The sequence below is a fragment of the Microtus oregoni genome, unplaced genomic scaffold, assembly GCF_018167655.1.
Source record: "Microtus oregoni isolate MIOR12 unplaced genomic scaffold, Mior012 000046F_ref0000063, whole genome shotgun sequence".
Lineage (NCBI taxonomy): Eukaryota > Metazoa > Chordata > Mammalia > Rodentia > Cricetidae > Microtus > Microtus oregoni.
This window is the reverse complement of record NW_024543220.1, coordinates 8,927,707-8,999,176: the sequence shown is the minus strand read 5'-3', so window position 1 is coordinate 8,999,176 and position 71,470 is coordinate 8,927,707. Positions and strand designations below refer to the sequence as shown.

Below are 71,470 nucleotides of genomic sequence, written 5' to 3'. Positions count from 1 at the left end.
TTCTCAAAGCACCTCGCGTCGGTGACGTTACCTGGATATAACTACTGCAATTTGTTTTGGTTTCTGACGAAGAGATGGAGACACAGACAGGTTAAGTAATTTAGTTCGGCCAATATGATCCGAGCTGAGCCTTGAACCAAAGGAGACTGACTGTAGTCATTCCGCACGCACCATTTTCACCAACACCGTTCTGCGAGAGTCCAGGGAGTCAGTATCGTTTTGGTAGCGCCGGAGATACAAAGGGCAGCATGGCAGGGATCCCTGCACTCCCATCCCAGAGGAATACCAGTTCCTCATTAGTTCTGTGAAAACTCTGGGGTCTCTGCCCACAGACAGTTAATTAACCACTGGTGTTAATGATGTGTGAGTGAAGGAGAGGATCTAGAAGTAATCTGTTAGCAGGCTCACTACCCAGTGTTAAACAAAGAGGTTACCATCTGTTCCTCTCTGTCACTGGATGGTACAATGATATTGTTTCATCTGTGTGACTCTTTTGGGTGTACCACACGCTTTCCCTCATATCAATTCATCCTACTTCATGCTAAAGTGTCATGTTTTCTGCCTTCCTTCCTTCCTTCCTTCCTTCCTTCCTTCCTTCCTTCCTTCCAGTAATAGCTGTATTTCTAATCCATTCATCTATTGGTGCTGTTCTTGTCTTTAACGTCCTAATCGCCCTTTTGAATTCTGAATTATCATTTTCAAAAGCCAAAGATTCAATTAATATTTGTCTGACTTTTGGATCCTATACTATTCCATTTATAGCTGAATTCAATCTTGGTTAAAAAAAATGTGTGAAGGCTTCTTTTGGGCCTTGTATAATTTTAGTATGTGACTGAGACATATTTTCTGATTTTCAACCTTTTCCCAAGCATTTAAGATTGCTAAATGACATGGTGCCAAGGTGTGAGCATCAAATCCACACTGACCTTCACCAAACAACTGCTCTTGGGAAATATCAACACCTCTAGCCCTATTTTGTTGTTCTATGACCCTAGCTTCCTCTTTCTTCCATATTATCCATTGTAACTGAGGACCAGCTTCCAATATTGATGTCTTGGAGCTTAATTCTGTTCTGAGTTGTCCATGAATCTGCTTTACATCGAGTAAATGCATACTGTATAGAATGACTGCTTCCTTAAATCTAATATTTCTATAGGATTCCATTTAACTTCTGCATAGCCACAGGATGCCCATCATCTGCTAGTCATTCTTGTATAGTAACTGGATAAAATTCTAATAACCTTTATGTATGTGTTTGTTTTTTAGGCTCTTTTATCATTTTGTAAATTCACCCATATTATTTTGTATCAATTCCGTTAATCATTTTAATTACTGAGGATTATTTTTTTGTTTAAATATATTGCGATTTGGGGATGGAAAGATGGCTCAGCAGTTTAGAGTGGATGCTGTTCTTTGAGAGGACCAGAATTCAGTTCCCAGAACCCATATCTGGTGGCTCACAACTGCCTGTAAGTTCAATTCCAGAACATCTGACACCCTCTTTTGAACTCTGTTGGTATCTACATTTGTGTGTACATACCTACATGTAGCCACTGACACATAAATAAAAATAAATCTTGAAATAGATCACAATTTGTACATCCATTCATCCGCTTGTTGGTGGATATTGCTTTCTCTGATTTTAACATATGTTCCTGTTTTTTGAAGTTTTTCCTTTCATAAGATATTTTTTTTCTGTCCCTTTGAATGTGAACTGTATTTAGTGATCTAATATTGTACTGGGGGGGGGTTGTGCATCACACAAAGACACAAGCTCTAGAGTCATCAGAAGAAGGAACCTCAGCTGAGGAAGTTCCTCCTTGAGATCCAGCTGTAAGGCATTTTCTTATTTAGTGATCAAGGGGAAAGGCCCAGCCTATGGTGGGTGGTGTCTTTCCTAGACTGCTCACCCTGGTTTCTATAATAAAGTGGGCTGAGCAAACCATAGGAAGGAAGCCAGTAAGAAGCCCCCCTCTATGCCCTCTGCATCAGCTCCTGCCTCAGGATCCTGTCCTGTTTGAGTTCCTGTCCTGAGTTCCTTTCGTGATAAACAACAGTGCTCAAGTCAAACAAGCCCTTTCCTTCCCAACTGCTTTCTGGTCATGGTTCTTCATTGCACCAGCAGAAACCCTAACTAAGACAATTCTGACTCATAGAATGGGACAGAAATGGTGATGTGTGTCATCCAAGATCAAGCTGAGTTGGGCTGTGACACCCTCCTTGTTCTTTTAATTTTTAACTAAGAGAAATCATTCTAGTGTTGAATAGAGAGATGAGTTCTGAAAAGAACTAAAGCTATTTATTAACAATAAGCAGAGTGTATCTGGGACATCTCGTAACCCTCAAACAAGTATTAAAACTAGGCAACCTTGTCCAGGCTTTCTAAGGTTGGCAAGTTGCTGACTTTGTGGCCCAACCTCTAGAGGAACCCTAACAACACATAAGTAGCAGTAGCTTCAAGGGCAGAAATCACATGTTAATCTCAATAGACACAGAAGAAGCTTTTGACTAAGTTTAATAACCATTCATGGTAAAAGCTATGCAGAAACTAGGAATAAAAAAAACATACTTCAACATAACAGAAGTTTTATATGACAAACTTAGAGCAAATACATTTAATGTGTGTGGGGTACTCAAAGCATTTCATCTAAAATAAAAATGAGACAAAGGTGCTCACTCTTCCTACTCTTAGGCAATATGATATTTGAAGTCTTAGCTAGAGCAACAAAACAGGAAGAGTCATAAAAGATACAAATAAGAAAGGAAGAAATAAAATTATCCCTATTCCTAGGTAATATAAGCCTATATTTAAAAGACCCTATGCACTCTACTCTACCAGAAAGCAAATTTGGTATGCATGTTCAGCAAAGAAACAGAAAATCCAGTAGTTTCCCAGATCTTGAAGTGATAAAGTTACTAAAGGAAAATCTCGGTGGCAGGGTCAACCAATTTCCTATGAGATGTTGGTCAGGGAGGCTCTGGGACCTTCCTAGCAATACAGTAATACAACAATACAGACAATTGCTATTGCTGGTTTGTGTTTATTTTTTTTTTCAACTAAAACAAGAAGATAAGACTGCATTAGTAAGGATACCACACTGGTTACAAGCTATAGAGAAATTGAGCTGAACCTGAGTTGGAAGCTACCTTCTTGCTGGCTAGCCCTTATAGTGCTAGAAGACTCCATGCAAACTAGTTTTTTTTGGGGGGGAGGGGGGAGAAGAGGGTCAAGACAGAGTTTCTCTGTAGCATTGGAGCCTGTCTTGGAACTCACTCTGTAGACCAGGTTGGCTTCAAACTCACAAAGATCCACCTGTCTCTGCCTCCCAAGTGCTGGAATTAAAGGTGTGCACTACCACTGCCGGGCCCCCATGCAGACTATTGAGGGAGAATTGTTATCAACAGTCTTATTCAGCTGTGAACCCTGCATGCTACCCTCCTGCCAGGCAAGATGTGTCTATTTGTGCAATAGTGGCAGGAGGTTTATTATCTAAGTAAACTAACCATTTCCACAGGAGGGAATTCATAGTGATTCTATAAACCTCAAAAGCCTGTGCCTGGAGACATCACAGGCCCTCATGGAGAAGTAACTGCTATTGGTGTGTTAAATGGTCATGATGTACCCATTTTATTACCTTTTATATAATTATGTTTATGCCTATGGAATAATGCCAGCTTCTTTTGGCAGTAGGCAGCTGTAACCTGTAACTGTTGAGACTCATAACTGGTCAAAATGCTGAGAATAAGTGACTGTTGAATGCTGAACTTTTATTTTTCTTTTTTAGCCAATTTTAGCTTCTTTTGCTAACAATGATCAACTCCCCGTTTGGTAAGTAAGATATTAGTTTCCTGGGCATGATGATGCACATTTGTAACTGCAGCACTATGGAGGCAGAGGCAAATGGATCTCCATGAGTTCAAGGCCAGCACTGGCTACATAGTGAGACCTTGTCTCAAAAAATCTTTAGTGGGACATGCTTATTTTGATGTAGGGAAAGCATAGAATCACAAAAACTAACTTATATATAGGTAGTGAATTTTCTTCTTTCTTTCTTTCTTTCTTTCTTTCTTTCTTTCTTTCTTTTTTTCAAGACAGGCTTTCTCTGTGTAACCCTGGAAGTCCTGAAACTTGTTCTGTAGTCCAGGGTAGCCTTGAGCTCAGAGATTTACCTGACTCTGCCTCCTGAGTGCTGGGATTAAAGGGGTGTACCACTCATTGTGGGTACTACTAGGAAGAACAAATGATGGCCTTTAAGGAGTTGACAGAAACTTTGAGACTTTATAGACCAAGGAAGCAAAGCAGGAGCTGTGACAGTGGCAGAGGAGGTGAGATTGCTCAGGTAGAGGTGTTGATTATAGCCCTGATCCGTCAGCGGGTTCAGGGGAACTTAGTTCTCTTGCTCAGGGTGCAGCCTTGGTATCACAGTTGTCACCCTCATTCAGAGCATGACGTCACCCTGGGCTATTTGCAAGGCGAGCTGTAGCACAAAAGTAGTTTCAGTTTCTCTACATAAAGATTTTATCGGTCAGTCCTGTCCTTCCTGGAACCCAACTTCTTACCAGAAGTGACTCAGGAGGAAAGAAAGCTAAAGAGGCAAACATAGAGTTAGTTAAACCCACAGCTGTTCCCTTTTCCACATTTAGTATGATATATACACTTTAAACATGATTTTTTCTGTTGCTTTCTCTCTATGTATTCATTACTTCAGTTATCTTGATATGCTTTGCCTCCACTTTTATTACAAATAATGCCATAAAAGTATCTCTTGTTTCATATATTATTAATATTTGTATGGAATTGCTAGTAATAATATAATAATAATAGTATAGGTTAGAAGATCTGTACATAAATACATTTAAATTTAGTTTTATCACAAACTTTGATACCATAAATAATATATGTAACAAATTTGTAAACTTTAAAGAATATTAATATCATAGTGATATACCTATGCTTTTCAATTTCTTTAAAAAGAGTTACTATTTTTTTCATTTTTTATTATTTTTTGAGACTATAATATAAATTTCACCATTTCCCCCTTCTATTTCCTTTCTCCAAACCCTGCCGTACACCTCTCCTTGATCTTCTCAGACTCATGGCCTCTTTTTTCATTACTTGTTGTTATCAGCCTGTATGTATATGGGTATCATATGTGTTTCTATATATAGTCTTCTCAGTCTGTATAATGTTACCTGTATCTCAGTTTTTATTTGGTATTTGATAATTGGTAACTGATGTGTTCTTTTCTGGGGAGGATAACTTCTCCCACTCTCAGCATTTCTCAGCTGCTCGTAGTTCTTGGTGTAAGGCTGAGGCCTGATCTTTTCTCCGTCCTTTATCAGCTCACATTTCAGTGGTCATGTTGATTAGATTTTATGGGTATAACGTCTGACATTACTCAGAGACACAATCTCACAGTAAACTCCGTGATCTTCTGACTCTTACAACCTTTCTGGCCTTTCTTCTGCAATGTTACCTTAGCCTTAGATGTAGCTGTTTCATAGATATATCCATTGAGGCAGGTTTCCACAACTCTGTAGGTGGATTGGTTCTGTTTTTCTATTATTGTCTCTGTCTGTTTCAAAGAGAAGTTTCCTTGATAAGGAGTGAGGACTGCACTTATCTGTGGATATAAGAACAAACATTTAGAATGTAGTTAGGGATTATTCTGATTTAGTGAAGTGGTGGTTGTTGATTCTTCTCTGAGATCCATGATTTCATTAGCCTGGGTAATTGGTTAGGTTACCAGTTCCAGGCACCATCTTTATCTTGTTGAATGGGTCTTGTGTCCAACTAGAGGGCTGTTGGCTACTGCCAAAGGATACCGTGGGAGGACCCTGAAAGCTCTGCTGGTGGCAGAGAAAGAGGCAAGAAGGAACCCTGGTTCAGCATGACTTAGTTAAGCCAAGTTGGGTCAAACTTCTGTTTGTTTTTTTTTTTTTTTTTTTTTTGGTTTTTCGAGACAGGGTTTCTCTGTGGCTTTGGAGCCTGTCCTGGAACTAGCTCTTGTAGACCAGGCTGGTCTCAAACTCACAGAGATCTGCCTGCCTCTGCCTCCCAAGTGCTGGGATTAAAGGCGTGCGCCACCACCGCCCGGCTTGGGTCAAACTTCTGGAGTCTGAGTCCAAGTAGGTTCTTTTTGACATATTTAAACACAGAACAACTTTGGGAAAAGATATCCTCATGACAGTAATTACAATAAAGCTTAGGGCATGATTATATCAAAACTCCTTTACAAAACACGTATCTTTTGCAAAGTACCCGTGATCTCTTCCACAAGAATCGTTCTAGTGACTAAGAAACAATATTCAGAAAAGAGTTGTGGTGGTGGGCTGGAGAGATGGCTCAGTGGTTAAGAGCATTGCCTGCTCTTCCAGAGGTCCTGAGTTCAATTCCCGGCAACCACATGGTGGCTCACAACCATCTGTAATGAGGTCTGGTGCCCTCTTCTGGCCTGCAGACATATACACAGACAGAATATTGTGTGCAAAATAAATAAATAAATATTAAAAAAAAAGAGTTGTGGTGGTTTGAAAGAAAATACCCCCCAAAGGGAGTGGCACTGTTAAGAGGTGTGGCTCTGCTGGAATAGGTAAGGGTTTGTTGGAGGAAATTTGTCACTGTGGGGATGGGCTTTGAGGTCTCCTATGCTCAAGCTACACCCAGTGACCCGATTCACTTCCTGTTGCCTGTGGATCAGATGTAGAACCCTCAACTCCTTCTGTAGCACCATGTCTGCCTGCACCCACCGTATGCCACCATGATAATAATGAACTAATCCTCTAAAACTGCAACCTAACACAATTAAATGTTTTCCTTTATAAGAGTTGCCATGGCCATGGTGTCTCTTCATAGCATAGAAATCCTAACTAAGAAAGAAGTTGGTACCAGGGACTAGGATATTTCTGCGATCGGCCTGACTGTGTTTTTGTTTATAGGAATACGGACCTTGGGACTGTGGGTTAGAAAAGCAGTCGAATGCTTTAAGTTCTAATTAATGGGCCATCCTAGTGGAAGGATGGGAGACAGTGGTGCTGAGTGGGATTTGATGAACTGTGAGTGTCTTGCTCAAGAGGTTTCAGAGAAGACTTTTAGAATGCTGACTACAAATTATTCTTGTAATATTTTGGTGAAGAATGTGGCTGCTTTTTGCCCTTGGCTGGAGTCTGCCTGAGCCTAAAGTGAAGAGTTTTGGATTAATTCCATTGGCAGAAGAAAATCTCAAAACAGCCTAATATAGACTCTGTTGTATGTTTATTACTGTGAACTTTAATGAAGATATATTATAAAAAGGAGCAAGATGAGCAAAGAAAAAATTAAAAATGTAAAATTTGAGGAGAAAAGGAGCCCAAGGAAGTAGAACGGAGCTAAATTCTGTGTTCAAGGAGATAAACAGATTAAGAAATGGAATAAAGAGAGTGGTGACCTCAGGGCAAGATCCCACCCAGCTAAATTTCCAACTTGTAAAAAGGAATTAAAGAAAAGCTTAGATCTGGGTGTGGTGGTCCATATCTTTAATCCCAGCCCTACGAAGGCAGAGATTGGTAGATCTCTGAGTTTGGGGTCAGCCTGGTCTATAGAGCAAGTTCCAGAATAGCCAAGTTTAGTCAGTAAAGGAAACCGTTGAAAACAGAAAGCTGGTGAAGAATGTAATTAAGTGGGCCATGTTCCAGACCCAGCAAGCAGCAGAACTTGGCAGTTTTGACTGTGTGGATCTGACTTTGGCGTCAAGGGGAAACTAAGGAAAGCTGCTGAGGCCAGGTGTGTGTCAGGGGTGTCCCCGAATGGAAGCCTAGAGAGGCCATTATATGAAGCTGTGTAGGTGAAGCCCAGGTGGCCTTGGAGACCCCAAGATTTTGGAGATGCCAGAATTGGGGGATGCCTGCCGAGGAGAACTGCTAACAGGGAGCGGAGCCAGCACAAGAGAGAGAAGTGTGTTGTAATCAATAAAGCTGAAAGAAGTTGGGGATCTGAAGATTGTTTTGACATCAGACTTGGAGATGCAGAGTTTGGAGTTTGCCCAGCTGGGTTTTGGTCTTGCTTTGGTATAGTATTTCCTCACTATGCTCCTAAGGTCATTCTCTGCAAGAGCAGTACACACCCTTAATTGCTGAACCATCCCTCCCCAAATTTATTTTTAAGTTTTTAAGACCAGCTTTCACTGTATAACCTGGCTGGCCTGTAACTTACTATGTAAACCAGATGGTCTTGAACTCACAGAGATCTCTTGTCTCTACTTCTGAAGTAATGGGATTAAAGTGTGCCACCAAGTCCAACTACTTTTTTTCATGTGTTTTTTTATCTATGTTTTTAAATGGTCAATGTAATAAGAATTTATTTGCAAGACTAGGGCTAGGTAGGTAGTGGTAGAATGGTTGCCTGTTTATAGGAATACATGAAAGTGGAGAAAAATAGCAGAAAAACTAAAAAATAACAAAATTCCTGAAGAGAATCCACCTAATTCTCACTGTAGCTTCTTATTTTCCTGTTTTTCTATGGAGGGGATTAGTTCTATATGTGTGAATGTTAAACAAGAGCTCTATCACTGAGTTGCTCACAGCCTCTGGGTATCCTCTAGCTTGTACCCATATGTCTAGGGGACAAAGAGAGTCAACAGCATGTGCCAAGAGAGTGGACAGTTTTACTTTTCTTTGTGTTGCATGTTGCTCCAAAATGTTATATTATCTAATCAGTCTGTGATAATTTCACTTCAGAATACTTGTTTTAAATCATAATATTACCTATTATAAAATTAAGAATACATTATATTTTTTTTGAGACAGGGTTTCTCTATAGTTTTAGAGCCTGTTCTAGAACTCTCTCTGTAGACCAGGCTGGTCTCAAACTCACAGAGATCTACCTGCCTCTGCCTCCTGAGCACTGGGAGTAAAGGTGTGAGCCACCACTTCCTGACTTCATTATATTTCTTAAGCAATAGACTGCTTTAAAAAACAGTAAATTGGTTATTGACAATAGCTTAACTCTGAGTAGAATAAGATGAGGAATGCCAGCGTGACTTGGAGGCTTCTATTTCCTCTTTAATGTCTTCAAGTAACTCATAGCATTTAGATTCAGCTTCACTTCTGTTAGGTGGACACAGCCTGACTTTCAGAATATTTTGTCTCTTTCTCTATTTTAGGTATTATAGTTTTTCATGTTTTTTTTCATACAGTCTTTTTGGTCTTGTGCTCTTATCCATGAAATCTGATGATAAGAAGGAAGTGGTGGAGCTGGAGGGGACAAGAAGAAAAAGAGAAGGGGTCAGAGTCCAAATTTATTGTTTGTATTATTTGAAAAGGCACCGTTTCTCAGAATCTAAGTGCTCTGGTGGGAAACTCCCAGGGTGGCTTCCTCTAGGAGTGTCCCAGATTTGCCTTCACAGTCTGGAAACCCCCAACTGCAATGGGTGTTTTCTCTGCTCTTTCCTTCCTTTGGAGGCAACAATAATGACTGGAAGCCAAGGACTACAGTATCAAAGATGAGCACTGAAGTTTTACTGACTAGCTAGTACTTGAATGACTTTAGTGGGTTGGTGCTATTTATCCCTAAAGATACCAATACGTCACCACAATATGGAAGCAACAAATGAGATCATGTTTAATAATCTTAGGCAAGTTTCTGAAACATAAATTCTCACTAAATATTACTTTTTGTTATTAATTTACTAATTTACTCACACACTATATATTTATTAAGCATCTTTCTGTGCCAGATAGCTGGGCATACAAGTGAACTAAAACACAATCATGGTCTTCATGAGTTACTGGGGATGTTAGACAAGCAGATGATCCTATTGCTAGATGAATAGGCTTTAAAAGATTTTAGAAGCAAGAACTGGACAGAAGGAGTAGGGTCTCCTGGACCTAATAGGAGCTTCAATATAATTTTCATTAGGATTTCAAAATATTTGAGTCAGCTTTTGGATAGCCTTACTATACACAGGTACTCTGTAAATCCAAGTTATTCAGAATGGAAACTTCTAGAATAAAATGAAATGGTTTAAGATCTTTCAGTAGGAGAAGGGGAATGATCCCACCCCTAACTAAGAAGCTATATGTGATTGATACTGCCCAACAAAGAGAAAAACCAGTTTTTTCCAATGGAGTCTCATTGGACAAATTAACCATACTTTAACGCAGGCAGGCCCCATACTCAGAAGTAGTTTGCACACACAAAACTAATTAGTCGGTATTTTTGTGGACTTTTTGCTTCATTTGCTTTATTTTGGCATATTCTGTCCCATTGGTCTTTTGCTTATTTGCTTTGATTCTTGTTTTTGTGTTGTTTATTTTTGTGAGTGTGTGTGTGTTATGTATGTGGGTATATTTTTTGAGAGACACACAGATAGAGAAAGAACATAAAGTTGGATGGGTAGGAGGTGAGGAAGAGGATTTGGGAGGAACTGAGGGAAGGTTTCTCTTATGATCAAAAAAGAAGACAGAAAGAGAAATTTCAGTGGGTGAAGGTACAGTAAGTACATAGCCTCGGCAAACACAGAAAAAGGGAATAACTTTGAAATTTTACAGAATTCTTTGAAAAAAGCACTTTTAATAAACAATTTTGAAAATTTATTCCATGGAATGTCCTGAGAATTCAGTGACAAACCTGGAATATTCGGAGTGATTAAGTTTCCTGAGGACACACAGCTCAGTCCCATTCTTGATCTCGTTCAACCAAATCTTGAGAGCAAGAGAATGAGTGGTACCTTCATGTGTCTCTGAGCTCAAGAAGGAGGGAGGTATCCAAGAATCACAGTGGGGAAACCCAGGAACTGTGGTGTGCGTATGGAAAAAGACGGGAGTCAGAATTTAACTATGGGTTTTGGATTGTTCTCAAGGAGAATGTTTGATTTGCAGGTCCTGAGTCAGGATTGACAATGTATTAGAGAAGAACCAAGAACCCAAAAAGTGTGTGTGTGTGTGTGTTTAAAATTTTATAAGAAAAGTTTTTTAGAGGTAGGGAGACATTAGGAATGGCCTACACTTATCTAGTTTTATAGACCTATGTTTAAAGAGGGTAGCATATTTCCATGCTATAATGTATGTAGCAAGTGGTACCCCAGGACACTAAGTCACGACTCTGCAATCCAGGCTCAGTTTCTGCTGCATCTCATGCATGTGGGTTTCATACAGTCTTCCCCTTTAGTGGGAAAAGGCTCCGGACAGCCTGGTCAGTCAGCACCAATCCTACCTGTCCCCTCTGGGTATCCTTGTTCTTAGAGAGGCCCGGTACTCTTAAACACAGTGAGAGAGGGCTACCATACGTCATGAATTATCAAGCCTATGAGGGTCTAGGTTAGTGGCTGGGCAGAAACAAGGCAGGGTTAGGAGCCCTTATTATAGAGGAGTTATTTTATGTTCAGAATCTGGAGTACAGATGGAAAGGTTAAAGGGAGAAATCTGTGTACAAAGAGTGTTCATTAGTAACTCCACCCCAGTGAAAATGAAAGGAAAGTCTTGAGAACAAAGGTTGTTACTAAACTGGACAACGCAACAGTTTTGGGGATTTCCAGCCCAGCTTCTCACATATAAGCGGACCCGGAGTTCTTTCCTCACTTCACCTCTGGTAGCAGACATGGCTTCCTGCATCTGTGTAAGTTGGGGTCTGGTAAAAGAATGGGAAGGGAAAGTATTTCCATGCATTGGGAATATAGTTCCACAGTGCTGGAGGGGTCAATGCCTGGAAGGCGAGGGGGTTGGGTGGGCACCATTTAGGAGACAAGGCAGACAGACATTGATGATTGCACAACAGAAGGAAGTACTCTAGAGAGAGGTTGGTTATTTGGCTTGTTAAACATTTATAATATTGTATGTATGTATTTATTATCTGAGTGCATGTATACTCAGGGCCAGGGTCAGAAGGTAATCTGCCATAGTTAGTTCTGTCCTTCTCCCACCTAGGTCACAGGGGCTAAGCTCAGGCGGTGAGGCTTGGTGACAAGGGCCTTTCCCAGATAAGCTATTTTGCCAGCCAAACTTGAGAGAAAGGTAGGGCATTGTGCTTCAACAAGGCTGGCAAGATGTGAAATTAGGGAAATAATTCAGAGTTCTCAACCTCAAGCTTTTCTCTCCTTTCAAAGAAAAATTTCACAAATCTCATTTGTTTTAAATCATCAGTGATCAAACACATTACCTTAAACAAAAATATGTCCTCATGAAGAGAACCTGTAACCAGGGCAGTCCCCAACAAGGATGAAACCTTCACTGAAGGAGTGTCTGAAACATCCAGATTGGGAAAATGATTCTGAATGGAGTATGAGGAGGTTTGCAGACCTGATTTTCCCCATCTTCCAGAATTCTGCAGTGAATGAAATTAAACTCAGATATACTTCCTGTCTTCTGCGATTGAGATTCTTGTCTAATTAAAAGAGGATATCATGCTCTATAACAATAGTAATAAAAATACAAAACCACAGATTAACAACATTAAACACAGCATCACCACAGCATGGGCGTTATCAGAAATTAACAGGGACATTAATAAGGTGGAGATTATGACTTAATCAGGGTTTGTTCTGAATTAGTCACAGAGGGTATCCTATGAGGTTGAGAGTATCCTATGAGGGTGCCAAATCTTGGAAATCTGCTTTGGAGTTGTTTAGGAACCTATGTACATCCTTTGAAGCCCTGTAGTGTCTTTACTTTTAATATCTGGCTTAGGAAAGGCAAGTTAATGAGGTAGGAAATTGATAGTTACATTGGAGATATATTGGATACATATCTCAAGAGGAATGAGACTAATGTTCTAATTTGTGTTATAACATGGGAATTAAAAGTTTCAAGAGAGGGGGAGCTGCAGATTGTTGGGTAGGAGCTGGAGAGCCGAGCAGACAGAACAATGAAGGTGAGAAGTAGGTGTGGAAAGGTAGCAAGCTTTCTGGCTGACTCTCTCCGCTTTCTTTGCTTAGATTGTCCATTCTGAGCAATGGCCATCCATGACCTTTGACACCACCGAGAGCGACAAAGTGAAGAAGATAAACGAACATATCAGATCCAAAACCAAGGTTTCTGTGCAGGACCAGGTCCTTCTGCTAGGCTCTGAGGTCCTCAAGCCCCAGAGGAAGCTGTCATCTTACGGCATTGACAAGGACACAACCATCCACCTCACCCTGAAGGTGGTGAAGCCCAGCGATGAAGAGCTGCCCTTGTTTCTGGTGGAGTCAAACAATGAGGGGCAAAGGCACCTTCTCCAAGTTCGAAGATCCAGTTCAGTGTCCCAGGTGAAAGAGATGATCGAAAGTGTGACCGCCGTGAGCCCCAAGACTCAGGTTGTGACTTGCAATGGAAAGAGGCTGGAAGATGGAAAGATCATGGCAGACTACAACATCAGGAGGGGCAGTTTGCTCTTTCTGACAGGGCACTGCATCGGGGGGTGACTGTGGATGGGTGGTGAGAGGATCCAAGCCCACTCCCCTTAGCTCTTACCAGTCACACCCTTTGATGATTTCCGAAAGCTAATGAGAATGAAATAAAGATTGGAGATGAGTGGGGTGGATCAAAACTATTTGCCAAGCCTGTGATTACTTGTTTCTGACAGTTCACTGTGTGGCAGGATTGCTACCAAATGAAGAAACTGAAAGGTTAGTTGGGTGTGATGGTACACACTTTTAACTTCAGGACTTGGGAGGCAGGGACAGGTGGATCAATGAGTAATTGTTGAACCAAATTGATTTCTACTTATAGAGATTAGAGAAGTAATGTGTTATGATTTTTTTAAAACCCCAACAGCATCACAGACTAATAAATGATTTAGAAATTCATTCAATCATTATCCCCTCTTCTTATTTAAAGATAATTGGTATGGAATAAAATCTAGTACCTCCTCCACCTAACACCTAACAAAATGTTCATCTCTGGGTAAGGAAGGGAAGGGGTTAACTTCTGGTTTCTTCTGACGATAGAGCTTCCTTTGCTGTAGGATAACTTTCTCCATCTTCCGTCTGTTTTCTCCTCTGTCTCTATCCTGGTCACATGCAGGTTTTTCTCACAGCCTGACCATGGCTGTCTTTACCTTCACCAAGTCTAGTCCTTTCTCTTTTAAAACTAGTTAAAACTAGTTCACAAGCCATGCCCTGCAGCTGGGATTCCCACTTTAACCAGGCCTGACACAATCGCCTTATACTAGCAGATTTTCTTCATAGTTTTAAGTATCGAGTGTTCTGTGGTGGGCACTGGTTACCTGGCTAGTTTTGTATTAGCTGGGTTGGCTCCCCAAGGAGGGAAACCACATTCTGTTTCTGTAAGCTCTCTATGTAAGGTAAGACACTGGCCTCCTTGTTAACTTGAAGGACTGCACCTGATGGCTGAGCCATGGGATTTCTCACGGTCTTTTGTATGGAAGGCTGAAGGTCAACACTACGGTGTTCATCATCTTATCTCCATGCGAATTCTTCAGGGGTGGTTACAAAGTCTCCCGAGGATGAGGATGGCCCCCTCCTTTATCATGCTTCCCTTCAGTAGAAAGGCCTGGCATCCATTTACCCCATCACTATATATGTGTGTTTATGTATTTCCGGGATTTCCCCTCAAGAATCCAAACCTTAGCCGGTAAGAGAAAGAGATCTCCCTCTTTCTAATCCTGGACTCCTCGAGAACAAATTTGCAGATTCTCATGCAAAGGCAAACAATATGGGCATCCTAGTTCCGGGACCCTGCGCCTTTCTTAGTCCTCTCAGTGCCGGACCTGCAGCCTCTCCAGACTTCCCAAGAACCTCAGGGCCGCCCCCTTCACTTCTTTGTTGCGCAGTGTGTAGATGAGGGGATTTAGCGCGGGTGTGACTACCGTATAGAAGAGCGAGACAAACTTGCCGCGGCCCTGGTTGTAACTATGTGTAGGTTGCAGGTAGGTGTAGGTGGCCGAGCCGTAGAACAGGCAGACGGCGGTCAAGTGAGAGCCACAAGTGCTCGCTGCTTTCCGCCGGCCCGCGCGGGAGCGCATGCCCCAGACCGCGCGGCCCACGGCGGTGTAGGAGACCAGGATGACCGCAGAAGGCACCAACAGGATGACCACCCGCGCGGCGAACATCTGGCGCTCGGTGGCGCTGCGGCCGCCACGGCAGGCTAGCTGCAGCAGCGCGGGCAGTTCGCAGATGAAGTGGTCCAGACGGCGGGCCGCACAGAGCGGGCGCGCGGCCAGCAGGGCGGTCTGCGCTGCGGAGTTGGCCAGGCCACCGAGCCAGGAGGCGCTGGCCAGAGCTCGGCACAAGCGCGGTGAGGCGAGGGCGACGTAGCGCAGCGGGCGGCACACGGCAGCCGCGCGATCCAGCGCCATAACGGCCAGCAGCACGCACTCGGCGGAGCCCAGGGCCAGAGATGCGCACAGCTGAGCCATGCACCCGCCGCGCGGTAGCTGCAGCCCCGGGCCGCACAAGCTGACCAGCAGCGGCGGCACCACACTGGTGGTGAAGCCCACATCCACCAAGGCCAAGTGGCAAAGGAAGTAGTACATGGGTGTGTGCAGGCGCGGGTCGCGTATGGCCAGCAGCGCCAACGCCGCGTTCCCGGTCAGCGTTAGTAGGTAGCAGAGTAGGACCAGCACGAAGAGGACGGGTTCCAGCGAGGGCCAGTCTGTAAAACCCAGCAGCAGGAAGCGCTCCGCTGAGCTGTGGTTAGCCTGAGGGGAAACTCCAAGAAGGTTCGGAAGGATGAGACAAAGAAGTTTAATGCTAGTGGGCTTAGTGATTCAGGCCTTGTGCTCAGCAGGCAGAGCCTGGAAATCTTGGTGAGTTTGAGGCCAGCCTGGTCTATATAGTGAGTTCCAGGTCAGAGAGCTACACAGTGAGACCCTGGCTTATTGCTGTCCACTACAAGCAAGAATTCCCAGTGTGGGATAAACGGGGTAAGAGAGAAAAGCCCATGCCCAAATTTTAGCTTCATTACATAGCTCCATGATAGTATTCCTTCACAAGTACCTTCAAGGGAGGTAATGCCTCTGCTTAACAGATGAGCCAGTTCAAATTTTAGAAAGTCAAGTTGTCCTAAGTCTGTTGTTAATCAGGTCTGCCTCCCTCGCCCTGGCTGCACCTCCAGGAGTTAAAGAAGAGATTCAGAGCTGGAGAGGTGGCTCAGTGGTTAAGAGCACCGACTGCTCTTTCAGAGGTCCTGAGTTCGATTCCCAGCAACCACACGGTGGCTTACAGCCATCTATAATGAGACCTGGCACCCCCTTCTGGCTTGTGGGCACACATGGAAGGAATGCTGTATACATAATAAATAAATAAATATTTAAAGAAGAGATTCAGTGTCTCTACCAAGGGCAGCTATGAAGGTACTGAAGGACAAATTCCGCTCTGATCTTTCCTCCCCCGTTTTCCTTAAAAATCTGCATGGTCTAAAAGTCGTCTGAATGAGACTAGATGGAGCAACATTGCCTTTTTTGTTTGTTTATTTACGCAACAGTTAAAGCTGAAGGTAGGAGAACCCAGAGCAGACAAGCCAGTCACACTTCACAGGTGAACCTAACTCTGCTCCATGTGCAAACCAAAGCGGAAGTGTAAATGTCTATTATATAAAAACAGAATGTAATCTCAGCCAGTTAGGAGCAGCCGACAGATATATGTAGCTATAGACTTTTCACTGGAATAGACCAAGCATGATAACTGTAGTCATCAAATATTTTCTTTTACTTGATCCCTCTTCCCTCTCTTCCTCCCTCCCTGCCCGCCTCTCTGTTTCCTTTCTTCCCATCCTGCCTGCCCCCTCTCTCCATCCGTTTCTTCCTTTCACAGGCTCTTCAGTTCTGTTTGTAGCAGAGGGAGCTCTTGAACTCCTGACCCTCTTGTGTCCAGCTCCAGAGTGCTGGGGTTACAAGAGTGTCCTTGACTTTCTAGAATGTGACCCTGAGTTGCAAAACCATTTATTCTTAGAGCAATGTAACAGACTTACCTTCATGTCTAACCTCTGGCCCTGTGTTTAGACCTCAAGTTTAAGCTGGTGTCTTGCTCGTCTTCTGGATTCCCTGGGTTTGAAATGACAGAGGGAAAGATCAACAAAAGACCCAAATATTTGACTGTATTGGTTGCTGGAATGAATACCTGAGATCAGAGCCAGGCGCCTCAGGTTGAAGACAAGGGGTGGGTGCCATCCTGTTCAGCAGAGAGAAGATGCCTAAATTTGAGGGATTGCGGTACCGAGGCAGAAATGGGGACTTTACTGGAGAGTTCTGTAAGGGGCATAAACAGGTCAAATGCTTGTCTTGTTGTGGTAGCCAGTTAACCTTAGCTGGTGATTGCACTGAAAATATTCTTTTAAGATCTAATGGGAGAGAGAAAAATTAAGACTGCTGACACCTTCTCTCACTAGAGAAGAAACAAGAACCTACTTTCCCTGCTACTTAGAAGTGGGGTGAGGTGGTGGAGAATCTGTGTCCCACTCCCATAATTAGCCCTTCACCTGGAGGTGTCCAGAGAGACATTCCCCAAGGTGATGGAGAGGGAATCCTGGAGAGACTATCCCTTCAGGGTACCAGTCTCTTGCAGGCTCTGGAGGCTAGAGACCACATAATTTCCTCTTCCTGTTATTTCTAGTCATTCGCTGACTGACCTGCCGACCCTCAGCAAATCTGTTATGTCTGTAAAGCAGCCCTGATCTACTGGGGACACTGCAGACTTAAGACACAAATAAACAACATTTTAATGTATAGCCCAAGCTGCTGGGTGCCAGGATTGTTGGCATTGTTCCTCTCATCAGCATCATCCTCAGCTGAACACTGGTTTTTATCACCTGCTGCCTCTGTGATTGCTGTTAACCCCTCCATCCCTTCGGGCTCCTCTTTATTCAAGAATATATTATGTTTGGCCCACTCTTCACTCTTACTATAAATCTTAGTGAATAATTATCCCCACAGATCAAAACTTTGTCTCCTTCCATTTCCACGTTCAGTGATCTGGAAATTGCCTGCAGTTCCTCATCTCCCTCCTGTCTCCATGTCTCCCAGCCCAGACTGCCGTCAGCCATTATAATTACATCTTTGGTGCTGGCAAAACAGGACTGAGATGGTGGAAGGAGAGAGCCGACTCCTGCAGCTCGTCCTCTGACTTCCACATGTGGGCTGTAGCATACACACACCCATACCTTACTACCACTGCACACACAAAACAAATGTAATAAAAAGTTTAAAAATAGTAGTTACTTCTTTGTAAACTCTAAGCAATAGTTTCACTTTTTGATATTCTCTTGGTTAAATTACTGCCATATTTAAATTAAACTCTAATTTGATCCATTACCTATGCTTGTTTGGTTGGTAGTGACCAGAGAGAAACAGAGGTTTCACTTCATCCTGACAACTGACTGTGAAGGGCAGGGGCAAAAGCCATCCGGTATGTGTGTGTGTGTGTGTGTGTGTGTGTGTGTGTGTGTGTGTGTCTGTGTGTACATGTCTATATGTAGTGTAGTTGTTTTGTTTTTTTTTTTCAAGATTGGACCATTCCTTAAGGAGGATACAGGGAAACTCACAAGGCTCATAAAAATTTACAAGCATCAAAGAGCCACATCTGGAGGCTATGTGGGCAGTGGCCTTGGCGAGGACGGGAGACTCCTCGGTGATGCAGCTGTCCCAAAGGTGTATAGGGGACTTCTGTGAGTCCTTAACCCATGCTCAGGTGGGTTTTTCTGAGGTGTGCAGTCACCCATAGCCCTGTAAGTAAGCCCAGCAAGGGGCATTGCTTCAGTAAACTTCACTTGGGTTGGAATAATTTCTTTGGACTGTTGTTATTCTTTCTATCTGGGGTGAATAAAATAGAACACCTAAGAAAAACTATGGAATGAACTGTTGCCCAAATGAAGATGGAAGAAAACCAAACATGAGTTTTGGAGGAACAGTTGCGTGGCTTCTACCACGGTAAGACAGGCAACTGGAGCTGATCCATCCAAGTGTGGAGCATCCTTGAGGGGAACGCAAACGTTGTTAGTTTATTTTGTATAGTATAATATGTCATGGTTTTTGGTCAGGATTGTAGTCAGACTATGACTGACTACTTAGAGTCTACTGTGGTTGTTAAGACTAGCAACTGAGGTTGACCTGTCTATCTAGAAAGAACCCACCCAAGCGAGGAAGAAATTATAATGTGAAAACAGGGATGATAAGATAGGCATATTGTCCAGTCCTGCTAACATTTCTCTCCAGCAGGCTTTGAGGAAGAGAACAAGTTAGGTCTGTGGTAAGAAGAGCCTTGCCTGGGATCCAAAATCTTGGAACTTGTGGGAGAGTTAGACAGTAAGAAGAGAGAAAGTATAGGAAAGTGACAGGAAACATATCTGAGGTTCAACCATTATACAGAGGGTGGCAAAAATCTATGATTCAGAAAGCAGACAGGGCCTTGGTAATGACTCCGAAGAGGAAGCTTGTTTTCTGTCATTTATCGAACCATCAACTTTCAGTTAAGAATCCTGGATATGGTGGACTCCAGTGATGAAGGGTGTGGAGATCTCATGTACTTTGCTCCTTTTATGGGGGTGAGTGATGGGGATCTGGTACTGGACATGGGGCCAGCATTTTAAGATGCTGCAGCTTTAAGAGAGACTAGATTTCCTTTCTCTAAGGCTCAGAAACGTTGCAGAGATATAAAGAATCTAAGAGCCAGAGAATGGGAAGGAATGCTGGGAAATTCTCTTTTCTGGACATCCCCTGGCTGCCGCACTTAGGAAATCACAGCAGTGGGGGTTACTTGAACAAGACCTGCAGAAGGCTGGGCCTATTAACATTCCTTGATGAAAGAAGGAGAGGCTCATGAAACCCCACGCCACCCTGAGGAGTCATAGGCAGCTAATGGCTGATAGAGGAGGGAAGTCATATTCCATAGCTCTGTAGTGCTGGTAAGCTGACCTAGTTCAAGTAATAGGTCCCTACCTATGTTCATGCAAGTGACTCTAATTAAATGTGATAATGTATGCACACATGAAAAGACATGAGGACTAGAGAGATTGCCCGGCAGTTAAGAGCACTGGTAGCTCTTCCAGAGAACCTGGGTTCTATTCCCAGTACCCAAATAGTGACTAACAACTGTCTATAACTGCAGTCCCAGGGGATCTGACACCTTCTTCTGGCCTCTGCAAGCATGTAGCAAGCAGGACACACAGATGTAAAAATAGACAAAATACTTATATACATTAAATAAATAAATAAAAAGATGAGAAAAAGTATTTGGTAAGAGGGGCATAAGAGAGGACAATGGAAGGGAATGAATTCAAAGTACATTATATGTATTTATAAGAGACTGAAAGACAAAAAATAGAGACCAGATTTGGTACTATTAGAGTGATCTGGTCACCTTCCCTGCAGCCCCAGGCCCGTTTCTGTCTATCATTCCTGCTTCAGCAAGGGCAACCCCTGCTTTATGAGCCCCAGGTACAGTGATAATCCCGGTCCTTGTTTTCTCTGCCTTCCTGACTTCAGGCATATAGCAACCAAAAAAAATTTGAGTTTGTACAAAGCCGTACATTGCCTTAGATCACCCACCCTCTCTAGAAACCTATAGGTTAACCTATAGTAAAGAACTCTCTTTAGTTGGGATTCAGAACAAACCCCTGTTGCAGTGACTGATGTTACTAAGCTGTCCTTTCTACCTGAAATAAATATCAGCTCCTATTTATACCAACCTGGAACAGAATGCTTTGCTCATTTAAAACATCTGGGTGATCAGAAAATTAAAACCGAACAGAAGCATTTCTTGTCTTCTGTGGGACCAGGCAGACCAGACACAGGAAAGAGTGATGAGCAGGAGAGGGCTGTAAGGGCCACGCTTTCTTCATCAGAGCTTAGAGTTTCAGTGGAGAGAGTCTTAGGTGGTGATGAGGCCTGAGTGAACAGTCTCTCTTTCAGCCTTTCACCTGGAGACAGGCTTCCTGGGATGCAGTTCCTCTCATGGTCCTATGGACTCCGATAGTGTTTGTTCCCTGAATGCCTAGTCGCTGGCGGAGGAAGAGCCATTGTTAAACGTGTGGTGGAGAGGGCCCTTTCTCTTAGATGACTTATTTGGACAAATTCACTTTGTTGTGCTGTCTTTGGGATGCATTTAAAGTGACGGTTTACAAAAACTTTTACCTGATTTTTCGAGTCCAACAATTTCCTTTAGGCTTCTCCAAATCCTACTTCTTTATGAGTCGCTAGCCGGTCGGCAGTATAGTAGACGCGTGCTGCCACCATGTGGCTAAATAGTGCAACGACACATTTTACAGTTCTGGAAGGCTGGCTGTCAGGTCCTGAAGCTCAGCAATATTCTCTTGAGCTCAGTGACGCTCAGGGCAGTAATCGTCAGAATTTTATCTGAGTTGTACTCATGGAATTCCTGAATAATCTTACGATTTTCATGTATAAGTTCTCTGGTGCTGATGCTGGTGCTGTCCTGATGGGTCCATAGTATTGATTCAACTGCCACAGACTCTGCTTTCCTCCCTGTAAAAGTTGAATATACTGTTGAAGAGATGGCCTGTCTCCCTGCAGGGCAATTATTCAAACTATCTATCCCCCCTTTGTCATTAGGAAGGCTCAAAAGAGCCTGGGGAAATAATAAGAAGACACAAGGCTCTCTGCCACAGTTATCCTGCTCACTGGGTACAATGGGGGCATGGGCAGAGTTAGACTTGGTTCAGTTCTAACTTTGCAAAAACCCTTTCTGCTTTCTTTGCACCTCTAGCTATTCGTTTTTTGGAGGGAGTCTGTGATCAAAGTCTTGTCATGCTTGTTTTCCAGATCTTTCTCCCAAGCTAATGGTTTAAGCAATGAATCCTTTGAACAACTTAAAGTAAAACATGATCTGTGATACAAAGGTGACGCATAAATCCAATTACTTTTAATCAATAAAAACCAGGAGACAGATATGGGGGTAAAAACATGGAAGATCAGAGAACTGGAAGCAGTCGCCAGTTGCTTCCTATGCGTTGTCTCCTTTCTGCATTTAAAAGGGTGAGATTCTGTCTCTGCTCCACCTTGTCACTTCCTCTCTCTACCTCCCAAGTGCTGTGATTAAAGGCATGAACCACCACCACCACCACCACCACCACCACCAGGCTTCTGTTGTTAACAAGAGATTAGCTTCACCCTGGATCTCCAGGCCAGTTTTATTTGTCAGAATACAAACAAAATGCCATACAACACAAATGGAAGGATTTTCATGAGTCTTTCAGAGGGGTATTCCTCACTTGACCAGACAACAGAGCTGATTGATTAGATCAATCAAATCATGCCTGATTTGTAGACCTACTATGTCTGGAGGCTGCATTCTAAAAGCCAAGCTGAGGAGTTACCATGTGTGTGTGTGTGTGTGTGTGTGTGTGTGTGTGTGAGTGTGTGGCACACCCAGACATTGAGCTGAGACTGCTGTCTCAGAGGAGTTTCCAGATTCGAGGTAGGATGCTTAGGTGTAGCTCACAGACATGAGAGAGACATAGAGTAGGAAACACTACATTCTGAAAGAGGAGCCATCTGATGTCTTGTTCTCTTAACTCTGATGGATCTTGATTACCACAAGACAGCGCCTCTCTGGGTCTTAACTTGTGGATGTTTGTTGTCTGCTGGAAGACTATGTGAACCCAAGAAACAGAAACCTTTCTCCTTGCCTTCTTTCCTATCTAGGATCAGAATGAATATATTTAGGAGGTTTTTTTTAAGGATTTATTTATTTCTTTATACAGTGTCCTGCCGGTAGGCAAGAAGAGGACACCAGATCTCATTATAGGCGGTTGTGAGCCACCACGTGGTTGCTGGGAATTGAACTCAGGACCTCTGGAAGAGCAGTCAGTGCTCTTAACCGCTGAGCCATCTCTCCAGCCCAGGACTTTTTAAAGAAAAACCTGTATTGACTGGTGTTTACTATGGAATCACATGGACAGACTTAAATTTGGCTCAGGACACATTCAGCATTTTCATCAGCAGGTGGGGGAATAGATTGAGGTCTCATGGGACACTACTCAGAAATGAATATGAATGGGCTGCTATACACCATAGTATGGATAAATTCAAAACAATTATATTGGGTTAAAGTAGTCAGACCAAAAAGTCTATTCATGTAAAACTCTAGTAAAGGCAAACTGATCTGTAATGATGGACTGCAGATGAAAGAGTGGGGAGTGAGGAAACTTTCGGCTGTGTGTGTCACAATTGCCAATAGATTCACAGTGCCTTTATATGTCAACACTTATCAGACTATACGCTTACATATATGCAATTTATTATTTGTCAATGATGACACCATAAATGATAAGAAAGGAGTTATTGCCAACAAGGTGTGGTGGCTTTGTCTTTAATCCCAGCACTCACAAACTGTGAGTGCAAGACCAACTTTAGTTGTACAGCAAGACCCTATCTCAAAATAGAAGGTGTTGAGGGCATCAGTAAGTCTGTGTTCCAAGTCTCTTCTTTGATCTTCGGTAATTAGGAACCTGGAGTTCTGTTCAGGAGTCATCTACCGCTCCTTGTCAAATCTCCGAGGGCCCCATTTTCTGGATACTTCTTTTTAGAGCGGCCTTGACATCAGCATTCCTCAGGCTGTAGATGACAGGATTAAGGATGGGGGTGATCACAGCATAGAAGAGGGACAGCAGGGGGTCCGTGGCTGGGTCATAGCTGGCCTTAGGGCGGATATAGATAAAGATGGCAGTACCGTAGAAGAGAGATACCACTACCAGGTGGGAAGAACAGGTGGAGAAGGCCTTGCGGCGACCAGCAGCTGATGGGATGCGGAAGATAGTGACCAGAATCCGCCCATAGGAACTAAGGATGAGGCCAAAGGGGCACAAGATGATGAGGGCGGCAGCCAGGATAATCTGCAGCTCGTTGAGCGAGGTGTCTCCACACACCAACTGCAGCACGGGCTGAATCTCACAGAAGAAGTGAGGGATAGCGTTGGGGCCACAGAAGGGCAAGGAGAAGATGAAGGAGGTGTGGCCCAGCCCCACTAAAGCCCCGCAGGCCCACGCCGCACCGGCGAGCTGCACACACACCCGCCTGCTGAGCAGCATTTGGTAGCGCAGGGGCTCACAGATAGCAGCATAGCGGTCATAAGCCATGGCAGCTAGCAGGCAGCACTCGGTGGCACCAAAGAAGAGGAAAAAGAACATCTGCAGAGCGCAGCCGGAGCGCGGGATGTGGCGCCGACCAGTGAGCAGATGGTGCAGCAGCAAGGGGACGGTGACCGACGTGTAGCAGATCTCCAGGGCTGAGAGGATGCGGAGGAAGAAATACATGGGGGATTGCAGCGCTGCGTCTGTGGAGACTAGCGCCACAATGAGGAGATTGCCTGCCACAGTGAGCAGGTAGACAGCCAGGAAGAGGGAGAAGAGGAGGCCTTGAAGATGGACCAGACGCGAGAAGCCCACCAGTACAAACTCAGTCACCAGGGAGGTGTTGGTGCCCATCTACCACAGCCTATGGCCAGGTAGGAGGGGGAGGGCAAGAAACGCTACTGTGTGTGCTTGGAAGCAGGCAGAGATGACCTCTTTGCCTGGGAACTCCTTTTTTTTTCTTTTCTTAAGCTATCAGGGCCTTTGAACGGAGGTGTCCGCACACAAGCCCATGTTACACCCTGGTCACCCTAAGAATGCTCTGGGTGTATGTTTGTCTTTGATCTCTGCGCTGTCCCCACCCTCAGAAATATACCTTAAATTTAGATTCTTCTGCTCTGGCTCCGGGCTGTTCTGCCCTCTCTCCCATTCTTCCTTATATTTTAGGCTTCAATTATATCTCAGGAAAACCTAGAACTCACTGTATTCCAAACCGGTCTCCAATTCATCTTGATCCTCCTGCCTCAGTTTCGTGAGCGCTAGGATTACGGTAAGTATACACCACATCCAGCCGTTTTGTATTTCCCAATTTCCCATCCCTGCTGGGGTGGACATTTCCTTCTCAGATGAACACGATTTGATTCACATTCCTAGCGGGACAAATCCTACTCCAAGTCAAGGAGATTTCCTGTCCTGTTAAATCCTTTATCTTTCCTCCTCCAATACATTTCTTTCTTTTCTCCTCTCAATGCATCTCTTCTCTGATCCATTCTTCCCCACTTCCACCAGCCTCTCTTTATTTGCTATCATCTTACCTCACACAGAGTTCACAGTCTCCATTTGGTAGAAAAGACTCAAAATAATCATCTCTTTCAGGCAGCTGCAGGAAATAAAGCTATTAACTAGTCAGCGGAGTGAAGATCTCTGTAGTAAAAGTGCAGTGGAATACGAGGCCTTCTTCAGCTGCTCATCTTTGCATCTTGGTGCACTCAGACTCATCCTTTTGACTCTGGAGACAAACCTCATGGATGCATACAATAACAAGTTACGCTTCTAAACTACACTAATAAACTCAGAAGCCAGATTCATCCATGGTCACAAATGTATCATATTTTATGTACATATACAAACATCATTACAAACAACATTGAAAGAGACTACATATAGTAAAAACATAGACACCCAAAAAGACAAACTTAAGTGGATACATACATTCAAATGCTATGCAAAAATGTAAATGTTCTTCAGAGCCACGAGCCCACACATCGGTCCTGTTGCAGTGCAGTTCTTTCTTTATTTCACCCTGGATCTCCCAGCATTGTCCTGGACATCGTCTGTGCAGTGTTTTCCTACTTGGGAAAGTAGCCATTGATAAAGGCAGATAGTACCTGACACCTGGCTTGTTTTTTTCTTCCTTCTGCAGCATGGGTCCCTCACCAGGAGAATTTTCTTTACGTCTCTGAGGACTTGAGTCTCCTAGTACATTCTGCTTTCCAATTGGGAGAGTCTCAAACAATTAATTCACAATAATGACTAACGTTATTTTGGAGTCTTTTCTTAGATGGCAAGAAGCAGAGGCTGAGAACTTTTCACAGACAACATCAAGGGTTGTGGGTCTCCTTCTTAGCTCTCATGTACTATTTCTGGTCATTCATTTTTATTTTCTCCTTTCCATCGTTGTAGATGTCACTACATCCACAAAACCAGTAATTCTACTATTATTGATATAGTTCAATAATGAATTTACTGTGTGTGCTTGTGTGAGTTAACTGCATGTGGAGGTCAGAAGTTGATATTGTTATTTTTGTTTTGTTTTTACTTTATTTTTGTTTGTTTATTGGAGGAGTTACTTTCATTGGTTAATAAAGAAACTGCCTTGGCCCATTTGATAGACTAGCCCTTAGGTGGGTGGAATAGACAGAACAGAATGCTGGGAGAAAGAAGCCGAGTCAGGCAGTCTCCATGATCCTCCCACTCCAGACAGACGCAGGTTAAGATCTTTCCTGGTAAGCCACCTTGTAGTGTTACACACATTATTAGAAATGGGTTAAAGCAAGATGTGAGAATTAGCCAATAAGAGGCTGGAACTAATGGGCCAGGCAGTGTTCAAAAGAATACAGTTTCTGTGTAATTATTTCGGGTAAAGCTAGCTGGGTGGTGGAAAGCGGCCTGCCGCTCTTATTACAACAGTTTATTGAGATATAACCTCACTACATGGCTCTGGCTGACCTTTATAGACAAGGCTACCCTTAACTCTTCTCAGCCAATTCACCACTATCACACCACTGAACAAACTAGAAGGGGCAGGGAACCTCTTTACCAGTGTTTGCCACCAAAATTTCAAACCTCCTTCTTAAACTATATTTTTGCGGCATGCTAGACTTCCTTTGGCCTTCTTTCTTTTTTTCCTCTCTTAGTCCATTCCCTTCATTTAACCTCCATTTCCTCTTTTTCCAGCCCAGGCTGCCTACAGATTCTTTATGTAGCTGATAGTGATCTTGAACTCTTTTCTGATCAAAGCCTCCACCTTCTAAATATTGGGAGTTTAAGCATTCGCCCTTATGCTGGGCTTCAACAATCTAACTTTCTAGTGTGACAAATATTGACAGATATAATCCACAAAGATTTCACTCTTAGTGTGCCTTAACTCGTTAAGAGTTGTGTGGGGCTCTCCTGACTGGAAAGCAGAATGTGCTGGGAAGCTCAGGCCCCAGAGACTTAAAGAAAATCCTCCTAATGAGGGACACATGTTGCAGAAAATAAGCCAGTCATCAGAAACTATTTCCTTTATCAATGGCCGTTTTCCCAAGCAGGAAAACACTATACAGGTGATGTCAAGTAGGGAGTTTGTATTACTATCTCAAAAGATACAGTTTTGAATGTCATAATCACAAAAGTTTAAATCTTTAAAATATAATTCTGGGAGTATTTTAAAATAGCTTTAAAGACGTTTATTTAGATTTTTCAAGGGAGTATTTATTCAGGAAACATAAAACATGGGAAAACAGGCTACTGTATCTCACCAGATAGGCAAATGTGTACAAATTTTTGCATGCATAGCACTCAGCTCAGGTATGCTCATGAAGCATAGATATACCAATTATGAGTGCTATATTAAGGACACTAGTCAATAAGCAAAATTATGAACATACTTCAATATGGCTGGCAGCTGTGCGCATGGGGTTTTATACCCACAGTTACCTGATGAAGTTTATGACTTTCTTAGACAGTAGATGAAAAAGTACATGGGAGTGTGAAGTCCATCCAGGGCCACAAGGAGCATGACAAAGGTATTGCCCAGAAAAGCATAAGGAGACAAGGAGGAAGAGGGAGAAGAAGCTGGATACATCACAAATTATAAAATCCACGGAGGAATGAATTCTGCAATGTTGTTTGTAACCAAACCTCCATCGTTCAATTTTACCAATAAAGACTCAGAAGCCAGATGTTAGGCTAAAAGCCTGCTAGCTCAGAGAGGCAGAGAAAGCACCCAGCTGTCCTTCCTCCTCTGCTCACATCCCAGAGAAGGAACCTTTCTCCTACTCCATCTCAAACAAGACTCCTCAAACTCAATGTCCCTCCCTTCTACTTCCTGTGCATCTCTGTCCATTCTCCTGAATCCCTCTTACTCTCTTTTTTCTCCCATGAACTGGTTGCTTGCTTTGCCTCTTGACCTACAGTTGACTTTATTTAATTCTGTTTATAATATTGAAGCAGAAAGCTCTTGGATTAAAGATGTGTGTCTGAGTCACACTACAACTAGAAATAGGTTTTTCCAGTAAATAATACAATCTTGGGGTTCATAGTGCCACCAAATATCTCAACATTCCTCTTTTTGTCTAAAATAAAAGGTTTAAACACAGTAAAACTATTTATAATAACGAAGCTATTTCTGCCCAGCTTTCCACAGTATCCAGCTTGGTTATACTTAGCAGTCTTAGGATTAAGTATTTTTGAATTCAAAGTTCTGTAAAACGTACATGTCAGTCTCATATGAACTCAGCAACTCAAATGCCCTGAGCACTTTGTAGTCTGAAGTTGATTTTTGGGTGGTATTTGTTAGCTTAGTGGCAATCCTAGCTAGGCAGAAGGCAGCAGTTAACCGGAAGGTGTGCAGTGTTTGTGCAGAACAGTGGTAGTTCTCTGGTGGGAAGGGGCAGTCACTTGGGCAAAGATGGTGGCATGGGTACAGGCTTTAGTCTGTGGATCTGAGCTGGGATTTCAATCCAGTCAACTGGAGGGGGGCAATACCCCTTGGCCAATTTACTCTTTTTCTTGGGACATTGATGATCTGTCATTTTTCTTCAGAGGTTTCACTTGTCCAGTGTTCTCCAGATTCCTTAGTGGGATTTTTTTTTTTTATTCTCCTGTAAAGACAAAAACAAAACTGCCCCAACTCCAACTTTGGGGAGTTTCTTTTTTGGCTGTCTTGCCTATATGATGCTGTGGAACAATGGTCTTGTACTCTGTAAAGATTTGTTACTTGTATTGGTTTAATAAAATGCTGATTGGCCAGTAGCCAGGCAGGAAGTATAAGGGGGTAACCAGGCAGGAAATATAGCTGGGGTGACCAGAATAGGAGAATTCTGGGAAGAAGAAAGGCTCAGTCTGTAGTTGTCATCCTGACACAGACGATGCAAGATGAGAATGCCTCACTGAGAAAAGGTACCAAGTCACATGGCTAACACAGACAAGAATTAGGGGATAATATAAGATATTAATTAATAAGAAGCCTGAGCTAATAGGCCAACCAGTTTATAATTAACGTAGGCCTCTGTGTGTTTTTTTGGGGACTGAACAACTGCAGGATTGAGTGGGAAAGAAACCTCAGTCAACAATATGAGCTATATTGATGTCTTTGTAGGTTTTGCTAGATTATGCCATTTCCATTCATGCCCCCTACTACAGTATATCTTTGCCACTTTCCTGCTAGTTAAGATAGAGCAGAGTCAGGTGAATTTGTTGGTGAGTTACTGGAAAGAGACCGGGAGTTGGTGGTAAGATTGCCTTGGGGAGTGCAGAGTATTTCCCTAAGGGGATGGAAAGGAAGGTTTCCTGTAGCTCTTTTACTTTTTGCTCCAGTTTTGGTCAGGCCAACATTCAGGAATTCTCTAATAATGATGATGATGCCGCCCCGCAGTGGGCTGCTTCATCTTGTTCATTTAAGGTTGCCCTGCAGTAAATCTGTAATTTGTTCTCAAGGGCCTCTTCTGCCAGCCTTCCCTTGTGATAAAAGGGCTCACAGTGAAAGGGCAGGATGATTGGGAGCTAGAAGAGGGCATGAAGGTTGGAGAGAACAGTTTAGAGATGGAGAGAGGCAAGGTAGGTGTTTCTAATCAAGATCCTGTATTATTTCAAGTTGAGCTAAAACCTGAAGGGGATGAAGTTGGGAAATCCAGCCATTCTGAAGTCTTCAGAAAACCTTAGCCTCTCTTCTTTAGCTTTGTCTGGAGAGAACAAGCTGTTCTATAACACTTCCCAGGTAAACTTTCATTTCTGTATAAAGTTTCCCAGATTTGTTCATAGACCTTTTAAAAAAGCAAACAGGTTGGTTTTGACAGCTGTTTTCCTCTAATTGACCTAGAGAGCCCAAAAGTCCCTTTGTGGCAAGCATTTCAGGAAATCCTGTTTGATTCCTTCAAGATCCTGGTGTTGAGGTTTCCTTCACTGGATCCTTACAAGATGATCCCAGTCTCTCCCTGTTTCCCTGGTCCTTTTCAGAATGGGGTGGGCACTCCTGCCCCCAGGCTCTGGTCAGTGTCCTACGATAGACACACAGCCAGTGTTCTCACCTTCATTCTCATGTATGGGAAAACTTAAATATGCTTAAAAGCGTATGATTTTTTAAAAAGTCTTTGAAACTTATCTATCATTTGGCATTCATAGAAATAAAATGTTTAGCAGATATTATAAAATATATAATAAAGTAACATTTTCTTGTTTTAAGGATAAGTTACAAATTATAATTTACCATACATTTCTTTAAACATGTGTACTTGGATGTTATTCGAATGTATTTGCCAGAAGTGGTGATGGTTTCAGCTGAGGGCTCTCTGCTGCCTCGGAGTCTGTGTAGAATGGGAGCTGCAGCTCTAACCCAGGGTAGTCTGGGAGTCATTGCTCATTAGAAAATTGGACAGGTATTTTTCAATATTCTCATTTTCCAATAAGTTAGTAAGACCAAAGTAATCTTGATTCTAAAATTGTCCTGCATAGATTTTCTAACTTCAGAGTCAGCCATCCTCCCATCCTGGAGGCTGTACAGCGACAAATTCTTTAGCTTATGATAATTCCTGTTTCTCATATCTCACTCCCTTGCCTCTGCTATGTCTGTCTCACTTTTCTGCAGTCCTAAAATCTCACTGCTCTCCTCTTCTTCCTAACTCCCCACTCTTCGAACAATAGGGTTGGTTATGCCATCTTCTGAAAACCCTAATGATCTTTTTTTTTTTCTTATATGAAAGCAGACTTCAAGTGGAGAACTCTTTCTCCCCCATTCAAGAGATTTATTGGGAGGGAAGAATCCAGGAGAGTGAATGCCTCTGCCCGGGCGGAAGAAGAGCAGCCCAGGTGGGAAACTTTTAAACACTAAATATCAGGATTGTGCGACCTTGTTTGGGTTGGTCAGTATCGTTACCTGTGTCCTGCTCAGGGACAGCATAGAGAGATTGTAAAGGACAGATTCGTTTTAGTGCAGATAAAATATTCAGGACGTTACAGAGTGAGTGCACAGACTGGCAGATGGAAAAATGGGCAGGGAGGGTCCTGGGGCAATGAGCAGCAACCCCAATAAAGGCCAGAACCCCAGTCTGGTGGAGCCACAGATGTAGGTCAGAAGAGAGGCGGTTTTACATCTCAGATCTTTGTTGTTCACTATGGTAGATTGAAATTTTATCTCCTGTAGGGTGTGTGGTGGGTGTATGCTTTTAATCCCAGCACTTGGGAGGCAGAGTCCATCCTGGTCTACATAGCAAATTCCAGAGAAGCCTGTGCTGAATGCACTTGCTTTGGGGAGAATGGAAATTATAAACATGAAACCTGTGACTATGTCTTTATATTTCACTATCATCTGGGTGAGTTCTCTCTCTTTCTCCTTCCCTTCCTCTCTTCCCCTGCCTCACTCTCAATTCTCATTATCTTGGATTTAGGTTTTCCTGATGCTGTCGTCTAACTTCTCTGTCTTAAAAGCCCGCCCGCGCTCAGCCAGGCTTTGAGGCCAACAGGGCGGAGTTGTAGATACAGCTCGTGACCAGCAGAGGGGGCCATGATCCATTGCTGCCCTCCTCTCTGTTTAATTCATCTGCTTTTTAATGGTTCTCAACCTTCTTAATGCTGCGACTCTTTAATGCAGTTCCTTATGTTGTGGTGAATCCCACCCCCACCATAAAATCATTTTTGTTGTTACTTCATAACTGTAACTTTGATACTGTTATAAATCTTAATGTAAATATCGGCTATGCAGGATATCTGATATGTGACCACTTGTGAAAGGGTTGTTTGACTTCCCAAGAAGACATGGCCCACGGGTTGAGAACCACTGTTCTGATGCTCCTTCAGAGATGAATTTCCTTGATCACCCTTGGCTACTTAACTCTGCAGCCTCTTTTTCATCCTCACACACGGTAACATTTCTTGCCTCAGAATCTATCCACAGCTTTTTATCTGGAATACCCTCATCTCCCTTACATTTTCCTCAGCCATAGCAGGCTACTCAGCACCTCTTCTGGCAGAACTATTTCATTCAGGTTTAATTTACCAGCTTCCTCTCCATGTGCTGCAATCACCTGCTGTTGTGTGCACCTGTTACATAAGGATCCTTAATGTAATTGCCTGGTTTTATTTGACTGGGAATCCTAAAGACTTAAAATAATGTCCTCTATATAATCAATATATGATTACTAAAGAGAAGAGTGGCTAGTCACGGAGACCCCGGGGGAGACCTGAAACTTAAGCTGTACCTCTCTATCTCTGAGGAGGTAGCACAAGTGTTACACAGAAATAGAAAATGTAATTCCATGCAATACACAGATTTGGCCTGTGGCAAAGTTGCAAACATCATGCAGTCTCCTGAGCCTCTTGGCCCCGAGTCACTCAGTTTCACCATCTTAGACAGCTGTTGTAGGGCATTTGTGTTAAACAATTCCATGTTATAATTGACACGTACTTTTATTACTACTATGGAGTAGAAACAGTTTAAATCCTGTGAGAATACGTGTATGGTTTGTTCTTGCTTTCTCCTCAGCCATTCTCCTTCATCCCCAGCCATCCTACATCTACTGTCTGCAGAAAAAGCATGTGAAGAAGTTCTGCCTGCAGGACAAGGACCTCTTCAGCTCCTCAGAAGCACTGTGCTCCCTCAAACCTCTGCATCCACAAGCTTTTACATCAGGGTAACATTGCCCACTCCACTGTCTTTTGGCTGGCCCACTGTTATCTGGCCTTCAAAACTTTGTTTAATATAGGCCAGTATCTTATAAGACAGTGAGTTAAAAGCTACTGTCTTCAGGAAGCTGCCCCAAACTTATTCTCACACCATCTACCCCACAACTTGAGTCTGGGTTTCTTTTCCTTCTGCTCTCACAGATCCTACAACTTCTTGATCACCATCATCTATTATACCACAACCAAAACCTCTACTCATCTAAAGAAATTGTACTTACAGAGGTCATTTTGATAAACATTATTAAAAAACTAGAGAAAAGAAGGGCCATCATAAACACCTAGGAGTGGAATATCGAGGGAGAAATGCTAGGAAATTAACAAAATTGATGAGGCAAGTGACTGTGTGGGGGACCAGAGAGGCTGTTGAAGTAAAGATGACTAACCGCTACCACGGGATTCCAGCAGAACATTCCAACCTTCTGCAGCAGTCTTGGCTGCGGTTGTGAAAGGTAAAAGTTTGTTGTTGGAGGACACGCACGGTGGTCACTACATAAAGTTTTGGTTTTTATTGAAAATTTAAATATGGATAAGCTCTCCTAGGCCATTAGGAATGTGCTACACTTAAGAGCATGGGAAAGGAAGAGCCAAAGTGGAAACAACTGAAAGAAGGGGAAGATGGAGACTCGTTTAATCCCTCCCCATTTTACGCACTCTCATCTTGTTTCAGCCCTATCGATCCTAGAATTGCAGCAGACAACAGAGACACACTAGAATTCCTCTAGCTACTGTCAAGTCAAGCAGAAAACTGAATGATCCCATGGAAAGTGTCTCCACAGGAAACCAAACTGTCACCGAGTTTGTACTTCTTGGCTTCCATGAAGTCCCTGGGCTGCACCTCCTCCTCTTTTCTGTTCTTACGATCATCTATGTCTCCATCATCACAGGGAACATGCTTATTGTAGTGGTGGTGGTCAGCTCCCAGAGGCTTCACACGCCCATGTATTTCTTTCTGGTGAACCTGTCCTTCATTGAGATCCTCTATACCTCCACAGTGGTGCCCAAAATGTTGGAGGGCTTCCTACAGGAGTCTGCCATCTCTGTGGCTGGCTGCTTGTTCCAGTTCTTCATCTTTGGCTCTCTGGCTACAGATGAGTGTTTTCTTCTGGCTGTGATGGCGTACGATCGCTACCTAGCGATCTGTCACCCTCTAAGATACCCAGTCCTGATGGGGCCTCGATGGTGTCTGGGGTTGGTGCTCACAGTCTGGCTGTCTGGATTCATGGTAGATGGACTAGTTGTTGCTCTGATGACCCAGCTCAGATTCTGTGGCCCCAACCAAATTGACCACTTCTACTGTGATTTCTCACCTTTGATGGTCCTGGCCTGCTCAGACACTGGAGTGGTCCAGGGGACTACGTTTGTTCTCTCTGTTGCCTTCCTGACTGTCCCCTTTGGGCTGGTTCTGGTCTCCTACGCTCAGATTGTGGTGATTGTGCTGAGAGTTCCCTCTGGGGCCAGAAGAGCAAAGGCTTTCTCCACTTGCTCCTCTCACCTGGCTGTGGTGTCCACATTCTATGGAACACTCATGGTCTTGTACATTGCGCCCTCTGCTGTCCATTCCCAGCTCCTCTCCAAGGTTGTTGCCCTGCTCTACACAGTGGTCACTCCAATCTTCAACCCTGTCATCTATACCTTGAGGAACCAGGAGGTGCATCAGGCACTAAGCAGGTTTCTCTACTGCAAAACAACTGAAATGTGACCTAAGGGGAATAGTGAAGATTTCTTATTGGACTTGACTGGAAAGTCTCCCACAATGGGCTAGAGATGAGAACTTTGTTCTTTCCCCAAATTTCCCTTTAGATCTTCTGAATTATGCCCGAGGGGAAGATAATGGTCTAACAATTCTCAAATGCTAGTGTTGTGGTTTGAATGTCAGTGGCCCCCACAGGCTCATAAATGTGAATTTTGGTCGTCAGGGAGTGGCACTGTTTGGAAGGATTAGGGGTGTGGCCTTGTTGGAGGATGTGTGTCACTGGGGTGGACTTTGACCTTTTGAGAGCCCAAGCTAGGCCCAGTGGCTCTTTCTCTTCCTGCTTCCTATAGATCTGGATGTAGAACTCTTAGCTACTTCTCCAGCACCATGGCCAAGTGTGCTGACAGGCTACCTGCCATCATAATGGACTAAATCTCTGAAACTGTAAGCAAGCCTCGTTGATAAGCGTTGCTGTAGTCATGGTGTCTCTTCACAGAAAGGGAACACTGACTAAGACAGTTAGTTTAAGAGATTATGTAAACTAATATGGGTTTTTGAAAATTGAACACGCCATAAATAGTGTGCTGTTTTGATCATCAAACAGGGTAGACATGTACTGATGTGTTACTCTGTAGCCCATTGCTGTATATAGTGCTACTACTACTGATTAATGAAAAGACAATTAAAGAAAGAAAATATCAATACTGAAACAAATTTAGAATTAATCCTCACTTATATTACTGTAGTATGACATTTAAAGAGTTTTTTACTCTTGGGTGTGTGTGTCTACAGCTTGTATAGTAGGATTTGCAACTTGTTTTCCCACTGAATAATACATCATGAACAAATCCTATACTAACTATCATCCACTTCTTTCTTCTTTTAAGTTTCTTCATATGGCTAACCATAATGGAATAGTTTAAATAAACTTCTGTTGTTAGGAATGTTTAGCTATACTCAGCTTTTAAAAAGAATCTCAACTTTTTATACATCTATGTTTTTTATAATAAATTTTAGAACATAAGTTGCTAGGTCTAATGATATGTGCATTTACAAATATTAAAGTTGACTTTATTTTACTTATTTACTTTGTGTCTTCTTTTTATTATAGAAACATACATAAAATAGTGTACAGTGTATTGGTAGTGAATGCATAATTACTGTGAACTTTTAGGGCTAAGGATTATGCTATTCACAAATTGTGTATATATTTCACATACAATTTTTTTTATTATACTTTCCTATTTCTAGAGACAGTTTTTCACTAGGCTCCAATGGATGGTTTGATATCCATGATCATCACACAGACCCCCTTGGTTAAAGGCTCCAGTGTGTAGACCCATACCCTTAGTCTTACAAACTACCTTGGTTAAAATCTCCCATGCATAGCCTATGCCTAAAGTCATAAAGACTGCCTTGGTTAAACTCAGTGGGTCTCAAAACAAAACCAAAAGACATGATTGTGGGAAGTGGATTTGTAGGGCAGAAACGGGGCTAATGGGGATGGGAATGAGATAAGAGATAAGAAACGAGAGTAATCTCAAAGTTGTTTTGATTTGCATTTCCCTGATTGCTAAGGAAGTTGAGCATGACCTTAAGTGTCTTTTGGCCATTTGAACTTCTTCTGTTGAGAATTCTCTGTTCAGATCAGTGCCCCATTTTTTAATTGGGTTAATTAGCATTTTAAAGTCTAGTTTCTTGAGTTCTCTATATATTTTGGAGATCAGACCTTTGTCTGTTGCGGGGTTGGTGAAGATCTTCTCCCAGTCAGTAGGTTGCCTTTGTGTCTTAGTGACAGTGTCCTTTGCTGATCTATTGAGAGCTCACCAAGACCAGCTGGACTGTGACTGAAAAAGCATGGGATAAAACTGGACTCTCTGAACATGGCGAACTATGAGGGCTGATGAGACGCAAAGGACAATGGCACGGGGGTTTGATCCTACGTAATGTGATGGCTTTGTGGGAGCCCAGCCAGTTTGGATGTTCACCTTCCTAGATATGGACGGAGGTGGGAGGTCCTAGGTCTTACCACAGGGCAGAAAACCCTGACTGCTCTTTGGACTGGAGAGGGAGGGGGAAAGGAGTGGGGGGGAGGGGGGAGAAGGGTGGGAGGAGGGGGCGTAGGGGGGGAGGAGGAGGGGGAGGGAAATGGGAGGCTGGGAGGAGGTGGAAACTTGTTTTTTTTTTCTCCTTTTCTCAATAAAAAAAAAAGAAACGAGAGTAATTAGAATACTTCATACACATACGTGAATTGTAGAAAAATAAATTTAAGTTGGAATATGATTTAAAATGTAAAGATACACACAAAGAACAACAATAAAAAGACAGTTTTTAGAAGCATGCCCAATAGGGCCTTGAGAGATAGCTTAGCAAAATGGTTACCTTGTAAGCACAGAGAGGTTCAAGCCCCCAGAACCTACCTAGAAAAATCCAGTGGTTGTGGTACTGTCTTGAAATCACAGCAACGGGAGATGAGATAGGCAGACTCCTGGGGCTTGCTGACCAACCATCCCATCTTATCTGACAAGCTCCTGGTCAGAGAGAGCTCCCGTCTCAAAAGGTAAAAGAAAGACTGGTTTTCTGCCTGCACCGTGGCTGCTCCGAGTCTGCTGCTGCTTCAGCCGGTAACTGCAGTTCCATGGTTACTGGCCCAGGTGTCCGGCAGTGGCCAGGCAGGACTTTTACGTTTCACCAGTTTTCCCCCTGCCACTGCCACCAAATGTTTTTAACTAAATCTCTATCGCTCTATTTACCAATAAGAATCGGGAGTCAGCCTGGCGGTGGTGGCGCACGCCTTTAATCCCAGCACTCGGGAGGCAGAGGCAGGCGGATCTCTGTGATTTCGAGACCAGCCTGGTCTAGAGAGCTAGTTCCAGGACAGGCTCCAAAGCCACAGAGAAACCCTGTCTCGAAAAACCAAAAAAAAAAAAAAAAAAAAAAAAAAAAAAAAAAAAAAGAATCGGGAGTCAGAGACTTGGGTGAAAACCTGCTAGCTTAGAGAGGTTGAGTAGCAACTAGCTGACCTTCTTTGCCAGCATCTCTGAAAGAGAGTGAGTGTCCTTCCTGTCTACCAAACCAAAAAAGACCGCCACACCCAAAAGCCCTCTCTATTACTTCTGTGTGTTTCTCTATCCATGTTTCTAGCTCCTATGGACTCTCTATGGCTAATGTTGGTCAACCATTTGTTGGCTCCACCCCCTGATCCAAGGTTAATTTTGTTAATGCATTCTTGGGGTTTCACAGTGTCATCAAATTCTGTCAATAGAGGACAATGCCTGAAATATGATAATATGATTTCTGGGGTTGTCCTCTGGCTTACACATAACTTGCAAATAAATATGCATACGTGTCTGCATATCCATGAACACACACACACACAGACAAACACACACACACATACACACACACACACTTGCAGGGGTCTCTCCAATGCTCATGGATTGACAGAATTAATATTGGGGAAATGACTGTATTATTGAAATAATTGGAAGTCTCCATTCAAATCCTAATGTTTTTATTCACCAAATCAGGAAAAAAAAATCGCATTTGTATAGAGGCACTAAAGTTCATCAATAGCCAAAGCAGTTCTAAGCAGAAGGAAAAATGCTTGAGACACCATTAACACATGAACTCAAATTATATTACAGAGCCATAGTATCAGAAGTAAGAGTTATACTAGTATAAAACAGGAAAATGCAATAGAAGAGGACACACATGTGCTCCTTCACATATGCAAATATGTACACTTAAAAGCACATCTACCAGGTATGTTAGAATATATAACATAATTTTCAATATTGCCTTCAGGACTGTTTATACAATATAATTCCAAATTTCTCTACTGATATTTAAGCAACCTTAATTAGTACTGAGATAAAACACCTCGTGTTAGTGTGGTGTTGATGCTTTTTTTGAGACAAGGTTTCTCTGTGTAGCCCTAGCCACTCTAGTCTAGAGTTCTAGACTGGCCTTGAACTCAGAGATCCACCTGCCTTTGCCTCCCAAGTGCTGGGATTAAAGGTGTGCACCACCACGGCCCAGCAGCCATGTACTCTTTTAATACCTGACAACAGGTACATAGTTGTGACTCTTAGAGGTCATACATGTAGGACTTATCCCAATCTTAGTTCCTTTGTTAGAGCATTCTTAGACTATCAGATCTACCTTTTATTTTACTTTACACCATAGTCCTAATATGGAGGATGCCTTCTACTATTTTGTGAAGTATTTATGAAGGTTTAAAGCCGGTGTTGGTCTCCATCACAAGACAAATGGACAGTATGAAAGGAACTGAATATGAATTTCTTCTCCACAGCACATCTGGTGTTCGACACAAAAAAGGCAGCAAACATTCATCATGAATTAGATAAATAAGCTAAGGGAGATTGGAGCAGGTGTGGGCAATGCCTTGTCTTCCTCTGTGGCTCCTTTCCATTCCAGCATTTCAGGTGTGACCGCTATTCTTGGTTGTCAAGTCATAGACTTGACTATGTCTGGAGTTAGCTAAAACACAAGTAGTTGGGTATACCCATAGAGATTTTTCTTTTTCTTTTTTTATATTTGGTTTTTATTTACTCTTTGTATTTAAGAAAAAACAATCTTTTTTTCACAATTTTTTATTTTCGAACCTCACCTTTTGCTTGCCAAGTTTTCTTATCCGCTGACCTTCGGGCAGGGACTTTCTCTGCTTCTCTATACTTTTCCGGTGGCTACTGTGTTGCTTTTGCCCCAGCCATTTCTGAGGACTGGAATGTTTTACAAGAAATAGCTTACACAAGACACAAGATAGAGGCGGAGGACACGGTGAAGGAACTTTCACTCTTTAGTTTGATGCATTACAGATCCATAAGTTCTGTTTGTGAAAAAAAACAGGCTGATGATCGAAGGAAACTGTTATGTCCCTATACGTAAGGTTAGGTCCCTTGGTCATGTAACTTACAGAGTTAATCACAGGCCCCGGTATACACCTTGAAAAAAAACATTGTGAAAGATAATTAAATGACCCTATTGTGTGTAAAGAAAAAGAGATGACTAACTGACCGCTTGTTTAAAGTGTATTCGGAGTAGAAATAGGGTAGGAATTTACTACACAGAAATCAAGCACCTGCCCTCCAGTACAAAGGGAAATAATTGAAATATACTTAGCTTGCTTAAAACTTTGATATATATATATATATATATATATATATATATATATATATAGCTTTAGGGTGAAGAGAAATGTTTAACCTCTTGTGGGCTTCTAAGAAAAACAAGTAGCTTGTAATAATAAAGTGATTTCTATCTGTGTAAAGATTTTAATTTGTTTTTGGAAAATATGTAACTTGTGGTTGTAAGGTAATCTTTTCTTGTATAGAAATTTTTGTCTTAGAAGGTATAAAAGGGATAAGAAAAAATAAGAGAGGTAAAAGGAAAACATCAGGAAAGACATAAAAGGTAAACATCAGGGAAGATATAGAAGGAGGACAACTGGGAAGAAAAAGGAAACATCAGGGTAGAAACAGAACAGAAAAACAAAAACAAAATAACAAAAGAGAGTAGGAACAAGCAACAGAAAGAGAAAAGTAAAATGAAGAAATAAGGTTTTGCTCTCAGCAAAGTCTCCTGAGCGTGCATGCAGTTGCACAGACTCCATGCCTACTTTTCATGCTGAGGGCGGGTCCCGTGGCAGAGAAGTGTCTTCGTTACTGTTCTATTGCTGTGATGAAATGCCATGACCAGGTAACTATAAAAGGAGGCATCTGGTTGGGGCGTAGCTCACAGTTTCAGAGAGTGAGTCCGTGATCATCATGATTCAGAGCATGACAACAGGCAGACAGGCATAACACTGGAGCAGCAGCTGAGAGCTAACACCCTGATTCACAGGCAGCAGGCAGAGAGTGAGACACACACACACACACACGCACGCACACACACGCAAGAACACACATGCAAAAACACACACGCACACACACACGCACGCACACACACGCAAGAACACACACGCATACACTCACGCACACACACACGTGCACGCACACACACGCAAGCACACACATGCATACACACACACACACTTAGATGCATGCTATCACATACACACTAGGATGCACGCACACGCACACATACACCACACACACACTCTGGAGTTTTTATACCTCAAGGTCCACCTCCTTCTGACACACCTCCTTCAACAAGATCACACCTCCTAATTTTTTCTAAACTGTCCACCAACTGGGAACCAGGCTTTCAAAGCTATGAGCCTGTGGGGGGCCATTCCTACTCAACTCACCACAGGAAGTCGCGAAGTGAACTGCTCACAGCCCGACTCCACAGTCAGGAAATGAATGCTGCTGCCCTGTTCCCTTTTCCTCTCTTAGTTCAGAGCCCCAGATGTGAGCACTAAGTACTCACACTCAGGTCAGGTGTTCCTGCTTAGTAACACCTTTCTGGAAATACCCTTCACACACACATCCAAGGTGTGTTTTTATGGTGATTCTAGATTCTAGCATGCTGACAATGAAAATTATTGCAACTCTAAAGCCTGTAACTTAAGCACATCACTTGAAATGGCATTCCATCTCTGTTCCCAACGTTTATCTCATAATGCAAAATTCAGCCCAATTTCAAAAGCCACATAGCCTCTAAAACTGTCAGTAACATTCAAATTCAAAGTCCAAAGAGAGCTCCCTTTATAAATAGGAAAACAAGTTATGTATTTCCTACATAGAATGGCACAGAGTAAGGGTCCAACTGTCTCCTAAGGGAAGAAGAGGGGCACAGAAAGAGAGGCTGGCTCCAGTCAACATTTCCCCAGCAGGTGTCCCACAGTCCGGGCATCTCTAAAATCCCCAGGTCTCCATCGTAAAAGGCATCACCTTTGACCTTTCAGGGTCTACTTGCAGGCATTGTGGCCCTACCTCACATTGTTCAAACACAAAGAATGTTATCAAACATCAATGTGAACTCAATCTAAGCTCACAATCCTGCATTACCTGAATGTCTTTTCATGGGTACAAAAGCTGAGGTCCCACTGTGGAAAAAGGTTTGACTTTTGTTGCTTGACTAATTGTGTTGTTACAAAATATTCAGATAGATAGAGAAGTTAGAAACTTTCTTTATAATAGAGTGCTTCTCAATAATCAGAATTGACATATTATATATATATATATATCAATTGAAATATCACAAATAAGTCAGAAATTATTTGCTTTGCTCTGTTCCCAATTGCTCTTCAATATTTGAGGTGTGGTGCAACACCAATTATGGAAATAGATAAATATACAAACAAATATATGTGTGTACATGTATATATATATATAGTATACGGATTATCAGACATTGTGTTTGATACTTAAAACTCAACAGTACATATTAGATTTATGTATGGCAAATCTATGGTTTGAATAGGAATAACCTAAAAATTTCTGCACCCCAATAAGCCTCTCCACTGACTCAGCAATCCAAATCAGATTGAATCAAACTGAATTAGAGAAAGCCCAGGTTTAATGGATAAAAATGCTCCTGGACAATTTTCTTGATCCCCAGAGAGGAGATGGGGAAGGAAGACTGGAAAACCACTGAAGCACAATTAATTAAAACTCAGAGACAGAAATTGGGGTTCAACCTGGAGGTCTGAAAAACAAAACAGCCAGCCACTGACTCTTACCTCTACCTCAGTCCTAAATGGTGATCCTGCCTCCAGCAATCCCAGAATGAGACTATGATTTAGAGTGGTCTCCTCCCATTTTATATTCCTCTCAAGGTCTGGGATTAAAGGGATGTACCACCTGGTTTCTTTGGCCACTAGTGTGGCTACTGGGATTAAAGGTGTGTGTTACCACTGCCTGGTCTGTAAGGCTGACCAGTGGGACTGTTTTATTCTCTGATCTTCAGGTAAGCTTTATTTACTAAAATACAAATGAAATGCCACTACAGACCATGCGTCTGTTTTCTGGGGAGCAATTTAAGTATCCTGTGGGAGTGGTCTTAAGCATCTCTGGGGGAGGATTCATCATTTGGCAGGCTTTCTGAGATGCAGCAGGGTTTGAAGAAAGATGGGGGCGGCGCTTGGGATAGAACTTCCACGTGAACATTCAGGATTTGGGGTATGTGGATGCCAGGGGTTGGGGTGAAGCTTGCAACAGAACATAACATTCAGTGCAGCCACTGAATAATCCCTTGCACAGTTGTGCTGACTGACAGTCCAGGGAGACAGTACAAAGCCTATCTAAGGGTAGCCTCCTCCTTTAGATGAGTACATATTTTAATCTTAATAATGGGCAGTATGGGTAAACTCAAATTCTTACTCCTACTAGCTGTGGGAGCAGTAAATAGTATTAATTTTTCCACTTATTTATAGTTGCTACTAAGTGGCCAGTAATAAGTTATGGATTTCTTATTCTCTAAGTAAAAAAGAATCACCTCCTCACAGAATAATTATGAATGTTAAATAGGGTCATTCATTTAGTGTGTAAGATTTTACATAGTATACAATAGTAAAATGGTTGATATTATTTTATATATGTGACTTTTGCTAACCTCTTAAATAGTAAAGTGCGAAGAAGGAAATGCTATTCTATTTGTTCACACAGAGGTGGAGAAAACCCGATTTTGCACATGCTCTAGGGATCAAACCCAATGTCTTACGCTTGCTAGTTGAACGCTCCATCGCTAAAAACATTTAGAAGCATGTAACAGATATAAAACTCTCAACCCAACAGACAGGACCAGTTCCATATTTGTAGATCAAGCAGCAGAAGAAGGATAAAGATAAGCTTTAAGTGGGTGACGTTGAAAGCGCAGGGATCGTACCACAGTGTTTTCTAGAGCTGAGAGCCCCAATGTAGTCCTTGTCTCTCAAGCCATGGCAGAGAATGGAAAGTTTGCATAAATCCTTCAACCCTTGCTTTCTTATGGTAGCACAGGGAATAATTTTAGTATTTCTTTCATTAGGTTTTCCTGAAAATTAAATGGGTGAATGCATGTTAGGAACTAAGCACAAGAACTAATGCATAAGAAACTCAAGGAGAACATTATTTGTATTATATTTTGTGCTTATAAAATATTGAAGGCTGGTTAATGTGTGACAGCACTCTTAAGTACACAGGAACAAGAATGAGAACACAATAAAATGGACAAAATGTTTAATTTTTATCTGTACTTAGACTCCTTCCATAAATTGCTTATGTATATGCCTTATATTAACAAACTGATTTCTTTTTTTAAATAAGGGCTACAGCAAGAAGTGAGGGGCACATTGTAAAAACAAACATCATGTCCCTCAACATGTGCTAGTATCTCTGTAGGAGGATGTAGAGTCCTTTGGGTATATCCCAGGATCAGAATAGCTGGATCACATGGTGATTCTTCTTTTAATTTGTATAGAAATAACCAGACTGATTTCCACAGTGGCTGCATCAGTTTACATCCCCACCAATATACTCACCAGCATTGTTGCCTTCTGTGTTCTCAATGATGCCTATGTTGTCTAGGGTGAGATAAATCTTGAAGTAGTTTTAATTTCCATTTTCTTGATACCTAATGAAGTTGAACACTTTAAAAAAATTTATTGGCCACTTGTGTCTTTTCTTCTGAGAAATGTCTGTTTAGGTAATTGGTCCATTTATTGATTGGTAGATTTTCTTTTTGTGGTTAACTTTTGCAATCCTTGACATATTCTAGATATTAACCCTTTGCCTGAAGCACAGCTGGAGAATATTTTCTCCCATTCTGTAGCTCTGTTGATAGCATCCATCTTTGCTGTGCAGAATATTTTAATTTCACATAATCAATCACGTTGGTCAGTTCTTGGGTGGGTGCTATCTTTGTTTTTTAAAGAGCCAGCGGTTGGGAGCAGTCTATCTACTCCTATTCTCTCAAGCTGAAATCTTTTAAGTGTTTTTTCTTGCTAGGAGATGTCTGCCTAGTGGAAAATTTAAAAGATGTTCCCCGTTAGATCCAACTTAAGAAACGAGAAAATTGGGTCAAAATGTAAATGCTCACAGCTAAAAACTGTAGTAGACTGGTGATTTACTCAAAATCACTAAAGAAAAAAAGAAATGATTCGTGATAGTGTAGTAAACTAAAGATTTTTTTTATCACAATCCACAAAAGACTCTTAGGATTATTATTTAACATAATAATGGGCAGATATTAGGAAAATTTGAGGGGATGCCATGGAAAACAATGTCTCACACTCTCAAAATACTTTGGTTTTGAAAAGAAAATCTATGGTTAGAATGAGTGGTCATCATGAAGAATAGTGTTGTACAATAACTCTTTTCTTTTAAGTGATGTCAAACCAAACCTCAATTACCGAATTTCTCCTCCTGGGAGTGACAGATATACAAGAACTGAACACAATTCTCTTCGCTATTTTCTTCACCATCTACTTTGTCAATATAACTGGGAATGGAGCCATCCTGACGATCGTCACTTCGGATCCAAGACTCCACTCACCTATGTATTTCTTCCTGGGGAACCTAGCCTGTCTAGACATCTGCTTCTCCACTGTGACAGTGCCGAAGATGCTGGAGAACTTCCTCTCCACAAGCAAAGCAATTTCCTTCCTGGGGTGCATAACCCAGCTGCATTTCTTCCACTTCCTGGGTAGCACAGAGGGCCTGCTGCTGGCAGTGATGGCATTTGACCGCTTTGTGGCGATCTGCAAACCACTTCGCTATTCTGTCATCATGAATCGCCAGCTCTGTGTTCAGATGACTGTTACTATCTGGACTACTGGCTTTTTCCATGCCTTGCTTCACTCAGTAATGACATCTCGTCTGAGGTTCTGTGGTTCGAATCAGATTCATCATTTCTTCTGTGATGTTAAGCCATTGCTGGATCTGGCCTGTGGAGACACTAAACTCAACATTTGGCTGCTCAATACCATCACAGGGACCATTGCTCTCAGTCCATTTTTTCTGACATTTCTCTCCTATTTCTACATTATCACGTATCTTTTCCTCAAGACCCGTTCTTGCAGCATGCTCCACAAAGCACTGTCCACTTGTGCCTCTCACTTCATGGTTGTTATTCTGTTCTATGTTCCTGTTATCTTCACCTACATCCGTCCCGGCTCAGGCAGCTCTCTGGATCAGGACCGGGTCATTGCCGTCACGTACAGCGTGGTCACTCCTGCTCTCAATCCACTCATCTACACCTTGAGAAACAAGGAAGTGAGGAGTGCGTTAAACAGGAAGATGAGAAGATGGTTCAGACTTGACAAAATCTAAAGAACTCTTCTGAGGCATAAATAACCAGGCAATGAGAAATTAAGATGTAGTTCTGAAATTAAGATATATTCTTATGTATAATAGATGTACACATATATAACTGAACCAATTGAGTAATGGAAAATATATGGGAAAATATGATCTAGTCATATTAAACTATTACAGTAAGGGAAACTTGAACTTGTGGGGCTTAATCATAGACTCTGGTTGCTGAATTTGCTTTTGGCGTATTAGTTGATAACCTTGACTTGTGACATACTCTAATACAGCTTGTATGGAACTGGATATAGAAATATGTGCATGCTACCCATGTTTAGAATAAATAATTGGTACTTATGGCTGTTTATCTGTCAGCACATATTAGTTGGATGATTACCATTATGCTCTCTTATTCTGAGGAATTATTAAAATTAAGGTTACTCAGTTGGAAAAGTTAGCTGCAAATCACAATTGAGTTACAGAAAGACTTCAGAGGCAAACTGTTTTTTTTTTTTTAAACCTGATCCTGATTCTGCTAATATTAGAATTTTTAAGGTCGATGGGTAAGGTTTTAGCTTTTAAATTGTATTATTTATTATTGTTTTTGAGACAAGGTCTCCTACAGCCTGGGCTGGCTTTGCATTCCTTATGCCATTGCTACCACCTTTCAATTGCTGGGCTTATAGGTCTATTCTACCACACTCAGCTTTCTAGACAGTTTAGACAATATGTTACCAAGTCAACATACCACATATATATATCAGCATAAGGATGTTTAAACTCTTCAAAATTGGGGTAGCAACTTTTTATCTTGTCCAAGCAACATTTTGAATGCTTAATAGCCTTAGCTATCAGTCTTCACTAAGTGATGGGATAAAGTCAAAGGTGAGAGTGCTTCTTGTGCTTAGAATTATTTCAAACATATTTTCCTTTATTAAATATTTTATTCATTATTCATGGATGTACATAATGTGTTTGGATCTAATCTACCCCCATTCCTCTTTCTGCAGCTCCTCCCTGTATACCCTTCCTGCTTCCCACCCATCTTTATGTGCTTTCTCTGATGAGGAAGCAGACGTCTGTAGAAAGACAGTGTTGGCTGGGTATTAGACACTAGAATGCAGTTGCACACATGAGCTCACAATGGCTGGGGCGGCACGCACAAGATCTCACTTGAACAAGATCAAACCAAACAAAATTCCATGAATTTCCACCCCTCTCTGAGGAGCTTGGACAATTGGTAGCTACTGGGAGAGGGAGAGTCACTTTCTTCAGGAATGTGGGCCCTGAGATGATATCCATGCTCTAGTGTATGAGCTCGTATCTATGAACAGAAAGGCAGTATGAAATGGATTCAATGTGTATTCAATCATATTTTTTTTTCTGGAACCTTGTGTTTTTCCAGAGTCCATGGCCTTGCCCCTCCAAACTAACTAACTAACTAGCTAACTAAGCAAAGATACTTTAAAAATGATCAATTTTATGATGGAAAATATCTTTGTGTTTGAACAAAGCTGAAAAGCTCTCTCCCCCAGTTCCTGAAACTGGACCACAGGCTGTAGAAGCTACAGCTGAGTCAAGGAGGCCCTTTGCTGACAAGCTAGGGCAGGTCCCATGGGGCTGTCACCACTGTGAGCTTCTCACAACCAGCGAAACCTTCCATGCTGAGCCAGAACTCTCCACAGCTGTAAGGATTTGAGGCATTTCTCAGAATCATTAAGTGAACATGCTTTGCTGTCCTGCTTTCTGTTCATTTCTGTTTGGACCTTGTGCAAGGAACAAGAACTGATTCTGACTAAGAGGTTGCACCCATATTAGAATTTCCTTTTCAAATAAGTGCTATCCATTTTTTTTTTATAATCTTTTTAAAGGACTGGGGAGATGGTACATTGTTTAAAAGCACTGGCTGCTCCTACAGCTGAATGTGTTTCAATTCCAAGCACTGACATGGTTTGGGTTTTCCTGGATATCTTAAGGGACTCACTCATTTGCTCCAATTGTTTGTTTATGTTCTCCTGGATTTCTTTAAGGGATCTATTCACTTTCTCCCTAAGGAGCTTTACCATCTTGATAAAGTTGGTTTATGGTTGTTTTCATTTGCTTCAGCTGTGTTGGACTATTCAGGGCTTGCTGTAGTATGATAGCTGGGCTCTGTTGGTGAGATATTGGCATGCCTGTTGTTGACTGTGTTCTTATGCTGGCCTCTAGGCATCTGAATTTGGAATGCTTGGGTGCTGTATTAGTCAGAGTTCTCTAGTGTCACAGAACACACTTCCTCCAACAAGGCCATACCTACCCCAGCAAGCAACATTTCCTAATATTGCCACTCCCAAAGAGCTTATAGAAGTCAATTACATTCAAACTATCTCAGGTGCTGATTTCTGAGTTTGTATTTGTTCAATGGATGTTTTCAATCCCTTCATTTCTGTTTCCTCTCTGGTCTTCTGGCCTGAATGGCCTGTGGTTCTGGTAACCAGCAAGACTTCTGGTCTAGTAGGGTGCCTACATGACCTATGGGGTTTGTGGTGTCAGCCTTGCCTCTGGGGTTTTGGATGACAGCATTGCCTCAGGGTATTTGGGAACTGGTGTGGCCTCTGGGGTTTCTGGTACTAGTGTGGTCTCTGGTAGAGCAGGGAAAATCTATTTATTTATTTATTTATTTATTTATTGTGAGGCTGCCTGGTGAGTTGGGTGCCTCTACTTACTTCTCGGGGATTCCATGTGGTTTAAATTTGCCCATTTTTGGGAGATTTTTGGGTGGTGCAGGATGCACATCTGCATACTGCACACAGTGAAGGAGTAGGTACCCCGGAGTTTCTTGAAGAAGTTTGTTCATATTGTCCTTTTTACTAAAAGATATATGCATGATTTATATTTACTGTGGCCAAGACACTCTGGTGCATAGCTTTCGTTGTTCTGTGAAGTGATTACAGCAAAAATAAAACCTAGAAAGGAGCTATGGGTGAGGTGGGGAAGATGTTTAAATGGAGCAGGAGACAAGAGTATGTAACGGGAGAGGAAAGGGAAAATGGTGCATATTTTATCTCATAAGTACTATAATTAATTATATATACATGAAAGCAAAAGGAAGGACTCTTTGGGAGGAGAGAGGGACCAATAAGGGAGGTGATTGGGAGGGATGTAAGGGATGTGAGGGACAAAAAGTGAGGAGATATAATGATATATATGTATTTAGTTGTCTCTATGAAAGTGAGGAGATGATATAATGATATATATATATATATATATAGTTGTCTCTATGAAACCCACTTTTGGACTCTAGGGAGGGGAGGCTGTGGTCTGGATGTCTGAGAGAAGAATAAAGAAAAAGAAAGAAAATGTGTTAAAGAAGACAGCTGATTATGGGAGAAGCTCAGCTATGTACTTTTTAACAGCACTGGTGTGAAAATGGCTATATTTCCCAAAGCCATGTACAGAGTTTGTATAATTCTCATCAAAATCCTAGTGGCAATTTGGCCGAGATAAAAGGAAGAAATGTCATATGAAGCTTGAAAAGACCCCGAAGAGTCAACAAGGAGAAGAAAGAACAGTGCTGTGCTCCAAACTGCAATATTATGAAGTAATTGCTCAGCTTTCTTTCCATGAGTGACTTATCAGAGCCAGGGGTCCTTGGTAAAGGTTAAACTAAGATTCAAGACAATTTTGGCATTATTGCTTTGTGAATAAGTGTCTGTTCTTTGCTGTAGACTTTGCTAACTCCCTTTCTGGTTACATATTTGGGGATTAATCCCAACAGTTCAGAACTATTTCCCCCTAGTTACATGTGAAAACAGTTGCACATTGCCAGGCCTTCATTCTTCTCTGTTAGGTACGTGGAGAGATCTGCCCTCCTGAAATTATCTTTATCAGCAGGCATTGGTCAGTGCTTAGGGCTAAAAGATGAGCATTCCATCTATGATATTCGCAGATAACCAAGGACATAGAATTGTACTTGCCCAAGCTGCTGCTTTGGTTTTACCCCATGACCACAACGGCAATAATAACATTCCCCGGAACTGATAAGACCTAGGCCACTTCTTTGTTCTACCACCTAGAGCAAAACTCCAGACCTAGGCTCATAGGAACTACAGCGTCTATGTGCTAGCTGATCAAAGCCATGACTTCACATGACTTCTCTCTGACTGTTTACACAGGTTGCTTGGTTACCCGATTCTATGCATGCTGGGAGAAAAGAAGTGGCATGCTGATTTAAACAATCTATGCCCTATTCATAATTTTACTGAAAATAAACCTTTTAGCTTTTTCTAACCACCTAAAAATGTGCTCTAACCTCCTCTCTATAATCCCCCGAGGATTTAATTCCTTTCTTAACTAACTTTCTCCACTAAGGAGTTCACCAGATGTGCAATAGACTCTCCCACCTTTGAACTGATGATTATGGATCTGTATATGTGTGTGAAAACCCTTATCTGATTTTTATGGGGCAAAATAATTCCTGCCCTGGAAGCTTCTAGTGCTGTGGAATTGCTGGTTTTAGGGATATGTATGACTGGGAATAGGTAGAACAAGAAAGAGCAAGGGAGAAGAAGGAAGAGCAATGGGGAATAGAGAGTAACAGAGAAAAATCAAGAAACATGGACAGATGTATTCTGCTGTGAGTATACTTTTTTACTCTCAGATTTTAGCCCTCCTTTAGCTTATTGTGGGGTTTTTAGATGAACCCTGAACAGAGAAGCCTTAAAGGCTAGAACTTTAAGGCTGGGGTAATGCTGGAGGTGTTACAGTGTTTGATTCAAGCTACTCTGTAGAGAATTAGTAGCAAAGATGTTACCAACACAAAAACAGAGTCAGATCAAGGAAATATAATAGAGGCCACAGAATTAAATTCACACAGCTACAGATATTTGGTTTTCTTCATTTTTGCACACATGTATAATACATGTTTGCTTGTGTGAGGTACATGTGTCTTTGTGTTTGTGCTTGTGAAGGCTTGAAATTGACATTTGGTGTCTTCTTCAATTGGTTTCCACTTTGTTGAGGCAAGACCTTTCACTGTACCAGAAGCTCTTTGATATGGCTGGTCCAGCTAGCCAACTTTTCCAAGGGATCCCAATTGCCTCCTGAGTGCTGGCATTTTAGGCTGTCACCGTGAAAGTCTCACTTTGAGGTGAGTCTTGGGAATACGAGCTATACTTCTCATGCTTCCACAGCAAGTGCCTTATCCACTGAGCCATCTCTCCAGCCAACACTGAAGGTACCAAGACAGATGTTGGAGAACAGAGAGACTATTTAATAAGTGATGCTAAGGAAATAGGATATTCTCCCATAGAGGATTACTAGATCCCCACTCAGTCATGATGGTATATCTCTGTATTTCTAGAACTTGGGAGATTGAGGTAAGAGGGCAAAAAAAAAAAAAAGATTATTCAATAACATCATCTCTTTGCAAAAATCAAAATGATAAATCTGACACTCATTAAAAAATCATTTATGTACAATTTTTCTTCAATTAAATGACAGAGCATTTCTAGGAAATTGCCTACGGGAGGGAGTGAACTCAAAACTCTAAGGAGATGAAAGAAAATTGATTATGATAATATACAAGGCCACCAAGACCTGTGTTGCTCATGTACCTGAGACTAAGGAACAACAAAGGGTAAGAAAACTGGAAGAAAGAAAACAAAAGGAGCATAGAAGAATTGTCCAGGGACTTTCTCCCCATTGAAGGTGGGTGAAAACACCCTGTTTATTTTCACATCTATCCTGCTCAGCACAAGGGACATGCTCCCTCGGGATCTTTATGTCTACAGCTCCATCTCTTTGAATCTGGCAGGATTTCAGAAATTCAGAGAGGTTTTCATAGATTTATAGATGAAGACTGCAAGACAGAGGCACAACATGAACTGTCACTTCAAATGCTTCACAACCTGTGCAATTTCTGGACATGCTTCTGAAAACTGTTTTTTGCTTGTTTGTTTTTTGGTTTTGGCAGTCAGTCAGGTAAGAGAATGAATTAGGACATTAGGACTAGAGTTTCCTGTTCTTCAGGGGTGGTCTGCCAGTTGGCAACATTACCAATAGGCAGGATTAAGGCTGGTTTCCTCTCTTCTGACAGACTCTTCACTGTGTGTGAGGATTATAAAGGTTCTTCGGCTTCTGTATTTTATGTGTCTCATCTAATTTCATTGTACTTGGTTCTCTAAATGAATACAAATCTAAAAACTCCAAATATTGAAAGTGTAGTGAAAAAGTCAGTTCTGATTGTACAAAGCAGTTAGAGTGATACTTTTCCTTAATAGATAGGTAAATATTTTCACCATAAATGTTTTTGTGCTATTTTGATCTCTGGTTCAGAGAATTATAAATTAATTTTGCTATGGGGCTAGATTTTAAATAGGAAAGTCTGTTGTGTTTATAAACACAGAATATGTATCACTATCAAACAGGCCTCCCTGATTGTTTGAAAGCAATGTCTCACAGAAGTACACTAGCAATTGCTTCATTTCTCAGACTGTCTTCCAGCTATAAAGCTTAGAATCCCATAGGATCCTTAAATTTTTCCTCCAGTTCATTAATTTTGTTTCTTTAGTGTTACAAATTATTTTCTTCCTCTAATGATTTCTCACAGCTTGAGTAATTCCCATCTTGTAGGGCTCACTCCAGTGTCAGCCTCTTTCCTACTCCAGTGCAGCCTGGGGGTTCTCTCAGTCCTCCCAGCAACATGGACCTTCCTTACACTGATTTTAACTCTTCTCTTCTGTGCACAGAGTGAACCCAGCACATCTTTAAATAAAAGGAAACAGAGGAAACTACTTCTCATAGCTATGTCTGCTCTGACCAGTGTACCTTAGAAAATTCATGTACTTTGCTAAGAATGGAGAAAGCAACAACTCAAAAAGTCTTTTAGTATACTTTGAAAGTGTAGAAAATATTAAACTTTTTACAATTAATTTATTCGTAATTACTTAAGAATTTTACTTTCATTGAAAGAAGGACTATTGTTTTAATTACGCAATTGAAAAGAAAAGGACACATTCCTTATAGAAATAGGACTTTGAAAGAAAAGAATTGAAGGATTATATTTGAAGAAAGGAAGATAAATAAATAAAACATGTTTTTGATGAGAGAAGAGCTGTACAGTTTCAGCATGTGGGGAGAAATCTGAGATGAGGCATACAGACTTCTGGGATCACAGAAGACAGCAGTGAGTGAGTCTCATTGATGGAGCTAGAAGAGAAGAGGGAGAAATCTCTGTAATATCTGAGCAGTGAGCTTATTTTAAGGTAAGTGGGAAGAAAAGCCCAATAATTAAGATCACAAGAGAAGATAGGATTTCCAGGGTACTAAAGGGCTTTCAGCAGTCTCTTCTAGTGAAACGAGGGAGGGACTACTAAGCACACGACTGCTCTGATCCTGGGGCTCTGGGAAAAAACAAATCCAAAAAATAAAACTCATGGCATCTAGGTGAATAGAAGAACAGTAAAGCATAATTTATGCCCCAAGAAGTATCTTTGGTTGGTTATAGCAACACAGGACTATAATCCCAGTCCTTGGAGGCTGCGGCAGAAGAATTGAAGCAACTTAGAGACCAACACTGAGACCCTGTCCCAGCTATATAGCAATGGAAAACAAATGAAAAAAGGGGTCTGGGGAAAGGGCTCCATCTGTTACGTGCTTGCTATTCAAGCATGAAGACCCAAATTCAGATCCCTAACACTCAGTTAAAAAGCTGGATGTGGCGATGTGTGTTTGTAAACTCAGCTCTTGGGAAGCAAAGGCAGGAGAATTTAGGGAACTCTCTGTCAAGCCAGCCTAACTGAAAGGGTGAGCTCCAGATTCGGAAGGACACGCTGTCCCAAACAATAAGATTGCAGGAGATGTTTGATGTCAATCAATCGCCTCCACATGCACTCACATACAACTAGGAATCTATTTTGGAAATATTTAGTGGCTCAGATTGTAGGAAACATGAAGCTCAACATCAAACATAGTAGTGGAAAATAAGCATAAATACCGCCGGCCTCTGTCGCTAACATGACCATCTGGCTCCATGGTGTTTCCTAGCTTGTGTGTAAGAAACAAGTCTATACAAGGACATCTCTACCTTTTCTACATTTTAAGTAGAAAAATATAGACACTATTATATTAAAAAGCGAGCTTTAATTTTTAATTATTATTATACATTAAAAATATTTTTCTTGCTAAATTAGCTTACAAGGTAATTCCCACATAGGATTTTCAGACATATTTCATTTTGGTTGATTCTGCCCACCTCCACACCTCCTGTCTTCTCCCCGTCCCCTCTTCTTCCTGCAATACCTATTGGTCCCCAGTATTTCCCTTCCACATTGTTCCATATCCTCCACCCCCTTTTAAAAACCTTTCTTTCTCCCAGTCATGTGATCCCCTTTCTGGTTTTCTGTTCTTTACCCATGTTCACAACCACTTGGATCCACATATTTAACAAGGCTCGGGCTGAATTTAAGACAAGGAGCTGGCCGGTGGTGGCTCATGCCTTTAATCCCAGCACTAAGAAGACAGAGGCAGGGAGATCTCAAGGTTCAAGGCCAGCCTGATCTATATAGTGAGTAGAATACCAGGAACAGTCAGGGCTACACAGAGAAAACCTGTCTTGAAAAACCAAATTGAGAGAGCGAGAGGGAGGATAGTATTTTTCTTTCTGTGCCTGGGTTGCCTTGCTTAATATCATACTTTTAGTTCCATATGTTTTCCTGCAAGTTCATAATTTCATTTTACTTTACAGATGGATAAAATTCCATTGTTTATATGTACCAAATTTTCATTATCTGTTGTTACTTGATGAACATCCAAGCTGATTCCTTTTCCTGGCTATTGTGAATACAGCACACAGACATGGATGTGGTAGTATCTCTGTAGGAGGATGTAGAGTCCTTTGGGTATATCCCAGGATCAGAATAGCTGGATCACATGGTGATTCTTCTTTTAATTTGTATAGAAATAACCAGACTGATTCCCACAGTGGCTGCATCAGTTTAAATCCCCACCAATATTCTCACCAGCATTGTTGCCATCTGTGTTCTCAATGATGCCTATGTTGTCTAGGGTGAGATAAATCTTGAAGTAGTTTTAATTTCCATTTTCTTGATACCTAATGAAGTTGAACACTTTAAAAATATTTATTGGCCACTTGTGTCTTTTCTTCTGAGAAATGTCTGTTTAGGTAATTGGTCCATTTATTGATTGGTAGATTTTCTTTTTGTGGTTAACTTTTGCAGTCCTTGACATATTCTAGATATTAACCCTTTGCCTGAAGCACAGCTGGAGAATATTTTCTCCCATTCTGTAGCTCTGTTGATAGCATCCATCTTTGCTGTGCAGAATATTTTAATTTCACGTAATCAATCATGTTGGTCAGTTCTTGGGTGGGTGCTATCTTTGTTTTTAAAGAGCCAGCGGTTGGGAGCAGTCTATCTACTCCTATTCTCTCAAGCTGAAATCTTTCAAGTCTTTTTTCTTGCTAGGAGATGTCTGCCTAGTGGAAAATTTAAAAGATGTTCCCCGTTAGATCCAACTTAAGAAATGAGAAAATTGGGTCAAAATGTAAATGCTCACAGCTAAAAACTGTAGTAGACTGGTGATTTACTCAAAATCACTAAAGAAAAAAAGAAATGATTCGTGATAGTGTAGTAAACTAAAGATTTTTTTATCACAATCCACAACAGACTCTTAGGATTATTATTTAACATAATAATGGGCAGATATTAGGAAAATTTGAGGGGATGCCGTGGAAAACAATGTCTCACACTCTCAAAATACTTTGGTTTTGAAAAGAAAGTCTATGGTCAGAATGAGTGGTCATCATGAAGAATAGTGTTGTACAATAACTCTTTTCTTTTAAGTGATGTCAAACCAAACCTCAATTACCGAATTTCTCCTCCTGGGAGTGACAGATATACAAGAACTGAACACAATTCTCTTCGCTATTTTCTTCACCATCTACTTTGTCAATATAACTGGGAATGGAGCCATCCTGACGATCGTCATCTTGGATCCAAGACTCCACTCACCTATGTATTTCTTCCTGGGGAACCTAGCCTGTCTAGACATCTGCTTCTCCACCGTGACAGTGCCGAAGATGCTGGAGAACTTCCTCTCCACAAGCAAAGCAATTTCCTTCCTGGGGTGCATAACCCAGCTGCATTTCTTCCACTTCCTGGGTAGCACAGAGGGCCTGCTGCTGCCAGTGATGGCATTTGACCGCTTTGTGGCGATCTGCAAACCACTTCGCTATTCTGTCATCATGAATCGCCAGCTCTGTGTTCAGATGACTGTTACTATCTGGACTACTGGCTTTTTCCATGCCTTGCTTCACTCTGTAATGACATCTCGTCTGAGGTTCTGTGGTTCGAATCAGATTCATCATTTCTTCTGTGATGTTAAGCCATTGCTGGATCTGGCCTGTGGAGACACTAAACTCAACATTTGGCTGCTCAATACCATCACAGGGACCATTGCTCTCAGTCCATTTTTTTCTGACATTTCTCTCCTATTTCTACATTATCACGTATCTTTTCCTCAAGACCCGTTCTTGCAGCATGCTCCACAAAGCACTGTCCACTTGTGCCTCTCACTTCATGGTTGTTATTCTGTTCTATGTTCCTGTCCTTTTTATTTACATCCGTCCCAGCTCAGGCAGCTCTCTGGATCAGGACCGGGTCATTGCCGTCATGTACAGCGTGGTCACTCCTGCTCTCAATCCACTCATCTACACCTTGAGAAACAAGGAAGTGAGGAGTGCATTAAATAGGAAGATGAGAAGATGGCTTTGACTTAAAGAAATCTGAAGAATTCTTCTGGGGCATAAATAACTAGGCAGTGAGAAAGTTTAGAGACAGCTACATTTCTCAATTTTAAGGAAGTATACTTTTGAGAAAATTGGACAACTGAAAATATGTAGGAAAACTGCGTGGCAGTATAAATTAGTATTTTCTCAGATAATACAAGGGAAAGTTGAACATGTATGACTGTAGCTACAGAATCCTCCTGAATCTCTTTGAGAATATCAATTGATAATCTTGGCTTGTGATATATTCTAATACATTATCACTTGTAATTGGGCTTAAAAATATGTGTTTACCACCCATTTTTAAAGTAAATAAACGATACTTATTCATTTATCTGTGTGAACGCTTTTGGTTAATACACATTAGTGAGGAGAATAAAAGCATTACATTTTTTCTTCTTATTAAAAATAGATTCTTTTTTCATACAATATACCCTGATTACAGTTTTCCCTACCTTTTCTCCTTCCAGTTTCTTCCTCCCTTACCTCCATCCAGGTCCACTCCATTTCTGTTTCCTATTAGAAAAGAACATTTTTCTAGTGATAACACCCAAACCTGACAAAATGAAATATAAGATATAACAAAACATCCCAATGAGACTGGGCAAGATAACCCAACAGAAGGAAAAGAGCCCCAAGAAAAGTCACAAAAATCAGAGACTCATACACTCAGGAGTCCCTTAAAAACACTAAGTCAGAAGCTATAATATATATGCCGCAGACCTAGCGCAGACCCATGTAGGCATTGTTCTTGTTGTTTCAGTGAGTTCATATGAGTCTTGCTTACTTGATTCAGAGGGCCTTGTTCTGGTGTCCTCCGTCCTCTCTGGCACTTATGCCTCTTCTTCCCAGAGCTTTCCTGAGCTATGAGTGGACAGATTTTGTGGAGGCTCTCCATTTGTAGCTGTGTGTTCCAAGGAAACATCCTTTGTGTATTGTCTGGCTGTGGGTCCCTGTATCTGTTCCTGTCTGCCGCGGAAGGAAGCTTCTCTGGTGATGACTGAGAAAGTCTCTCATGTATAAGTATAGCAGAACATCCTTGGGAGTCATCTTATCGATTCTTTGCTGTAGATCAGCAATGTTTGGTTTTGCATCAGGTCTCTAAGATATCCAGTCTCTGGTTCTTGCTCACCTAAGCAGTGTCCAGTATGAGTTCTATTTTGGGGAGCGTGCCTTAAGTCCCATCAGACATTGCTTAGCTATATCCACAAGTTCCATCCATTTACTTGAAAATTTCGTGATGTAATTTTTTGAACATGTAATATTCCATTGTGTAAATGTATCAGATTTTCTTTATCTGGTTCTTTTGTTGAGGAACATATAGATTGTTCCAGATATTGTTAAAAGAGTAGCAATGCACATGGTTGACCAAGTGTCCTTGTGGTAGGTTGTATAGTTGAATCTTGAAGATTGATTCCCAGTTTCCTGATAAATCACCATATTAGTTTCCATAGTGGCTGCATAAGTTTGTACTCCCACCAGCAATGGAAAAGGGTTCTCCTTTGCTATAAATCAGTGCCAGCATGAACTGTCACTTGGGTTATTGATATAAAATATTCTGAAAAGTATAATATGGAATCCCAAAGCAGTTTTGAATTTAATTTCCCTGATGACTAAGGATGTTGAACATTAAGTGTTTCTCCACCATTTGACCTTCTTTTGTGGGGTATTTTCTGTGTAGATCTGTACCTAATTTAAACATTAGATTATTTTTTGATATCTAGTTTCTTGTGTTCTTTATAGATTTTAGATGTTAACCCTCTATCAGATACGGAGTTGGTAAAAATCTTTTCCCATTCAAAGGCTGCTGCTTTGTCTGAAGGATGGTGTCCTTCGCCTTACAGAAGCTTTTCAGCTTCATGAGGCCCCATTTATTAATTGTTGATCTTAGTGTTGAACTACTGGTGTTCTTTTCAGAAAGTCTTCTCCTGTGCCAAAGCATTCAATGTCCTCCCTTTTAATTCCTGTGTGTCTCTTTATCTGTCCTCCTGACTGCCTCTTACTCTCTATGGTTTCTTCCTGTCAATTGGTTGCAAATCTTGACCTAAGGTTGACTTTACTTAATGCTGTTTGCAATATTCAAGCCCAAAGCTCTTGTATTAAAGGTGTGTGCTAGGGCTGAGCCACACCACAATTAGAAACCCATTTTTCCAGTAAATAATGCAGTCTCAGGGATCACAGTGTGGCCAAACATTCTGAAACAGGTAGCTTTCCTTCTGTTTCTATTTTATGGAATAATTCGAATAGTATTGGCATTAACTCTTCTCGTGTTTGGTAGAATTCTGTGCTAGAGTCATCTGGCCCTGGGTTTCTTTTTAGTTAGGAGACTTTTAATGACTGTTTCTATTTCCTTAGGGGTTATAGGCCTATTTAAATTGCTTGTCTGATCCTAATTTAACTTTGGTACCTATCTAGACAATTATTCATTTCTTTAAGATTTTCTCATTGGTGGAGTACAGATTTTGAAAGTGTATCCTTATGATTCTCTATATTTCCTCAGTGTCTGTTGTTATATTCCTATTTTTAATTCTGATTTTGTTAATTTGGATATTCTCTCTATATGTTTTAGTTAATTTGGATAAGGGTTTGTCTATCTTGTTAATTTTATCAAAGAACCAACTCTTTTTTCATTGATTTTTTGTATTGTTCTCTTTGCTTCTATTTTATTTATTTCAGTACCCAGCTTACTTATTTCTTTCTGTAGGCACTTAGTGCTATGTTCTTGTATCTTAGCACAGCTTTCATTGTGTCCTGTATGCTTTGCTGTGCTATGTAATCATTTTTATTGAATTCTAGGAAGTCTTTCTTTACTTTTGTCTTGACCCATTTTTTATTCAGTGGAGAGTTATTTAGTTTCCATGAGTTTATAGGCTTTCTGTTGTTTTTGAAATCCAGCTTTTATCCATGGTGTTCTGAAAAGTTGCAGGGAGTTATTTTTTTTTTTTGTATCTGTATAGAATTGCTTTGTGCCAGAGTATGTAGCCAATTTTGAAGAAAGTTTCATGAGGTACAGAGAAGAATGTATATTCTTTTGTATTGGTGAAATGGTCTGTAAATATTTGTCAGGTACATTTGGTTTGTCTGTTAGCTTCAGCATTTCTCTGTTTAGTTTTTGTCTGGATGACCTGCCTATTGGTGAGAGTGGGGATTAAAATCTCCCACTATCAGTGTGTGAGAGTCAATGCATGCTTTAAGCTGTAGCAGTGTTTCTTTTACAAACTTGAGTGCCTTTGTGTTCAGAACAGAGAAGTTAAGAATTAAAATGTAATCTTGGTAGATTTTCTTTTGACGAGTATGTATTGTGATTCCATATCTCTTTTGGTTTGAAGTCTATTTTGTTAGATATTAAAATGGTTATACCAGTTTGCTTCTTAAGTCCATTTGCTTGGAATACTTTTTTCCATTCCTTCACTCTGAGGTAATGTCAGTCCTTGATGTTGAGGTATGTTTCTTGTAGGAAGAAAAGTGATAGATTCTGCTTTCTCATCCTTTCTGTTAGTCTGTGTCTTTTGTTGAGGAATTGATTCCATTTATATTGAGAGATAGCAATGACCAATGATTGTTGATTCTTGTTATTTTTTGTTGGTGGTGGCATGTGTATATGTTTGCCTTCTTTTAATGTTGTTAGTGTGAGATTATTTATTCCCTGTGTTTCCATGGGTGCAGTTAACCTTCTGAGTTAGCTTTTCTTTTCTTTTTTTTTTCTAGCAACATCTATAGGGCTGGATTTGTAGATAAATCATATTTATGTTTCTTAGAATATCTTATTTTCTCCATGTTTAGTGATTGAAAGTTTTTCTGGGTATAGTAATCAGGACTGGTATCTGTAGTCTTTTAGAGTTTGCAGGACATCTGTCTAGGCCCTTCTGGCTTTTAGATTCTCCATTGAGAAGTCAGGAATAATTCTAATAGGTCTGCCTCTATATGTTACTTGATCTTTCCCCCTTGTAGCTTTTAACATTCTTTATTTCGTATGTTGGAAATTAAATGCAGGAGATTTCTATACTCACTGGAACTTCCTCCCAGTACTAGTCTATGCTTTCTGTTTTACTATTTTCACATGTGTCTTTATATTCTTTACTAATATTTTTAAATCTCTGTGCCCCTACCCTGGCAAGAGGTGTTTTTGTTGAGGCTGGTACCCGACAGCTGGCATGAGACTAGGGGTTTGAATCTAGAGGAACAGAAGGAGAGGGTAAGATTTATAAACAACCTACCAGTTTATTTGGCGAGAGTGGTCTGTGGGTTAGCGGGGAGTGCCTGCTGGAGTTGGATCCTGTGGTAAGGCAGCAAGTTGGGAGAGAAAGGTTAGGAATTAAGGTCTTAGGATCAACAGGTGTGTGCAGAGCAGGAAGGAAAGCTTCATCAGATGTACTATAACAGAGATAGGGATGGGTCTTGGGGATTGTGTTTGGAAGACAGGAGGGAGCGGTGAAGGTCTTCAGTTAGTTTACCTGTTTTCCGGGCCTGACCAACTGCTGTGTTTATAGGAAATGGCTGTTGGTGTTGGAGGTTGGAATGAGTTGGGGGAAGGAAGGTTCGAGGGGAAGATCTTTGTGAAGAAAGGGAGACTTCAGCAGGTTTTCTGCTACAGAGGTGGTGATGAGACTGTGGAGGGGGATTGGATTTGGAGGAGTAGAAGGAAGGTGTCAGCCTACTGGTTGCACAGCTGGAAGTGGCCCTTGATTTAGCAGCAGATGCCTGCTTGGCTTGGGGGTTGAGACAAAGCAACAAGTGGGGGGAGGAAGGAAGGAGAGGAAGATATGTGGGAACCTCAGGAGATGGGAATGCAGAGGGATAGGAAAGGTTGCTAAAGAAGTTCTGCTGCAGAGCTGGGACTAAGATTGAGGGATTGGATCTGGAGTTACGTCTTGTGTTCAAGGAGACAAACAGACTAAGGAATGGAATAAAGGGAGTGGTGAGCTCAAGGTAAGATTGCACCCAAATAAATTTCCAACTTGTGAAAAGAAAATATTAGCACTGACAATGGTGGTACACACAATTAGTCCCAACACTCCAGAGATAGAGGCTGGTGAATCTCTGAATTTGAGGCCAGCCTGGTCTACCGAGCAAGTTCAAGGATAGTTAAGCTTAGGCAGTAATGGTAACGATCAAAACCAGAAACTGGTGAAGATGTGGTTGAATGAGGGACCTATGTTCCAGCCGCAGCGAGCGGCAGAACTCAGTAAGTTTGACTATGTGATTCTGATTTTAGAGTTAAGGATAGAACAAAAGGGCTATGGAATTTGCCCTGAGTCTAAGGAAAGCCACTGAGGCCAGCCATGTATATTCATTCAGGTGTATTCTTGAATGGAGGCTGAGAAAGGTCATTGTGTGAAGCTGTAACATTGGAGCCTGGATTGCCTTAGAGACTCCTAGATGTTAAAGATGTCAGAGCTGTGGATACCTGCCAAGGACAGCTGCTCACAAAGAATGGAACCAGCCCAAAGGAAGAGGTGTGTTGCAGCTAACATAGCTGAAAAGAGTTGATGTCAGACATGGAGGAGAATTTAGAGTTTGCCTAGCTATTTTTCAGTCTTGCTTTGGTTCAATATTTCCTCAAGCTCTCTTCTCTATGTTCAAGAATAGTAATATATATCCTGTGCCATTATATGTTGGAAGTATGTGATCAATTTTTTGACTTGATTTTATAGGAGATTACAGTTATGAGATTGTATGAATCTTTGAAGACACTTTAAATTTTAGACTTTAAAACATTGTTGAGACTGTTACAGACTGTGGAGGATTTTGAAGTTGGACTAAATGCATTTTGCATTATGATATGGTTACAAGTTTTTGGGAGCCGTGGAGTGGAATGTGGAAGTTTGAATGTAATCGGCTCCCATAATCTCATAGGGAGTGGCGCTATTAGGAGGTGTGACTTGTTGAAGTAGGTGTAGCCTTGTTGTAGGAAGTGTGTCGATGTGGGGGCAGGGTTTGAGGTCTCTTTTATTCAAGCTCTGCTTAGTGTGACTCACAGACCATCTTTTGCTGCCTTCATATCAAGATGTAGCTGGCACCATGTCTGCCTGCGGCTGCCATACTCCACACCATGATGATAATGGACCAAACCTCTGAAACTTCCTAACCCTTTCTTGGTTTCCTTTGTCAATATTAACTGCACCTATACTCACAGCTGTTCACATATATACATGTATACAGTATAGGCTAGGCTCTTTGACATAGCAAACATAAAATTGTCCATGTAACAAATGGAGAATGACAACATTTGGAGGACTAAGGGAAAAATGAACATGAAGGGTTCCATGCTAAAAGTATTACTGAAAGCCTCAAGATGGTGTCCATGAAGCAGTAAGCTAAGCTGGGGGCTTGACTGAAGTGACTCATGAGGCAAATTCCCATGTTGCTTGTGAAAAGTGGGAGATTGTATAGGAATTGTTCAAGATTATGCCTTTTGCAAATTGGGAAACGTACCCTGTTTATTTCCACACTACTTCTACTCAGTACCAGGGGACATGCTCCCTAAAGGTTTTAGGTCTGCAAGCCTGTCTTATTAAAACACCAGCAGAACTGTGGATGGCAAAGAGGTTTGTGGAGAGGAAATGTAGGCCAGAACCACAACATGAGCTGTCACTTCAAATATTTTACAACCTGTGCAATGCAATCTGTGTACATAAACCGGAGAATACTTGTTACTTTTGGTCTTTTGCTAATTTTGTACTTTTGACAAGGTAAGAGAACACATTAGGAATAAACTTGAAAGTTTCCTGTATTTTCTCTTCTTTAGGGTGTGGTCTGTCTGTTTGCAACATTAAACATCAGTACCTGGGGATCAGAGTAAGTTCATTGTCTTGAGATGGACTTTTCTCCCTGTGTGAGGATAGTGAAGGTTCTTTGATTTTTGCACAGGATTATTGCATCTCATCTGTAATACCCTCTAAAGCCAGCCTGAAATCCACAAACACTGCAAGTGCTGAACAAAGTCACTGGCATTGACCATTCTAATCACTATTTTTCCTTAAAAAATAGGCAAATTTGATACATGTTTTTAGAACTATTTTGGTTTTTGGTCCAAAGACTCCTAAGCAATCTTGGTCATATGGGTTGAATTTTTAAGAAAAATGTCTGTTGTGTTTATAAACAGACAAAAATAATCACGACCATCAAAAAAACTGCCCTGAGTTGTTTGAAGGCAAGCTTTCAGAGAATTACACTAGTGATCACATCATTTCTCAGACTGTCTTCCAGTTATCAAGCTTAGAATCCCTTGGGGCCTTTACAAGTTTTCTCCAGTTCATTAATTTTGTTTCTGTAGATGAACAAATTGTTTTCTTCACCCAGTGCTTTCTCATACCTTGAATGACTCCCTTTTGTAGGATTCACCCCAGAGTCAGCCTCTGTGCAACTCTACTGCAGACTGGAAATTCTCTCAGTGCCTCCCAGCAACACGGGCCTTCCACACACTGATTTTCACTCTTCTCTTCTGTACACAGAGTGAACCGAGCACATCTTTAAATGAAAGGAACCAGAGGAAGCTACTTCTCATAGCTATGTCTGCTCTGACCAGTGTATCTCAGGGAGGTAATTCAGGTACTTTCCTAATATGGGGAAGAAAAGCAATTAAAAAATGTTACTTGTGTTTTAGTAAGTGCTGATTGCACAATTAGGTATTAAATCATTTATAATCAACTTATTTATAATTCTTCAAAAATTTTGACATTCATTAAAAAACACTGCTATTTTGATTGTGTTACTAAAATGAAAATTATTTATTTCTTTAGGAAAAAGTAAGACTTTATTTGGTAGGAGGGAACACCAGGAGTTAATTTCACAGAGAGAAAGGAGTCTTAAAATGAGGAGAGCTGAGTATTTTTGGCAACTTTGTAGTAGGTTGATTTAAAGCAGCCTGACATTTGGGATCATAAAACACAAGAGAGTTACTTATCATGGTCCCACTAGAGGTCCCATCTCCTCAATATTTGAAGAATTAGTTTAAATAAGTAACAGTTTAAATAAGACAAGATTTCAAAGAGACTAAAACCATTGACAGTTCCTCCTGATGAAATGACGGAGGGACTGCTGATTCCACAGAGGCAGAAGTTTTCTTATTCAGACACTTTGGGATCTGGAAAAGGTTTTCTTTAGTCTCAGGATAACCAAGAGAAGAGAGAAAGTCATAAAGTATAAAAGTTAAACTGCACCCTATAAGAAAAATACGCATTGAAATAATGTAATAATAAAGGCTTAGCCACTTGCAGGAGGCCAGTGGGAGCCGAGTTTAACTTATTGATTTGAGAACTACAGCTAAAAAGGTGTTGGGGGGGGGAGCAAAATATTGCCTTTACTGTTTTCAGATAATAATGACTGTTGTTGCAAATTATAAAATTTAATTAGCTATATAAATGCCAAAGAAACAAATGGTACACAATTGTCTTGATATCTTTCCAGAAATTAGTCTTTTAAAATAAATTTGCCATATTAATCATCTAACAAAAAAAGTTATACTGCAAAAAGTGTCTTTGGTCAGCTTGGCAATATGACTATAACTCCAGCACTCAAGAAACTAACGCAGGAGACTCTTGAATCACCATGGTCTACATTTGGTGACTCTGTCTCAAAAAACATCTTAGGAATCTATTTCTAGAGTTCTTAATGGCTCAGATTATTGGAAGACACTAAAGCCATCATCTGCTATAGCACATGTGTTGTCAGACTCTTGAGATTAATATGGTCACAGTTCTTACCTCTTACCTCTTCTGGCTTGATCATGCATAAGAAACAAATCAATACAAAGACATTTCTACTGCTTACATGTTCTTAAGATGATGTGGAGTTACTATGTTTTGATAAAGCTGTCTATTCTTTCTATAAACTCTGTGATTGAAACAAATCCCTGACTATTTTCTTCATGTTAAAGCTCTTCAAGAGTGTTCTTATTTCTCAGAGGTTGTCTGCCTGGTGGGATGATTTAAAAGTTGCTCCATGTTAGAGACAATTTAAGGGATGAAAAGAAAGTTGGATCAAAACGCTCACAGCTAAATGTTAAGATGGTACTTGCTCTAAATTATCAACAAAAAGACATTATTAATGAAAAATAATAAAAGATATTTGAATAGCAATATATAACAAAAGCATAGACTTAATATTTAATGGGCCGCTAGACAAATATTATATAAGATCTTCACAAGATCTTTGTGTCATTATTGAAAACCACTCTCACAAACTATGTATTGACAAGAAAATTATTGTCTAGAAAGACTGATGGACATGAAGGTTAGTGTTCCACAAACTATCCTATCTTTTCTTTTAAGTGTTATTGAATCACACCTTAGTCACTGAATTTCTCCTCTTGGGAGTGACAGACATAGAAGAATTGAACCCTTTTCTCTTTGTCACATTTCTTACCATGTACTTTGTCAATGTGGCTGGGAATGGAGCCATCCTGACGATCGTCATCTTGGATCCAAGACTCCACTCACCTATGTATTTCTTCCTGGGGAACCTAGCCTGTCTAGACATCTGCTACTCCACCGTGACAGTGCCAAAGATGCTGGAGAACTTCCTCTCCACAAGCAAAGCAGTTTCCTTCCTGGGGTGCATAACCCAGCTGCATTTCTTCCACTTCCTGGGTAGCACAGAGGCCCTGCTGCTGGCAGTAATGGCATTTGACCGCTTTGTGGCGATCTGCAAACCACTCCATTACCCCTTCATCATGAATCGTCAAGTCTGTATCCAGATGGCTTTCACCATTTGGGCTATTCCTTTTCTCCACGCTCTTCTGCACTCCATAATGACATCTCGTTTGAACTTTTGTGGTTCCAACCATATCCATCATTTCTTCTGTGATGTCAAGCCATTACTGGAGTTGGCCTGTGGAAATACTGAACTCAACAGGTGGCTGCTTAATACTCTCACCGGGACCATTGCCATTGGTCTCTTCTTTCTGACATTTCTCTCCTATTTCTACATTATCACGTATCTTTTCCTCAAGACCCGTTCTTGCAGCATGCTCCACAAGGCACTGTCCACCTGTGCCTCTCACTTCGTGGTTGTTGTTATCTTCTATGCTCCTGTTCTCTACATCTATATCAGTCCTGCTTCAGGGAGCTCCCTGGAAGAGGACAGGATTATTGCTGTCATGTACACTGTGGTCACTCCTGCACTCAATCCACTTATATATACTCTAAGGAACAAGGAAGTGAGGGGTGCTTTTAATAGGAAAATCAGAATACAGCTTTGACTTGAAGAAATATAGTAAATTCGTCTGAAACACTGAAACACAGAAATTAATATAAACACTGAAATGTGAAATTAGTTGATTCTGCAATTGTTTGTGATATGTATAACAAAGATGACCAGGTAAGGGAATAAACATATAAGAAAATATATCTCAATTGTATGTAAAATTGCAATCTATATATAAAAGGGAAATTAGAACAAACCAGGAACTCAATATAAATGGCAATACTGAATTTGTTTGGGAGATAACAGTTGGTGAAAATGACTTGGTATCATTTTATATATGTTTGTATATAAAACCAAGTATGTAAATATGTATGTATTGCCGATGTTCTGAATAGATGGATAATAACAGGTACATTTATCTATAAGGTTACTTTAACTTATAATCCTATAATGCTATTAATAAAATCAGTTTAGAAGGCAGTACTGGGAATTGAACCCAATATTTCACACATGCTATGCCTATACTTTACTACTGAATTATCTCCCTAGCCCTCTTTTCAGTTTTCTGTCCTCCTCTTTCACCTCTTCCTCCTCCTTTGTCCTCTCTCTCTCTCTCTGTCTCTCTGTCTCTCTCTCTCTCTCTCTCTCTCTCTCTCTCTCTCTCTCTCGTTTCACAAAATCTTCCAGGCTGGCCTGGCACTGACTGTGACCTAGGAAGGCTTTACTTATGCTGTTTTCTAGGTCAGCCTCTCAGTTTGCTGGGGATACAGCCCTTGTTGTTGGGCCTATCTATGGCCAAGAAAATTATAATTCTTAGAACTGGATGGGTAAAATAAGAACAAAGTATAATGATAAATGCTTGTGAAGAAATCACAATAAAACATTACTTGTACATTCAAAATTGTGATGACATTATAATGATTTTATATTTTGAAGATTTTAATGTAAAGTCACTGTTGTCCAACTAGAAATAAAAAGTTAAATTTGATGTGGAGTTAAGGGTAAATTTAAAAAGTATGTCTAATTTCAATTTTTTTTAAATGAGAAGGCAGTTAAGTAAATGAGATAAGTGACAGAGAGAACTTTAAAATGCTAGATATCAAGTAATTCCCACATATTCACAAATCTGAGGCAAAGTACCAAGTGTTAGCACTCAGGGAGAGGTACAGGTGTGAAGAAATGGGAGAACAATAATGAACAGAGAGCAAATAGATCCACAAATGTTGAATTTAAGGTCCGAAAAAACAAAAACAGACCCCAACACAGGATGCTAATCAAAGGGATGGGAAAGGGCACGTTTCTCTTCACCAGTGGAATTTTAAGCAAAAGGCTAAGAAGAAGCCTCCTTGGGACTCCACAGGTACACTATCTGACACTACAAAAACGTAATTTAATAGGGAATTGCAGATCCATTCAGCAAGAATATGCAGTACAATGCGGCTGCAAGCCTTCCTAGCTCGCTCACTGGTGAGAAGTCTTACAGTAAAAACTTTTGACTAGGGAGAACAAAAACCCCTATATTTTTACATCTCCATCCTCCAAAGACCTCCAGAGGTCTTCAGATTCTCCACTCACTATGTGAAAGTCAGGGGCCTAGGAAACTCTGTGGTGTGGCTTAGATTCACAGATAAAATTCTGTGTGGCTGGAATTGCAGACTATGCTGCAGAGGGAAGCTGCGTGTAGTTACATTTGGCAACAGCGGATCAACTTCTGGGAGGAGGAGAAAGAACAACTGTGTGGTTCTATCTGTGGGGTGTGTAGGATGGTGACAGAGACAGTCACTGAGTGATTGTGAATTCCCTGTAAGCCTGTAAGACTTCTAAAGATGAACCATCACAATCCATCCCTTGTAAACATGACACCATGCACATCATTTTAAACCATAGCATTCCACCCCAGCCCCTGAAATCTCATATTCATTTTATAATGCAAAAGCACATTTCTGGGGACGTTGAGAGTGTAAGAAATCAGGCCACTGGCATGAATATATGATTTTCAGGGAAAGGCACTGTTTTGGGAGGCTGTGGACGTTTTGGGGGGTCGAATGTGGCTTGAGGAAGTAAGTTTCTAGAGACGTGCCTTTGATAGTCATTCGAGTTCCTATTCTCTCCTTTTTGCTTTCTGTGGCCATGAGGTAAGAACTTCTTCCTTCACTCTCCTTCTGTCACAATAGTTTGCTGAAATGACAAAACCAAGAAACTACGCCCTGAATCCTCTGAAACTGTGAATCAAATTAAATTCTTCTTCTTCTTCTTCTTCTTCTTCTTCTTCTTCTTCTTCTTCTTCTTCTTCTTCTTCTTCTTCCTCCTCCTCCTCCTCCTCCTCCTCCTCCTCCTCCTCTTCCTCTTCCTCTTCCTCTTCCTCCTCATTATTATTATTTACCAGCTCAGGATACTAAGTAACTTTCATTTACTACCGGCTGAATAAACACCTTAAGTTATCACAGACTCTCTTTGGAGTCACAGGAATAGATCTGTCTGGGGCATGGAAAGAAGAATCCTGAATCCACATGTAGTGGAGAGCAAAGAACTAGAAAGTGGATTGCTTTAATATTTCCAGGATATTTGATGAGCTGACAGATATAAGTAAATAAATGTGGAATATTCCTTTATGCTGTGAGAATATGTGTAACTGTGATTGGTTTAATAAAGAGGCTGATTCTCCAATAGCTGGACAGGTAGAGGTTAGGCAGGAGTGGCAGACAAAAAGAGAGTGTGAAGAAGAAGAGGAGTCTCGGGAGTTGTGAGGAGATGCAGAGGAAGAAGGAGACGAACTTGCCCCACTGAGAAAAAATACTAAGCTACATAGCAAAGCATAGATAAGAAATATGGGTTTATTTAAATTGTAAGAGTCATTAACAAGTTAGTAACAAGCCTGAGATATTGGCTGAACATTTAAATTAATAATGAAAGTCTCTGTGAGGTTATTTTGGAATTGGCGGATGGGACAGAAAAGACCAGCTGCAATAAATAATAATTAGTCTGAGCTATTTAAAATGAATTATGTGGCTTGTAGCTAAGAACATAACAAGAAAACCTACTTCCCTTCTCACTGATTCATTTTTCATTTTATCAACACACAGAGAAGATGAAACTTCAATGAGTTGCAGCACTTCTAATTTAGGTTGCCCAATTTATAACAGTTGTAAAAGCTTCCCTATCATAGCCACAGCTTATCTTTGTAGAAGGGAATTCTTCAAACACTCTGTTAAAATAACTTACTTTTTATGACCTGGAACAGCAGTCCCTTCTTCAGGGATTGTTTCCTGAGGGGGAGGACCAAGGATGAAGGAGGTCAAAAGATTTTTCATGACCAGATGGCTCATACCAAGTAAGTTTAATAAGAATTGTAACATATATAACATACTTCTTGCAAGGTGAAAATGGGACAGAGTCAGAAGAAAGGTATCACATGATAGGACAAAGTCAGAAGCTAACCAAGCAATGTTGCACCAAGAAAAGAGAGGATATTACAGGTACATCAAATATACAGTAGCCTTGGAACTGCCAGCCACAACTCTCCCTGAGGGAAAATAATCAGATTTCTAGGAACTGAACCCTATCTTCTTAAAGGCCCTGGCCCAAGCCCCAGACGGGACCTTGCCAAGTCTATTTCTGGGCAAAAATCAGTGTTCGCTTTGTCCTTTCATCAGTCAAGGCCTCTGGAAAAACTTTGGATTGGCCTGACTTCCAACATTTTAAACTCTGCATATAATTCAGCAGCTTATGCATGGGACATTTTCTTTTCTTTCCAACCTAGTATCTAAGTCACTGGGTCCCTGCTTCTATGGTTCATTGTTCCCCTAGGATGCCTCCCATGCTGTGCTAAATGTGCATCAAATAAGATTTGCACATTTCCTTCCTGTTAATCTGATCAAATCAATGTGATTCATGAACTCAGTTGTTTTCATAAGAGGATGGATGAAAGAGGATCATTATTGGCACCTCATGGCTCTATCAGGTGCTTGTATATGTCCAGAAGACACAGGAGGTCATGGTCTTGGGAATGCACCAGCTCTTCCCTATGCTGCCAATCTCTGGATATAGTTATTAGAGAGAAAAAGGGACTTTTACTCATTTTACACGTTGTCTTGGTAGACCCTAATGGTTAAATATGATTCCTAGCTGACATCAATGACTGGTACACTATAGAGCTGTTTATGGATTGTGAAATTGATCATCAAACATGGTAAAATTGAATGAGAGATGATTAGAATGGATCTAGAGTTCTCATTTAGATAGAATTAGGTTTGCAATATTGTCAGAATCTAAAGGTAAGTGATCACTGAGTAGGACAAATGTTTGAATCTATATTTATTTAGAAAAATGCAATGTAAAACTCGTACATCAGTTAGAGTGGTTCTTTTTAGAAACCAGGAAATATTATGGTCACATGTTCACTATTCAAGTTTTCCTTGGTTAAGAAGGTAGACCAATGACTGGAAATAGATCATGAGTTTTAAATATTTTTCTGATTTCACAGCCGAATCATGGTCAATACTTTACAGCAGTTTAATTAGCGATTTATCCTCCAAATACATCAACAGGCAAATTTCTCAATGGAAATTTACTACAGATTTTCCACTAATGAGTAACTCTGGGAACTGGCTCTCAAAGGCCAAGAAAAGTTTTTACTATAGGCAAACCTTTTCTGATCCCAAGAGAGGTGCTAAAAATGATGCTGAGCTTCCAACTGCCTTCACCTCTACTTTTATATATGGTCTCAGCAACGTAGGCAAAGGGCAGGATGCTCTTAAGTCTAAGAATATTGGAGGAGAATAAATACTTCTGAGTTTATCACTTATGAGAGAACATTAGTGATCTCAGAAGGTAAGTGTGAAATGTGATATTTTATGGAGTAAAATGAGCTCATATTTCAGACTGGAGTATTCAAAATGTAGTGTAGGACATCCCATTCTGTATGTATGTTAGTTTCCAAAGCTGCATGTAAATAACTCCATTTAAAAGAAAACATCTTTCACAGTAAAATTT

At 41.1% G+C, this 71,470-nt stretch overlaps 6 protein-coding genes and 1 pseudogene across 6 annotated transcripts; 5 read left to right on the top strand and 2 right to left on the bottom strand.

Moving 5' to 3' along the window:
- Positions 1-11,519: 11,519 nt before the first annotated feature.
- On the top strand, positions 11,520-13,754 carry Ubd (ubiquitin D). The gene is made up of 2 exons (XM_041635006.1): positions 11,520-11,593; positions 12,909-13,754. Exons 1-2 carry the CDS (start codon positions 11,576-11,578, stop codon positions 13,374-13,376), a joined length of 486 nt encoding a protein of 161 aa, XP_041490940.1. The 5' UTR covers positions 11,520-11,575; the 3' UTR covers positions 13,377-13,754.
- Positions 13,755-14,671: 917 nt separating this feature from the next.
- LOC121435690 (putative olfactory receptor 2I1) lies at positions 14,672-16,890 on the bottom strand. Its single transcript, XM_041635155.1, is given in 4 exon segments — positions 14,672-15,620; positions 15,622-15,644; positions 15,646-15,738; positions 16,885-16,890. Coding segments are annotated over 4 exon segments (1,071 nt in total).
- A 6,522-nt stretch (positions 16,891-23,412) lies between these two features.
- On the bottom strand, positions 23,413-24,351 carry LOC121435180 (olfactory receptor 10C1). The gene has a single exon (XM_041634274.1). The coding sequence runs from the start codon at positions 24,349-24,351 to the stop codon at positions 23,413-23,415; it is 939 nt and encodes a 312-aa protein (XP_041490208.1).
- Positions 24,352-33,415: 9,064 nt separating this feature from the next.
- Positions 33,416-34,471, top strand: LOC121435193 (olfactory receptor 11A1). Its single transcript, XM_041634284.1, has one exon. It carries the CDS (start codon positions 33,416-33,418, stop codon positions 34,355-34,357), a length of 942 nt encoding a protein of 313 aa, XP_041490218.1. The 3' UTR covers positions 34,358-34,471.
- Positions 34,472-44,625: 10,154 nt separating this feature from the next.
- Positions 44,626-45,567, top strand: LOC121435593 (olfactory receptor 12D2-like). Its single transcript, XM_041635046.1, has one exon. It carries the CDS (start codon positions 44,626-44,628, stop codon positions 45,565-45,567), a length of 942 nt encoding a protein of 313 aa, XP_041490980.1.
- Positions 45,568-55,390: 9,823 nt separating this feature from the next.
- LOC121435595 lies at positions 55,391-56,318 on the top strand (annotated as a pseudogene).
- Positions 56,319-61,465: 5,147 nt separating this feature from the next.
- LOC121435689 (olfactory receptor 12D2-like) lies at positions 61,466-66,533 on the top strand. The gene is made up of 4 exons (XM_041635154.1): positions 61,466-61,517; positions 63,081-63,130; positions 63,787-63,874; positions 65,605-66,533. The coding sequence occupies exons 1-4, from the start codon at positions 61,466-61,468 to the stop codon at positions 66,531-66,533; spliced, it is 1,119 nt and encodes a 372-aa protein (XP_041491088.1).
- The last annotated feature ends 4,937 nt before the right edge of the window (positions 66,534-71,470 follow it).

Excerpts from the sequence above, each read along its gene's own strand:
- LOC121435689 (XM_041635154.1), top strand. The coding sequence starts at position 61,466 with ATGTGGTTGAATGAGGGACCTATGTTCCAGCCGCAGCGAGCGGCAGAA. Across the intron at positions 61,518-63,080 it reads GCAGCGAGCGGCAGAACTCA|GGTGTGGTCTGTCTGTTTGC; the intron begins GTAAGTTTGACT and ends TCTCTTCTTTAG. Across the intron at positions 63,875-65,604 it reads GACCAGTGTATCTCAGGGAG|TGTTATTGAATCACACCTTA; the intron begins GTAATTCAGGTA and ends TTTTCTTTTAAG.
- LOC121435593 (XM_041635046.1), top strand. The coding sequence starts at position 44,626 with ATGTCAAACCAAACCTCAATTACCGAATTTCTCCTCCTGGGAGTGACA.
- LOC121435193 (XM_041634284.1), top strand. The coding sequence starts at position 33,416 with ATGGAAAGTGTCTCCACAGGAAACCAAACTGTCACCGAGTTTGTACTT.
- LOC121435180 (XM_041634274.1), bottom strand. The coding sequence starts at position 24,351 with ATGGGCACCAACACCTCCCTGGTGACTGAGTTTGTACTGGTGGGCTTC.